At 45.6% G+C, this 72089-nt stretch overlaps 2 protein-coding genes and 1 non-coding gene across 3 annotated transcripts in view; 1 reads left to right on the top strand and 2 right to left on the bottom strand.

The window, feature by feature from the left end:
• Positions 1 to 27502, bottom strand: part of LOC142578353 (fatty-acid amide hydrolase 2-like) — a 37708-nt gene extending 10206 nt beyond the window's left edge. Inside the window, exons 1-6 of the mRNA XM_075687749.1 lie at positions 27241 to 27502; positions 11868 to 12087; positions 7651 to 7860; positions 4806 to 4925; positions 4158 to 4312; positions 3202 to 3297 (exon numbers count right to left, since the gene is read on the bottom strand). Of these exons, the coding sequence (XP_075543864.1) occupies positions 3202 to 3297; positions 4158 to 4312; positions 4806 to 4925; positions 7651 to 7860; positions 11868 to 12087; positions 27241 to 27429 (990 nt within the window). The 5' untranslated portion in view covers positions 27430 to 27502. The remainder of the gene's footprint in view (positions 1 to 3201; positions 3298 to 4157; positions 4313 to 4805; positions 4926 to 7650; positions 7861 to 11867; positions 12088 to 27240) is intronic.
• A 4686-nt stretch (positions 27503 to 32188) lies between these two features.
• On the bottom strand, positions 32189 to 32272 carry TRNAL-CAG (transfer RNA leucine (anticodon CAG)). The gene has a single exon. It is a non-coding gene; the product is annotated as a tRNA-Leu (tRNA).
• A 4163-nt stretch (positions 32273 to 36435) lies between these two features.
• Positions 36436 to 71682, top strand: LOC142578352 (fatty-acid amide hydrolase 2-like). The gene is made up of 7 exons (XM_075687748.1): positions 36436 to 36624; positions 48878 to 49097; positions 54820 to 55029; positions 59968 to 60087; positions 60585 to 60739; positions 62179 to 62274; positions 70736 to 71682. The coding sequence occupies exons 1-7, from the start codon at positions 36436 to 36438 to the stop codon at positions 71330 to 71332; spliced, it is 1587 nt and encodes a 528-aa protein (XP_075543863.1). The 3' UTR covers positions 71333 to 71682.
• Positions 71683 to 72089: the final 407 nt, after the last annotated feature.

Below are 72089 nucleotides of genomic sequence, written 5' to 3'. Positions count from 1 at the left end.
AAGGAGACCTTCCTTCCTCCGTCAATTTAGGAAATGTCCACCATCCAGCACGATCATTCGTACCGAAGCCTCTCCAGTGTGTCAAGTGGTTTTAGATTGGCCACGTAAAGGGTGTCTCCGTGAACAACGTCGTGTGCCCGCGATGCTCTCGGTCCCATTCAGAAGACGCCTGCAGCACAGACGTCCTTAGATGCCCTAACTGCACTTAACTGCCCTGGACGTCGGGTGTGACGCGACTGCAGCTTCGCGCGCGGCTTCAGAAGGTAGCTACTTTAACATCATCCTACCTTCGAGAACAAGGACTTCATATATCGTGCGAAATTGTGCAGCGGTGCCGTTTACCAGGAAATCAAGCTCTCCATACGTGATATCCGTCGACGAACAGCTGATCTCGTACAGCACAAGTCGCAGTTTTTTGGGGGTGGTCATTGACAGAAATCTCTCCTGGACCCTTCGGGTGAATTATGTGAGAATCTATGCTGCAACTGTACAGGGTCCTCTTTAATGGATTCCTGTGGAACAGCCTAGCGGTCATGACCAACACCTGAAGAACTAACCTGAATGTTCTCCAAAGCATCCAAGACCAAGCCCTAAAGATATGCCTTGGTCTACCACGGAGTGCGTCAACGATTAAAGTTATTGCAGTCGCTCATGATTCGACTCTTGGAACAGACGAAACTATGCGTGTGCACATGAGACACTTCGCCCGGACCCCTACACACCACCTCGCAAGTCTCCCAGTAGATAGGCCCTACACGACATTCAGTGCGACTGTCTTCGCACACGGTGGCTCTCTCAGGTCAGGTGTGTGCGCCGTACTCAAGTAAACCTTGCAATCCCAGGACTTCAGAAAAGGTCGGACTTGCCATCATCAGCACTCAAGCAACTAACTTTACTTCTCTTGTACGAGAAATAAGCGATGAACACACGTTTGTACTGATGGATCAACTACATCAACCAGTTCCAATGGCACATCAACCAGTCCCGCTACTGCAACTCAGACCTCCGGCCGGTCTGCACCGACGTGAAGCGTCTCTTCTGTGTCGGTAGTGGCTTGGAGCTGCCTTCAGGAATGCCTACTCAGTACTAATTGGAATGGCTGATAGTCCTGCATGTGATGTTTGCGGATGCGAGAAGAACATTAACCACTTATTGCGCCATTGTCCTTAATTTCAAGCACAAAGGCAATCTTTGTCCAACACATTGAGGAAATTGAACAGACAATAGTAGAGCACCGTCCCCATCGATCATCGGCACATAAGGCAGTGAAGGCACTTTTGTGCTTCCTGAGAACGTCTGATTTGCGCGAGTGGCTTTAACTCAAGTAATTTCCGTACACGTCTCTAGACCTTCTCTCTCCCTTCTCTCTCTTCCCCTTCTCCCTTCCCCCAGCGTAGGGTAGCCAACCAGACCCTTGAGTGGTTAACCTCCCTGCCTTCCCATATTCCTCTCTCTCTCTCAACGAGCCCATCTTGCACCAACGTATGCCACTCAGCATGTGGCACTGGATATGTGACTCATCAGTGAGTCACTGCCTCTAACAAGTCATTGGTTATGTGCCACTCTTCAACGTGACAGCGACGTATGTCCCTGGTCATGTGGCACTGGTTATAAAATGGAGGAAAATTGATGAGATCACTAGGAATGTGCCTTCAACGAACCTATCTGACACCAACGTATGTCACTGCGCATGTGGCGCTAGATATGTGACACTAGGTATGTGCCGCTCATCAACGAGTCATTGATTCCAACGTATGGGTCACTGGTTATATGCCGCTCTTCAACGAACCTATCTGACACCAACGTATGTCACTGGTCATGTGGCACTGGAGATGTCACACTAGGTATGTGCCGATCATCAATCAGTCATTGACCCCAACATGGGGCACTGGTTATGTGCCACTCTTCAACGAACCTATCTGACACCAACGTATGTCACTGAGCATGTGGCGCTAGATATGTGACAGTAGGTGTGTGGCGCTTATCAACGATTCATTGATGCCAACATATGGGTCACTGGTTATATACCACTCTTCAACTAACCGATCTGACACCAACGTATGCCACTGGTCATGTGGCACTGGAGATGTGACACTATGTATGTGCCGATCGTCAATCAGTCATTCACCCCAACATGGGGCGCTGGTTATGTGCCACTTTTCAACGAACCTATCTGACACCAACGTATGTCACTGCGCATGTGGCGCTGCATATGTGACACTAGGTATGTGCCGCTCGTCAACGAGTCATTGATGCCGACATGAGTGACTGGGTATGAGCCGCTCTTCAAGGCCAAAATAAAGCATTCTTTACAATTTATCCGGTGCTAGGCCGAATCGAATCCACACCATAAGCAAACAGACAATCGTGTCTGAATATAAATTTACATAGACGCCACCCACAGACATCACGGCGAAGCTGATAAATTTCGCCTTCAGCGTGTCCATAGGGAAGTGCGAGCGAAGATGAGCCTGGCTGCATACACCCCGCATAGATGACGCTTTTCGGTAGTGGCCATGCGGTGTGTCGCTACATTGCTTCAATGCTAATCACATTCACCTACATATTCAGCTTGAGATGAGCTCTACCGTAATTTTTTACTTCGTTCCACCGGCGTTCTCGTTGAGCTGCACATGTCAGCGAGGTTCGCGGATTCACTGAGCAAATTCAGAGTGCGATGCGCTAAGATTCCTCATACTCCTCGTAGAGTTCTCGCCAACCGGGCCTGTCCTGCATGCGTTGTTTGCCAATGAATGACGGTCCCTAAGGTAGTCGTTTTCTTCTAAATCCGTTCCTTAGATGCGGGGAACATTTTAAGTTGACCAGAATTTTTCACGATTTCATCCAGTACGACTTCAGTTTCTCAGTTGTCCGCATGAGCAGGTAAGAAGTTAACACGATCACTTGGTAGTCTCAATATCCGTCGAAGAATCAGGAAGAGGGGGGCGGGCTATTACCACGTAAAAGCAGTCTTTCGACAATATGCACACCGTACGCACACACCTAAACACGTACGTAGTGGCGGGCATACATCACAAGGCACCAGCCACACTATGCGTGGTTCAGTCGATCTCTGCTAGGAGTCTATTAACCATGATCTCGCGACAAATACTCATATGAACAGCACACTCCTGCCTTTTCTTTTGCAATGGCATGTTTAAAGTGACATAGTGGAGATTCTATGAAAATGAAAGCACTGACCCGTCTAACTGCTCGGCGAGCCTCAGTGGTCACACGGCTGATGTAAAGGCTTCCTTCTGTATCCATGTAATACAGCTTCAGGGTCTTTAGATTTACCTGAAGAGAAAGAAATATTGTTTGCTTTTATTTGGTGCAAAGATCTATCATTTACTATGCACGCTACCTCGGAGACACAATATTGCATTCGTGTGTAGAAGCTATGTACTTCAATTTCATCAGTAGTCATTAGGAAATCTATAGGATTGCACTGCGATTGATTTAACAAGTTCTCAGCCTACGTGTCCTCCTCTTATTTAATTCGTGGGGCTGAACTTTTTTTAGCATGACTTATGATCTGCATCTTGAAGGCTGTTTCTGCAAGTTGACTTAAACGAAAAATTTGGAGATATTAAGTGCCGGGAGGAATAAAGCTAACTACGCTAACATCTTAGTCGTTTCCCGACTTATAGAATAAAGCACTTCTGGCGGGTTATTCATGAAATAAGTTTTTTGCTCAATATGCAAACTCTTAATAAATGTTTGCACTCAGTCAGCACTTTTCATAAAGCTTTGAGTAGATGGCTATAGATTTACAGAACTTACCCTGCTTAAAGAAAGCAAATTAAGTTGTTTTCTTGCTCATCGTAGTTTTGAAGAGTTACTGATATTGTAAGCGTTCTTTTTATCCAAAACCTTAGCTCATTTGCGTTCGGCACTTATCCCACCAATGACAATGAATTCAAGCAAAAATATTGTTCTTCACTCAGCTGGATGTTCTATCAGAGCTCTTTCATTGCTTTGGAGTTGTAGGCTTATTGTATGGTAATCTTTACAATAAGTATTTTAATACCTTAGCACACTGACAACTGCGTGACGCTCTGTATTTTTCGCATTCCTCACCGTTGTGTCCATTATGCGCACAATAACTGTAACTAGTTGATTCGCTCTACAACAGCACCCCATGGAATCGTACACACCTGTTCATTTAGTCTAAGCTCGTTGGCCGCACTTCCCGCCAGTACGTTGAGTATCAGCGGCAAGTCCTCCACGAACCTGGCCAAGGGGCCTACGCAGTTGAACTGCCCCAGATCTTCTCCAACATCTGGCAGCAAGCCAGTGTTGGGCACCACTCCTGAGGTTAGCGTGAGAAGGGGCAGAGGTAAGCACAACAACGGTAACGCCATCATCACCTCCATTAAACCCTATTTTGGCAAATGCAAAGTCTTCCCTCTGACAGTGAAAGCATGATTGGAGGAAGCTCGGTGCTGAATTGCGAGCAGGAGAAAACATTGATTAATTTGCAATGAAGAGGGAAGTGGTGCCGAATGAAATGGTGGATTTACGGTGTCTTATGATGGTAATAATCAACTCTTCACTCACGAAAGACGTATTCGTATTCGGGGTCACTTTAACTGGAACTCTCTTGGGCCACAAACGTTTGCTGAAATCTCTACTCACTGGCTTTCTTGACGGACCCCGTCAAAATGTCGCAGGTGAGGTATGGAATTTAACATACTACTCTGCGCTCATGAGGACGGTGTCATAGTCAATTTACTATCATGGTGGGCCGAAGAGAAGAGATTATTGAGTTCATAAATTCGGAAAGCTTGATGTAGAGTTTTCACCGGCTGTTGGCTTGTGGCTGAAGATCCCGCAGTAGGCAGCTGGTATCCGCACGCTTCCAGCGATGTCTGTGCCTAGGCCAATCAGTGAGCCAGCTGCAGCCAGCAGGCTCCCCTCTCCACCTGTAGTGAGGGGGAAAAACTTCTTTGTAAATAGGGTAGGCCGTGTATCCGGGACACAGCAACAGTGGGGTGCGTGAAACCTCTTCTACCCGCTGCAGAGAGGGCATGGGGGCTATATAAGGTACAGAAATGACGTAACCATCTAAACAGCTTACATTTTTACGCATTAAAATGCTTACATGCTTGTGCTGCAGCTATTAAGGCCCTTACAATCTAATTTTGCAATCGTGCTCGCACCCTGTACATAGTGGGCCAGTTTGTTTTACAGGGTGTGTTTGGGCAATAGGGTCGAACGTAGCTGCGTCATAACGGAGCGAGCACAAAATATCTGCAATTTTGGGCCTTTTCTCTCGTGATTAGCAGCGGTGTGAGAATGATGGATTATGCTAATATGGCAGAGTGAGCTCTCTAAAACGCGACCACTCCCCGCTCGAATCGACAAACCGACTGCCGAGTTACGCCTCTATATATGAGAACCACCCGATAGGCTAAATTTAGCTTGCATTGCTTCAAATGCGGTTCTACAACCGCACTGCCGGTGCACGAGACACATGCATTGTACAGTAATAGCTTCTGACGTAATAGCTCTGCGCAAACCCTCAAGGTGGAGAGGAGTAATTAATTAAGGGAAAATGAGACATCGACCCAATCGTAGCAGTTGCTACAAAGGAAACCTGTACGGGTTCCTCGAAAGAAAAGCATCGCAGTTGAAGAAAAATTCATCCTGGTCCGGGACTCGAACCCGGGACCGCCATTTTTCCCGGGCAGCCGCTCAACCATCTGATCTAACCAGGCGGCTAGCAGATGGTAGAGCGAAGTTGAATTTGTCAACTGGAAGCAAAGGCAAAAATTTGACGTAATAGAACTGTGCAAACCCGCATGGTGGAGAAAAGTAACTAATTAGGGAAAATAAGCAATTGCTACGATTGGGTGGATGTTTCATCTTTGCTTCAGCTCTTACAGTACAGAATTTTTGATTTTGCGGAATAACGTTAAGGATCTTACTACACACAAAGAGTCAGTGAATATGATGGCTTTGGGTAGGTTGGTTTTCCTGATACATCTAACAGCCGACATTATTGCGTGTGCCTCAGCGGAAAAGATACTTGTTTCCGGGTGCAACACATCATAATATGAGAATGATGGACCAACGGCTGCAAAAGACACGCCAGCATGGGACTTTGATGCGAGAGTATAAAATTCCGGGCATCAGTACTATAAATGGAGTTCTAGAAAGTGCATTCGCACGTGTTCCTCTGGAGCGTGCTTTGTGACATGAATAAACGACGTGTCGCATTTAATAAGCTTCCACTGCCACGGCAGTAAAAGCATTGCCAGGGCCTTTAGACGGGGTTCTAAAAGTTGGACACCCATTCCATCATTGAGCTTCCTCAAACGCAGTGAGAAGGACTCCTTTGATGTGGGTCAATTGCGAAGCAATGTGGTGCATGTCATATAGTTTTTAGTAGCGTAACACGGATGGTTCAGGATTTGCGTGTACCTTTAGAAAGTATGTAAAGCTAGAGTATGACCTTTGCAAGTATAGTGGCCACTCGTTCTATTCCATGCACATGCGTTGCACAGGACCTGTCCTGAGCACACCTGTGGCCAGGCGGATACCCAAATGGTGAATAGGATCCAGAATCTTCAACGCGCATGGTGCCGACAGAGTGGTGCACCACGGCACCATAGTCCAAACGTGTACGCATAAGGCTGTTGTACAGGCCCAATAGGCACTTTCTGTCGGTAACCCATCTGGTGTGCGACAGAAGTTTAGGAGGTTCATGGTCTCCATACATTTCGTCCTGAAATGGGGTATAAACGTTAGTTTTGAATCCAAGATAATATCGCAGAATTTATGTCCACTGCTGACAGTGAGCTCATCTCTATTGATAAAAATACTAGGGATTGGTGTTGCGCCTCTTCTTGGAGAAGATCAACCAAAAGCTTTTCTGCGTTTTCACTTTAAACACGTTTTCATCCGTCCATCCAGATATTTTGTTCAAACCAAGCTGCAACTGGCGTTCGCAGAAAGCAATATTGCATGATTTAAAGCCTATTTGCACATAGTCGACATATACAGAATAAACATGATGCATAGAATGACTGTATGAAGTGAATCCATTTTCACGACAAATAGTGTGCAATTAAGCACGATTCCCTGCGGCACAACGGTCTCTTGGGTGACTGTTCTAGACAAACTGTTGCCCACTTGTACACGAAACATGCGATGAGAGAGATAGCTTTCGATTGTGTTAAGCATGTGGCCACAAACACCCATTACGGAAAGGTCCCGAAGAATACCGAAACGCCATGGCGTATCGTACGCCTTCTCAAGGTGTCGTTTACACTGGGCTGCAGCTATCTTCCCGAACGCTAATATCTGTCATGAAGATCAGGTTGGTCTGTCTACAACGACATCTAGAAATCGCTGACGGATGAATTAAAGATAACGTCCTTAACATGCATGGAATGATCTGGCCAACAGAAATGTACACGTGTCATTGCCGTAGTTAAATAAGATCACTGCTGGCGGCTAACACACAACGTCAACCTTGTTGTGCCCGGGCCCTGAGAAAACGCTTAATAATTAGATAATCACAGCATATCAGGAGAAGGCATGACGTTTTCTAAGTATTACTCAAAGCGGGAACTGCGCTTTGACGGCTAGAACGCCGTCCCCTTTGTTCCCGACGGATGAACGGAGGCTAAACGAAGCACGCACCGCTGCTTCCACCGGGGCTTCGGCGCGTGTCGTGCGGGTTCCGCGTGCAGCCGTCCACCAGGTTCTGCGAGTCGCCCCACATGCACAGTTCGGGCACGTTGGTCAGCGCCAGCGGGAAGGCTCCGGCTGCCCGGAGCAACGCCACGCTCGGGGCGTCCTCCTTGGCCCGCCGTCCGCGCCAGAAAAGGGAGCCCGCGTCCTGTCGCAAGCCTGCAAGGCGAAGACATTCCTACTTGTCAACTCCCGGTGCCACACAATTACCTAACAGGAAGCAGGTGTGCGCAAAAAAATATATCGGAGTTTCGCCCGGAGTGCGAAGCACTATCCGCGATAGCCAGGTTCAGTGTTGCGCGTTGCGCTTGCGCTGTATGCAGGTGCGCAAGAACTTCGGGCACCCTCACAACCTTTAACGCGCCGTGAAGGGCATGTAATGGCATCGCACAGGCGCCACTTCAATGGCCGTAAATTGTGGCTGCACAGAAATTAAAATCACTTTTAGATTGTGAGCACTAATAATGTTCTCCCACTTTTTAATAGAATTAGAAAATGTAAAGTAAAAAGCACGGACTGTCAATTCAATTTCTAACGATTTTTCGTGCGCAGCAATTTAAAAAAATCTTTAAAAATAATAAGTGTTGCCATTTTAGCGTTTTTCTTTATTTAGAGACCGGTGACTTTTTTTTAGCGATATGACACAACAATTGGCGACATGTTAGTTCAAAGTTGTTTCGAAAATAAACTTGTAGAATGGGCTTCATTGTTTAAAAGTTCCATGTGTGGGGCCGAAATCGGTGGCTTGAAGCGTAGGCTCCGTAACCATGGTGGAGAAATCGCATGGGTTTAGGACAATTCAGTAATGCGTAGAGGGTTCAGTTAGCCCAAGGGACGGAAGCATAGTATTTGACCTGCACAAAGTTCACATAATTGTCATCATCCTATTGACATGCGACGTCGTGCAGCTGAAGTGCCGAGAACAAGGAAGAAAAATCACGGGCCGTTCCACTCTGTGAAGGAGGATGACCACCAAAGCTGTGCAGAACAGCACAAAGAGCTGACACAGAATTTTGAACAAAAGTGCAAAAACTTCATCATGATTATCGGCGGTCATCGTGACGGAAAGTACCCACATACACCTATTTCTTTACATCCGCGTTCATTCGTGTTACACATTCGTTCTACATGTCGTTAAATACATACATTTAATTCGACATATATCGAGGCACAGAATTTGAGAGCAATATCACCGCACCGACTGGTGCAGTGGGCCAGTGCCGTCAGCGCCTTCGCAGAGGAAGGTGCAGTATGGGAACGCTAGCATGATGACCGGCATCGCAGTGAGCTGTGGAAGACGAGGACGCCGAATGCGCAAGCAGTGGCACGATCACGTTCGCACGGTTACGCCGAAGGGCGCCAACGACCCGTCTGTGGTAGAAGACGACGACGAACGCGCGAGCAGTGGTATGGTGGCAGCAGTGGCACCAGTCATTGCTGACATGGCGTTTCTCACTATAGCACCTAGAGGGAAATCTGGCGCTACTGTCTATAGGAGTTTCCTAAGGGACGCTGTGCCGCCATGGGATAGAGGTATATGCGTCTGCGAGGCTTGTGTTGGGCTGGTGTTGTAAGAGGCTTCGTCCCAAAGCGTGATATGGCTACAAAAATAACGCGTTATTAAAGTAAAATCTTCATAAAAGGTTTTTTTATTCACCCATATTGCATCTTCCAATGAAGTTTACTCGCCTGCAATACATAGCCAAGCGAAGAAACGCAAGAACGGACGACAAACTGTTCAAAAGCGAGCCCGCTGAAACTTCTTACGTTTCATATAATTGTTCATGCAAAAAAACTCATAATTAAACAAAACATGTTTTTGTGTTATAATAAAGGTAAAACAGCATTTTACGTGCTATTTTAAGAGAAAATGAATAATTGTGACAGACGGAACGGTGCTTGCCAGGTGCGTCTTCAAGGTGTTCCTAATCTCCGAGAACGATGCCAATACGAGGCTACAATATACCGGCATTCCCATGCTTGGATGGTTGGATGTGGATGGATGTTATGAGCGTCCCCTTTGGAACAGGTTACGCCACCAAACTCTTGATATTATACTGCCTAATGTCCTACCTAGGTATAAAAAAATGAAAAAAGAAAACAGTGAACTCCCTCAGCCAAATTTTCTGACGCCCTATTGTCAACTTTGTTTGTGTACGCCTCCGTTGTTTGTAATTTCCCTATTTTTCTTCCACCAATCTTCCAATCGCCTCTTACTGATCTCTATTGCGGACATGTATAATTTTCCCCTGTTCTCGCTGAACCCAAGGGCTTCAAGGAGGCCAGTGGTGCCTAAATCGACCGCTGAGAAGATGTCTTCTCATTCTAATAAAAGATGCTCCATCGCTTCCTTAGCTTTATCGCAGCAAGCACATGCTTCTTCTTCCTTCTTATATTTCGCTTTATAAGTGCGTGTTCTAAGGCGTCTTCAGGGATCTCGCTTCGAGAAGTAATGAGCTTCCCTTTGATTTATCATAAGTTGTTTCTTTCCTGATTTCGTTTTTTCCTTTTAAGTAGTTACTCATGGCAGGTTTCTTTTCCATTGCCGCCACCCATGATATTATTTAAGCCTATCTGACTTTCCGCTTGACGTTCTTTGTTGCTGTGTTGCTCACCCTACAGGCCGCATACTTGCTGGTAAGCTTCCTAGTTCTTTTCCTTCACTGTGAATCAATGTTTTTCCTGTACCGATACCTCAACACTCTCTTAGCCCATCTACTTTCTTCCATATTCCTCAGTCGTGCTTCATAACAAATTTTACTGTGAGCTTCCCTCACTTCATGCATATCACAATGCAGCAGCTCCAGATTTCCCTGTATATTGAGAAACTATGATTGCTGATGATGGCCTTTGCTCACACAGATTTGTCGACGGACACGAAAAATGCACGGAACCCTAGCCATAAACAGCTTCGCTTTGAAAATTGCGATGGATAATGTGAACCAAGTACCCAAGTGATCATGTGAACCAAGGCTGGACATGAAAATTCATAACGACGAGCAGAACGAAAAGGTAAAAGCGCGCTAACGTTTCCACAAGAGAGAGAGAGAGAGAACCCTTTAATGAAAGGCAGAGATTTTAGCCGAAGTAAAGACATTGCTGATATGCTACTCTGTGAGGAGAAGGGAATTGGGGAGAGAAAGAGAGGAGAGAGGCGCAAGAAAAAAGAAAGTAGAATTGATTCTTTGTGGCAACACATGCTTTCTTCGGCAAAGTATATGGGTAGGCTTCTTTCTAAAGGGGAGAGGAGGTTAAGCCAAGTGGGTGAGGAAACAATCAAAGGTGTGCTAGCGGCGAGTGTGTAGAATTGAAAAGAAAGGAGTGCTATTGAGACGGCCGGTGACATGGCTATTTTAGCCGGCCGTGTGTTTTTTCGTTGAAGGGGCCTGGACGACGACGGGGGGAGATTATTTTATTCCCTGGAGCTATCGTGTCTCTCTGAAAGAGATTATAAAAGCAGCAGAGACTGGAGCTCGTGGCAGAAAAAAAGATGATTAAAATGCAATAAATATACAAATAAAAATAATAAAGAAAGCAAGGGAAAAAAAGGAAAGGCAGAAAAATACACTGAGCAACCAAATGAAAGATAACCAAGTGCTGTTGTCTATAGTTTGAAATTTAGCATAGCGGATAGATTCTAAAGCTCCCTTGAAAAGTTTGTGTTTCGGAAACGTCTAACCTGAAGTAATAGTAATAGTTTCAAGTAACAGTAATAATAATAATAGTGATAATAATGGCAATAATAATAATAATAGTAATAGCTTGAATTAGTAGTAATAATACTGACCAGCGTCAGTATTGTTCTATTCGCCAATGAGCATTTTCTTGCTTACTTTATTTCCTTGCTGAGAAACGTTCGAATGTCCGCGTCCAAATATCCCAGGGATGTGCCTTGCAATGCTTGTGTGTATCGTTACGCGTGGTCCACTGGATGTCCTGGGAACATACACGAAGTGGAAAGGGGAGCCAGTGGTCATTCGAAGGTGTTAGCGCGGGTGATAGCATAGCCTTTCCACGTAGCGATGCCACCGAGCTCTCATTTCTTTTTCCTAGCATGTCTAGCCTCGAATGAATAATATATTGATGGTGTACCCCCCGATCTCTTTATAGGGTCTCTTAATGATTGAATGTTGCCGGTATAGCGTGCCAAGCAACCCACAAATAACCTTTGACGGCAATGCTGTTCTTGACAGTGAACGGCAGCCCCAGCAACGGCTTTTCTTTGCTCATTTGGCTGACGCTCATTTTTCCCGATGCCACCAGCCGGTCGACCTCCTTGGCCTCCTCGAGCGCTTCCTCAAACCGCTCCTCGACGACAGCGTTGATGATGGGCTGCACCTCCCGGATGCGCCTGATGTAGACCGAGACGAGGTCGACGCTTTTGACCTGCGAGAATAAGGAAACGGCGTGTGAGGCAATAGCTCCCACAGCTTGTTCGTTCGTTTGCTTTCATTTTTCAGTCAGACGACAATACCAAGAATAAATTTGTCTAGTCCACGAAGCTGTTTCAAAGGCACGAATGCGACAATGTATCAAATCCCTTTACCATCCCCAATTTTGTATATATAACTCAGACAACAGAAGTGGTTGGATTAAAATTCACAATGAATTCGGGAGTCGGGTGGAATACCAGTACAAAATAAATGACAGGGAAAGTACACAATGTAATCACTTCAAGATATATGCTTACATCTATCTATTTCAAACGCGTAAACATCTATGTGTGCATACAATCAGTACAGAAAACTGCGACTTAAGATTTATTTCACTAAAATTATGAAAAATAAAAGAACATTCGCAGGGTCTCTTACGCTATCCCTAAGACGACTTGAAGGGTAAAGCCCAGGTGCCGATGCATTAAAGACGGACTCATGACGTACACATCCCCTTAATTCGCTTAGTCTGCTTCGCGTAGTCATCCCTCTTAATTCGCTTACTCATCCTCTTAATTCGCCTTGTGTACTTCGCTTAGTTATCCCTCTTCGTTCCAAAGGTCGAGGGTTCGACTCTCACCCAAGGTCGTGGGTTCGAGTGCCTTAACTCTATATAGAGGGAGCTCTAGCACCAGAGTTCTTTCTAGTATTTATCGTAGGAAATTATGATTCACGCACGCACCCCACACGGACTTTGGGGTGGCACCGCTAGATGGCGCAACGCATCCGTTGGGATTAAAGTCCCTTGATAATTTGAAAGTAACGACACTCTTTGAACTCTGCCGCCGCCGCGCGACCTCCTCGCCTCCTCCTCGCCCCTTGTGCGTTCCCCCCGCGGTAACCAGTTTTGCCCCCGTTTTTTCTGCTTGCCGATTGGTCTCCCTGCCGTTGCCCTTGGAAACGCGCGTATCTTGGGTTTTGCTTGTGTTTTTCTTTTTCGTTCGCGCCATTTACTCCTGAGCACGGCTGGCTCGGCGCTTTAGCTCGGCATAGCGAACGTTGTACGCCGTGTTTCCTGCTCTCTGTGCTAGCGCTATGCCGGGCTGTTGCGCGTATAACTGCAGCAATAAGCCTCAAGATGGCTGTGCCATCTTTATGATACCACAAGGAAAGCGTGAGCGCTTGCGCAGGAAGCAGTGGCTGCGTGACATTGGCCGAAAGAACTTTATTCGGACAAGGAACAGCGTTGTTTGCGAGCTGAGGCGTCTTTCTTAAAGCTCGTAGCACAGCATCCCGTAATGCTGCATAGTTTTTTTCGTTCTTCCAGCCTGCTCACCAGCGCTTTTGTTGCGGTTGTCCTCAGTATGCTTAATACTCCCCTCGCACGTCGCTAACTGTTGTTATTCAGTCGGAAGTCCAGCATTATAGATTCTGCTTTGCGCCCTGAAAAAATTAGTGGCAAATATACCCGTATATTGCAGGTGATAAGCGTTAGCTAGTCAACATTAAGTTTTTTTTTTAGTTTTAAGCCGGAAGCCTTTAGATCTCTATATTTCAAGGTCGCATTGTAAAATGGAAGTATCACGTGGCCCAAGGAAGGCCAGAGGTGACCCAAATCATGTCCACCCCTGTATAAGAGAATGATTACCCAATTAATGAATCATTAGTGATTGACATAAGGTGGATTAGGCAGGATTAATGTGATTAGAGCGTATTAAAGAAGCTAAGGTGGATTAGAGTGCGTTAAGAAGGATTAAGATGCATGAATAAAGATTAAGGTGGGTGGAGGAGGATTAAGGCGGATTATGGTGGATTACGGTGAAGGGTTGATGAAAGGGTATTAGGACCGATTAGGGTGGAATAGGGTGCATGAACTAGGATTAGGGAGGATTAAGGTGGATAAAGTAAGATTAAGGTCAATTAATGTGGATTAAGGTGAATTAGGGTTGATAAAGGGGGATTAAGACCCATTAGGCTGGATTAGTGTAGATTAAGGTGGATTAGGGACCATGGAGCTGGATTAGGCTTGATAGAGGTGGATTAGGGTGTATTAAGGTAGATTGGGACTATTAGGCAGGATAACGTTGGATTAAGGTGTATGAATAAGGATTAAGGTGTATGAATAAGGATTAAGGTGGATGGAGGATTAAGGCGGATTATGATGGATGCGGATTGATAAAGAGAATTAAGACCGTATATGGTAGGCTAAGGTGCATTAGGGGCGATGTACGTTGATTAGGTTGTATTAAGGTGGATTGGGAGTACTAAGCTGGATTATGGTGGATGAAGGAGCATTAAGGTGGATTAGGGTGGACTAAGGTGAATTAGGTTTCATTGAGTATTAAGACCGATTAGACTACCACAATCCTCCTAATGCACATTAATCCACTGAATCCACATTCATCGACCTTAATCCTCCTTCATTCACTTTAATCCACCATAATCCACGAGAGTCCTCCTTAATGCACCCTAATCCACCTTCATCGACATTAATCTACTCTAACCCTCTTTAATGCACTTTAATCCTCCTTAATCAACCCTATTGCTTCCTCATTCACTTTAATCCACCCTAATACACTACAATCGTCCTTAATTCACCTTGATCCACATTCATTTACCTTAGTCCACCCTAATCCCCCTTAATCTACCCTTATCCTCCTTCATTCACTTTAATTCACTGTAGCCCACCATAATCCTTAATGCACCTTAATCCTTCTTAATCCACCCTCATCCTCCTTCATGCACTTTATTCCACCCTAATCCACTATAATCGTCCTTAATGCACCTCAACGCACCTTCATCCACCCTAATCAACCTTCATCGACCTTAATCCAACCTTGTCCTCCTTTATGCACCTTAATCCACTTCCATCAACTTTAATCCACCTTAACGCTCCTTAATACACCCGAATTCATCTTAATCCAATCACTAATCATCATTACTTTGCTAATCATTATTCATCTCCTATGCGCGGCTGCACATGCTTTGGTTCGCTTCCCGCCTTTCTTCGGTCACGTGATATTTTCTGTAGCTCACAACGGGACCTTGAAACAGAGGTCTAAGGCTTTCGCTTAATAAACCACGCACAAAGGGATGTGTCACAAGCAATACTAGATCAGACGCACGAAGTAAAGCATCTGATCATGTGGCAGAAAAATTGTCTGGAGCATATAACTCGCCCCAAAGCTCCCTTTACATCGGTATACCCCGTTCATACGGCTTTAAGAAAAAACCAACCTCCTCATAAACGTTGGCTTCAGCATTATCGATGCTGTTATTAGCATTTCTCAAAATTTTGAACCCCAGTGGGGCGCGCAACTGGCCCAAAAGAACACGCCTCCATAGAATCCTGCGGCCCGTCCGCGGGAGCCCAGGAGGAATAGCGTGCCGTGCGCAGCCGGCGGGTGAGGAGAATCGAGGAGGAAAGCGTCGTGAGGAGGAGAGTGTCGCTACTTTCAAGTTATCAAGGGGTTTTAGTTGGGATAGCATGCCTCGATGTCCTCCTTCCTCGCCGCTCCGCACAGGGTGGCGATATTCATTGTTGGGTGCAGTGCCGCGCATTTCAAAGACGTCCGCCTTTGAGATGCCCACACCTTAGTTCGCGCGCGTGCCAAAGCAAGCTCGCACAGTCGGTCGCTGTGCTTCAAAAAAAAAAAAAAAAAAGAGAAGCTTGGATGTTGCGTACCCCTGTGCACGAATCATTCTAGGAATGGTTGCGTAAGCTTTCCGTTTCCGAAAGAGCCAAAACGAAGACATCTCTGGATTCTCTGGGCCCGTTTAGGGCTTGTAGTATACGTAACAAATCAAAATAGTAAATAGAGTGCGCCTTAAAGGTCACTATAGTTTATATAAATCCTACTACGCGGACGTCCTCGTTCGTTTTAGTTACACTTTCAACTAAATTATGTCCGTATGTGAAACGTTAGAAGCATGCGCGCGCGGCTCACTAGTTTAGGCGCACCTTTTATAGCACTCCGGGACTAATTACTTCTGATAGAAATAGCACCTCGTTTTCGTCTGTACAGCAAGTAAGCTGACATATCCGAGTTAAGCGATCATCTACCCTCCCCTCCGCTATTCTTGTTTGTTTTGCTTCACCCGACATTATTTAGTCGCTAAAGTTTATCTGTGATTGGTTTAGCCACGGGCCCTTTGGTGGCCGTAATCATCAATTATTTGCTATAAAGCCGGATGACCCGTTGAGTTTCTGGAAGTATTTATCTGCCATGAATAGAATAAAATATATTTTTCATTCGACTTGCAGGATCACTTTGAAAAAAAAAAGCAGCTTTGAGCAGGCCAGAGCAGATTGGTGTAAAATGTTGAGGCCAGACGCTGTGACACAAGTGTTCCCATTCAGAGGTAAGACAGCGGATTCTAGCTTGCTCATTAAATGAGAGAGTGCACATACAATAAGGGACCATTTGAAAGCTCTTAGGCTGACTGCCCTGCATGACTATTTCGCAAGCAGAAAGGTGTCGGTTTAAGGGATCTCCTCACAGGGAAAAAGGACGAGCACAAATACTTAAGGAGATACTTTGCGTCGAATTGAGACACACACAAGAAACAGACGACGCATGGGCGGCTTGTAGTTTGTCAAGTCACGGTTTCCACTTGAGCGCGACAGCATTCAAAAAGCACAAATGCTTTCTAATGAGTGTCCTGGAAATTCCAGAAATGTCATGTCGCGGTTATCCATACATGTCCCCCTTACCAATTTGGGAGTGCCTCCATTGTTGCTTTTCAGTAGAATTTACCGCCGTCAAATAACCGCAGCATCGTCAGGTCAGAGTACAGCTAGGCTGTTTAATCGGAGCAATACATTTTTCTGTGAGTCAGTGGTGGATATTGGTTGGAAAAGTGCAGTGACGAAGTCAGAAACTTGTTTCGGGGCTTTGTGCACGCACTTTACCGGGGGCGAAGAGTACGCGGAGATGGAAGAGGAGGCAGGCCGTATGCTAAATAAAAGTTTTCGAGGTGAGGGATTGGGGGGCACGTGTCCGAAGTGCAACCCCCTCCCCCTCCATCAGACTACGCCACTGGACAAGCATCAGCTAGAATAGCGTAACATTTGTCCACATATACCGAAGACGCTTTTCTCGACACGGGTATGATGCACAAAATTTGGAGCAAATGGGTAGCCTTTGTATTCTTGTAGGCTTTACTTTTCGGACATAAAGGTGATTAGCGAATATTTAGTATAATCCATTCGTTAGCCGTAACCACATAGATCCAGATATTCGCACCTGCAAATGAGGCCGCTGCCAAAAAGACCGAACTATTTAGTCTCTAAAAATCTGAGCATAACAAATTCAACCTGAAAATATTAATACCTTTGTTGTATAATAATAATACACACGAAGGTATTTTGTCATTACGCCTCCTCATGCTTTTCCCACGTTTCATTTTGTACTTCTGCAGCTTTGCTGAAGCATTGAGAACCGCCGAAAGAAAGAAGTCCGCCTGATTGCCTCCCATTGCTGGCATCTTGCAGAAAAGTCTCTCGTATTGCCCTCTTAATTCCACAAGTTGTACCATCCTCATACTCTACAAGATCACCTCATCCCCCATCCAATTTATGTATCCCGTCGCATCGATCATCAGTACAAAGTCGGCATTTTGTCATGCAAGACTAAGTTTCTCACAATCATCCCTGCCGTGAACCTCACGTGACTAGAACCATCTTCCCGCTGAAGTTGTAGGCCTTACTAATTATGAACAGTTTAGTGAAGCCTTAGCTAATATTGTATATACAAGTGCAATTTAAAAATTCATGTAACCAAATGTATTTGTCTTCTTGGTTTTTTTCTATTTACCACTCCCCCTCTGTAATGCTCTTGGCCCTGAGGGGTATAATAAATGAAATGAAATGTTTTGAAGAACACAAGGTGCCAATTTCTAAACTCAATCACGTTTACGCTAAGCGAAGCAGCTGTTTTTCAGCACAATTTGCCATCAGATCAGGTTAAAATAGAACATTTACGCGCTGTTGTAGAGTTCGACGCAGGAAGAGAGCTGAAAGTTGCACTGAAACTCTCCGAAGTACACTTCCGTGGAGACCACTTTACGAGAATGAAAGTAAGCATTGCAACGCATTTTCTTTTTCGAGAAGCCCCACACGCAATTCCATACTTGGTATAGGAGGGAGTACTAGAGCCGGAGGCAGAGACCACCGCGTGGTTCCTAGAACTTGTGTACAAGTGGTATTCACAAATGTCTTCTTGGCAACCATCACTCGCACTGAGCCTAGAAGACATGGGAAAATATCATGCTGCTGTAGACACACTAAGCCTGGCTGTTGAGTCGATTCGGGGAATGAACATGGGAAATACATGCCAATGGAAACCTCAGGCTGGCTTACTGATTGCCACGAATGTCGTTCTACACATACAAGATACAGAAGAGATACAAGAAGATACAAGAAGAGTGAAAGTTGCAGGTTTTTTCCGCACAGGCCGACTACTGCAAGATTCTGTGGAAAATTTCTGTTGTGCGTCTTAGGAAGCCGGTGCCCAATGCATATGATATGAAGCGTGCACTGAAGCTGGTGTGTGTCAGCCACATTTTGTGCACACCAATGACCTCGAGCTACGATGTAGCCGACTCCCAATATCTCATTGATGTACTGTCGCAAACCAAGCAAGAGTGTGCAGCGACCGATTTGAGACAGATAGATCACTCGGAAATCATATTCATTGAAGAATCGTCTTCAGTCGACTCAAATATCGAGTTTCACATACGAGGATTCATCTTGAAGGGCATCTTGAAGAGGATCTGTTAAGTTCAGCTACCAGTGAACGCGCACACCCAACGGTATTAAAAGAGCATGTCCGAGAAGGCGAAAACTTGCACTGCTCAAGTCGGGAATTTGCGCGCGTGTTGAAACACTATGAGAAACATTTCCAAGGAATAAGTGCTCGGACGGAGACGCTCCTTTCAATTGAGACGCCGGTACATGCTGTGACGGCCTATCCCCACAAGATGGTGCGTTGAGCTGTAGAACTGTGCCAGCACCACAGAGAGACTGTTCGAAAGTACCTCATCTCTAATTATTCCAGAATAAGGTTCCGCATACTTCTGAGGCAAATGATGGCGAGAACTGTTGACGGGCACGACAGTAAGACTTGCGCCGGGGCTAGTTTTGAATAATAATAATAATAATAATAATAATAATAATAATAATAATAATAATAATAATAATAATAATAATAATAATAATAATAATAATAATAATAATAATGTTTATTGCTACACAATATACAAAACAACACAAGCAGGCCGGTCTAAGCCTTAGTTGGTTTGTAGGACCGTGCCAATGAATATGATAGACAAGGCAAAAAGATGTACAAGAATTGATGAGATGAATGAAAAAAAATGAAAGGCAAAAAATTAAGAAGAACAAGATAACATTTAGTTATCTACATATAACAAAATTGAAGAGGTAAATATTGCGATGCAAAAAAAAACAATGTACAAGAGGGTAATTTTACTCTAGCTTCTTTAAGATGTGTTTGAGCGTTCTTTTTGATGTCGCGTTAAATATCTCTTCTGGTAATTTGTTAAATATGTCAGGCACATAAGCACAGCGTCTGGCCGCGCCATACCTTGTGGCTGAATGCGGAACTACGTAACGGACATGTTTTCTAAGCTCCCTTGCGGCGGCACGTTTTTGTTTGAAAGCGGAATTCCAGAAATGTTTAACTACAACTGTTTCTATAAGTAATGAATGGAAGTTTGGTAGCCCAAGTTCACGGAAGATGTTTGCAGATGTTACTATTGGGGAATTGTACGCAACGTTTTTAAGAATGTTTTTTATAATCCGGTCAACCCTGCACCTCCAACGATCCGAACAAAAGCCAAAGACTGTAATGCCATACCTTAACACACTGTAACCTAGTGCCTGTGCTATAATCTTTTTTACAGACAAGGGTGCAATACTTTTTGATATTAAATAACAGCCAGGCTACTGACCTCAGTTTGGAACAAATAAGTGATAAGTGATGTTGCCACGATAAATTACTATCGAAATAGATTCCGAGATATTTCACACAATCCACGTATGGAATAGGTGCGCATTTACAATGAACACTGAACAAGTAGAGAGGCAAGTTAATAACAGTAGTCTTAAGTGGGGAGCGAAAACAAACAAGTTTTGTTTTTTGGGCATTTACAACAATTCCATTATTAGAGAACCAAAGCATTGCCTTGTGCACGTCATTTTACAACATTTCAGTGGATGTTTTATAAGAAAGGTGTTTCGCTAATAATACAGTGTCGTCAGCATACTGGAATACTGAACATTTCGAAATTGCCAAAGGGAAGTCGTTAACAAAGATATTAAACAACAATGGCGACAAAATGGACCCCTGAGGAACACCAGCTTTTACCGACAGCTTAGAACTAAAAATGCCCTTATCATCGGTAGAGACTACCTGAAATCTGTTGCTCAAATAATTTTCGAGAACTTTGTAAAAAGGCCCACGAAATCCCCAAAAATGCAGTTTACTTAACAAGATTTGATGATTCAGGGTGTCAAACGCTTTCGCTACATCTAAAAATAGCGCACATGTGAAAAGATTCTGATCAAATGCCGAGAACAGTTCATCTGAAAATTCCTCAAGCAGTGCCACAGTACCACGCCCTAAAACAAAGCCAAACTGTCGATTGGTCAGGATAGAAAATTTGTTAAGAAAAGAAGACATAGCGTGGAAAAGAAATTTTTCTAAGACCTGAGCAATAATCGGCAATATTGAAATTGGCCGATAGTTTTCAATACTATCTTTCTTCCCTGACTTATGTAGTGGTACAATAACTGTAGTTTTTAAGCATTCTGGAATTTCGTCGCCTTCCAAAAAACCATTCAGTATATGCAGGATAATATCTGACAGTGCATTGAAATTCCTTCTGATGGTGTGTAAAGAAATTCCATCATATCCAGTGGGCTTATTAGGACGGAAACTGAAAATAATTGCCTCCAGATCACCCTTCAAAATTTTCGGAAGAAAACCCGACGCAGATACGGAATGCCCTAACGGTGAAGTGCTTGTATATGGAGAGACGGCCCTTTGGGACGCTTTAACAAAGTGCCTGTTGAAAGCATCAGCCACTTCTGTGGGAGGTTGTTGAAAAACACCGAAAATAGAACGGCTATTGGAACTCACTCCTGTGAGATGATTTACCAAAGACCAAGTTTTGCTTACATTATTTGAAGATTGTTGGAATTTATAAAAAAAGTAACGGCGTTTGGCGCCACGCAAAAGAGCAACAACTCTATTTCTTGCCGACTTGTACTCTAATCGCAGTCTTTGGTTTCTGGGATTTCTTTTGCAGCGTTTGCACAAGTTGTCTCGATACGAAATGGAAGCAAGAATTTCCGTGTTCATCCAGCAGTGACCCTTCCTTATCGGCTTAGCTATCAGCCGTGTGCAACGCAATTCAGTTTTTCATTTGCATGCAGAACCTTTCATATAATTTGGCCGAAGAATCTTCTTTGGCTAAGGATGACCAGTCAAACGAAACGATAAGGTTATCAAGCTTGGATTGATTAACAGTAGGGACAAGGCATTTACGCTGCCCAGATCCAGTTTCCACCGATAACGTTCTAGACGCGTCTGGTAGAACTAGACGACATGCTACGAAATAGTGGTCCGCCATGCGTTGTAGAATAGTACATGACCTAAACGAACAGCCGGGAGCTCTGACCGCTATGTGATCTAAACAAGATTGCACTAGGCTATTATTCCGCTCTAATTCCGCTCTAGTAGGAGCTGCAATTGTACATTCTAGACCATAAGCGGACAACGTAGATAAATAATCACAAACAGTCACTTTTTCAGGGCATAAAATATTGATATTCAAGTCTCCGATCAAGCAAAATTGTTCCACTGAGTTCCACTGCCGCAGAGCTTCTTCAAGCTCAACAAGAAAACGTGAAAGGCTGCATGAGGGTGGTCGATAAATCGATAAGATATGGACAGAAAATGACCTTTTACAAACTTTGACCATCATAGATTCGGCATGTACAAAAGATGCATCAATAGAAGAAACTTCACAGTTGTCGTTTACATAGAGAGCAATGCCCCCGCCACGACGCCCGCTTCGTGTGACAAAATGTGCGGAAAAGCCCTGTAATGTAAACGTATCAAGGCAAGCCTGGGAAACATTGATTTCTGTAATCACAAATGCGTCTACAAAGTTAGCTGCCGATTCAGCCTGAAATTTAAATTCGTCCCAGTATTTACGCAGACTGCGAATATTAACGCTCATAATTGTAAAATCTTCATCAGATCTGCACAGAAATTCTGTTTTAAATGAACTGAAGTCTGGTAGTTCACTGAAAGAAAAAGGCATGTTGGCTAAGCAATGTTTTCCAGGTCTGCTTGTTTACCAATTCGAACAAGAGACGCTGTTTCATCCTTTTTCATGAAGATCTTGCCTCCTTTCGTCCAACAAAACTGATAACCCTCCTCTTTTGCCTTCGTTCTCGCTTTCCAGAAGAGATCACGGTTAACTTTGGTCAAGTTATCATTGAAGTAGATCTTTGGAAAAGATGCACTTTCACGTAGTTTCTTCAACTTTCCCCGCGCTTCAAGCCATTTTTCCTTCCAAATTACAGATTTAAAGCGCACCAAGACCACAGGGGTACCACTGATTTTGACTTTTAAGCGGTGTACGGCTGCAATATCGTCAGATGAAAACCCCGAGAGGTACAGATTTGCTGCCATTTGCGTGATTGATTGTGTTAGGCTTTCATTACTTTTCACTGGCAAACCGTTGATCTCAAGATTCTTTAGTCTGCTGTACTGCTCACTTTCATTTTGCTTTTCTTCTAGCTTTTGTATTACTGCTGCCTGAGTTACCACCTGAGTTATTATTATTATAATAATAATAATAATAATAATAATAATAATAATAATAATAATAATAATAATAATAATAATAATAATAATAATAATAATAATAATAATTTTATTTCTGCCTCAAGAAATACAGACATGGGAGCTGCAGAAAAAGCTCTCCTAAACAGCTTGACTCGGCCGCAGCCCCGAAATACAAAGCAGCAGCGACAGGCAGTACCATCGCAGACATGACGGCTTCATGTTAAAAATGTAACAATATAGCAAGAACATAAGAAGACCAAACAAAATCTTATCTGCACTTACATGTGCACAAACCAAATTACAAGCGTGATTACACTTATTTAAGACAATCGTCACATAACATGCATCAAATAACAGCCCGAATGACAATGACTAGCGAACAGAATAAAGATAGAACCAAGAAAACATCCTGTATTAAGCTTAATTAAACCTAAAGATCACTCAGTGGTACATTCTTTTAGATATGAATTGCATATGGAACGTATATCCCGTTGGGTACAGGTAAACAAGTTTATGTTAGCAGATTCGTACGCGTTGAGAAGGGAAGCAAGTGTGTGTTGGAGGCGCTCTTTCCCGTATTGATGCGTGCTGTTGGCACCAATCAGTTTTTGGGGTGTCTAAAAGGGTAACTCTTTTTATTTTCTTGTAAATTTGGTAGATGCGGAATGTGACTTATATTATTTCTTATTTCTATTTTAAAAGGAACGCTGAGTCGATACTGATACAAATAGAAGATTTTGATTACACCATTTTTCTTGTTTCTTATAGCATGCTTCAGCAATCTTCGTCTTAACCAAAAAAAAAAGAAGCGGCCAATTTTTTCAGAAATTTCGGTAGTCTTCCAAGACAACTTCCACGTTTTCTTGTTTGCCTTCATTTTTCTAGTTGTGCCGCGAAAGAAATAGGAGCGGAAGTGTCACGCTGAACCCTAGTCATGTACATTATGCCTTTTTAGATGATCGTGTACTGACCATTTACTTTAAAATAAATGGTGCAATGTGGCAGGTCTACCACCAAATAGCTCCAAAATATTTGACAACCGTTATCGTCTTGCTGGTACGAACCCTCCAATTTCTCCAGATAGATAGATAGAATAAACTTTATTTTCTAACGGATATGGTGATCTACCCACCCCCCGACACGCAGGTCAGGGGGCGAGTGCCGCCGCCTCAGATGCAGGCTGGGAGGTCTTGGGTCCCCGCAGCCTCTTCAGCCAGTTGGACGAGCCGGAGCTGGAGCTCAGAGTCCGAGCTGCGCAGCAGGGTCTCCCATGTGTCTCTACTACCTATTTTGTGCGTTCCCCCGGGAGAGTACGGACATTCCCATATTATGTGGTCGAGGGTCCCTCTCGCCCCACCTATTGCTCCTGGCCTCGGGGAACATGTGGTTCTCAATAACCGGATGCGGATACGTATAAGTTTGCAGTCGTCTCCATGCGACTGCTTGTCTCTTGTTTAATTTTGGGTCTGGCGGGGATACCAATCTACGAGCCAATCTATAATGCTGCGGGATCTCCCCATATTTTTCCCCATTTATCTCCATGCCAAAAGATTACGCTTTTCAGCTGGTAACACGCGCCCCACTCTCACAACAAACTATGCACGCTGCGCTCTCTGGCCGTTCCGATTAGGCGGTGATACGAAAAAAATGATAACGCCAATAACGGCGCAAAAAGAAAATCGAGGCGTTAATTTTTTTGATGCCGTCGTCTGCCTGCCTTGGCGCTTATAAACAATGCGTTATTTTGTATTTTGGCTCAACATTATTATTACAGGACGTGGCGTGTTCAGCCATCGCCGAAGAAGAGAAGCTTCAGCCTACGGACAGCGTTTCCACAAGGGGCCTTGTGGTTAAAACTTCGCCTCCTTCCCGAGGTTCCCCTTGTTAGGCCGCTGCGGACTACATCGAATCTCTGTTTTTCTATGGCTCCCTTGTCGTTCTTTGGAGAAAACTGCATTATACTCAGTACCATAGCCATTAGAGCAGCAATGACCGCTTCGTTGGATCAGTAGAGTTACAGGACGACCTGTACTTCTTAAAAATAAACATGGAAACACTGAGAAAAAGAACAACATTTATTTATGCTACAATATGCAACTAGAAATAGCGCCTGTTTTCTAATAGATTTTGGGTCCTCCACGATTCTGTTTCACAGTTTCGATCGTCTTGGGAAGCGAGTCGTACAGCTGATTCACAAGGCTGGCAGCTGTCGGAAACGGTCCCTCTCCTCTTTATTAGCTAACCAAACCTCGTCAGTGGTGACTGCGGCTAGACCTGCTTTTTCTGGCTAGATTTCACTGATCATTCCCCATACATTTTCTGTGATATTTAAATCGGGGCTTCTTGCAGGCCATTTTAGCCTTGTCACACCCAAATTGTTCAGCGTGTGCTGCACTGCCTTTGATGTGTGGATTGGTGCGTTGTCCTGTTGTAGCCAGTAAAGTCCATCCGGGAAGGGGCCATCGAGAACATGCGTAATGAGCGCTGTCTCCAAAACGTCCATATACGTTTCACAGTTCATCTTCCCTAAAAATCGATGCAATGGTCCCAAACCTATGTGGCTGACCGCGCCCCACACCTGAACAGTGGTGCGCCCGCATGAAGGAGTGCCGAAGACTAAGGAATAGTCGTACCTGCGGGAGATGCGTCATCGACATATGCATTAAACTAATAGCTATTGTGCTGACATTTTTTTGGTAAATCAGCATGGACCATGTTAAAAATAAAGAAAGGGAAGTGCCTGATGTCAATTAATACTTCGCTGAGTACGGCGAACTCCGAGACCATGCAGGAAGAAAGAAAAGCATTAGTTGCAATGCTGAAGTTAAATGTTATCCTATTACATGTCGTAACTCCTTAGAAGCTTGAGATTACGCAAAAGGCGCTTTCATTTTCAAGCAATGCTGTTCCTGAATGAAGTAGGGAACTGTCCAGCGCTCGCAGCCAGTAACAACGGTGGGAATACGGGACATACCGGCAGTTGCGCGGACGCCACACCCTCCTCTGCTGGTCCCAACGGGTGCAGAACGCGGCCTCATCCGTGAACACAACCGCGCGCCAGTTGTTCGGGTACCGAGACTCCACCGCAGACGCAAATTCAAGTCGCTCATTGCGGTGTCTTTCATGCAGCATCACTTTTTGCGCTGATACTCTGCTCCTTGTACCGGCTTCGTGAAGCCGTCTCTTGATTGTCGCAAGACTGATATTTCCGAGTCCAACTTCGTCCCTTATTTCTCTGGCGCTGAGGTAAGGATCGGTCACAGCTGCTGCCACGATTAAGCGCTCCTCATCTTCTGATGTCACCCGCTATCGACTTGCACGGGGAGCATCACTAATTCGTCCTTCATACTAAGCAGCTTGAAGGACCCTGTTAGCTGTGAGCATAGGGCGCCGGGTACAGCTGCGCATATCGCTCTTCGGGACATTGTGCGCCCCGTTATGGCAATTGCGTGTCGCTCATCCGCTGCGAGTCGGGGAGCCATTGCGAATAGATTCTGCGAAAAGGTTTGACTTCTATGTCTAACACAAGCAGCTCGCATGCGATGTTGTCATCTCACTGGCCGATAACATTATCTGGGATTGGTGAACACTGTTTTTCATATCAAGTGCCGTGACAGAATCACGCGCGTTATCACTTACGTGCGCGATTCCCTTGTCATCGCGCGCAGTAAGAAGGCGCCCTCGGGTAATGCGCACAGCCAGTAAAACACATGCGCTTACTAAAATAATTTCGGTTTAAAGCGATGTGCGCCGATCTGCATATCTATTAGGCCGCGCATGCTCCTTGGCGCACCTCGTCAGACCCCGCAACTGCCGCAAGGCGTCGCCCCACAGAGCAAGGCCGGCTGCTCGTGCGCTCTACACAGACGTAGTCGCAGCTGTACTTCCCTCGCCGGCAGTGCCATTGTCGAATGCAGCGGTAAGTTTTGGATACTCCCGAGTGTGCACACTGTGAATCAGAGTGGAATGACACGCACATTTCAGAACGCAGACTGCGGGGTAAAACTAGCAACCACCGGCGGCGATCGGCGATGTAAGTGCGTCGGTGGAGTAGGTAGTCGCGAACGGCGAAATGAGCTTGACGACGCAACGATTTTTATGTTTACGTAGTTGTTCGATTTTACTCCGTTTATGAGCGCCTACTATAAAGGCACAAGCAGCTGTCCGAGCTGGTTGTGTGTGCCGCTGAGGCAACAACTGTCGAATCCGGAAAGTGTCGCCCTCCTTCAGTGATCGCGTTAGGTTTGCATAGACGCGTTCCGCGAGACGTTGAAAGGTTACTTTACCTTGCCATTTCTGATGTCGGCCGCAAGAGATGTAGCGGAACGCAGCAGAAGCTTGTCGGTGGCAGCTGGCAATGGCAGAGGCTTTTTCCAGAAGAACCATAGTGCAAACACCAGCCTGGCCACAGTGCACCACAGGTATACGCCCAACTCCAATAGCAGCTCACGACAGGTTTCTAGGATGGAATCCATTGCACGAGGAACGCCGTGTCAGAGTTTGGCAGCGTACACAAGTATACCGATTATCGCAGAACGTACGCGTTGAAGAGACTGCGCGCTATCTCGCTTCAGACGGGTACGGGCAGTGTATACCTTCGTATCAGCTGCTCTGGATAGCGCAGTCAAAAATAGCGGACAACAGACTGCACAGCGATCGCCGAGCCATAGGACGGTGGCCGAAGGGAGTACAGAGTGTTTATTGCTTATCCGAGCGGGTGGAGTGTTTCGGTTTCAGGGAGCGTTTCAGCGTTGCGAATGTGCCCGTGGCTAACCATGGACGCTTTATTAACACGTACACCCGTGAGCAAAAGTATATGGATCAGCGATATCGCGATAAAGCCGCTTTTTTCCTCTGCCTGAGAATACAACTTGGATTTGAAGACTGCAGTCCAAACTTGGCACTGCGAACTTTCCACTGTACTCGTCAATTTCAGTTTATGCACGTTAATTACAAAGAAATTCGGTCTTCGGTTTTTTCGGAGACCCTGTGGTCCGTACACTTTTGCTCACGGGTGTACCTGTCCGTGTTAACAGAGCGAATGCGGCATAGCGTTCTGTGACACCTGCAGCATGTATCGAAAGAGGGTTAACCGAGGGGCCCGATTTTTATTAAGCATATCAAGAGACACCAACAAACAAAGACACCGAAGGAAACATAGGAAAAATTACTTGTACTTACTGATTCAATTAAAGAAATGATAAATTAATGCAAATGGAAAGTGGATGAAAAAACAATTTGCCGCAGGTGGGGAACGATCCAACGTCTTCGCATTACGCGTTAGATGCTCTAACCAATTGAGCTACCGCGGCACGGTTTCCCATCCACTTTCTTCGCTATTTACGAGTTACTACTAGAACTAACTTTGGGAGTGTTAGCTAGCGCCACCACTCACAAACCTTGGCGGCGGATGTGGAACATAACGAGGGTCTCGAATGCGGCAACATTGATGCTTTCAGGTAGCATGTGCTGGCTTATTGACCAGTTGCCTTCACCCATAAAGATCACGTACCCGTGACGCCTGCGGCAGGAAGGACGTTTATTATTATTATTATTATTATTATTATTATTATTATTATTATTATTATTATTATTATTATTATTATTATTATTGAGCTGCCTTCACTTTTCATTTTTATCGTTTTCAGAAAATTGCGTTAGAGGGCACAGACGTCAGTCTGGGATCGCGATCAAAGAGCCTGATCACGATTCTCGGATCGCGATCGTGCGGATCCGGATCTCACAAGATTGCGATCTCTCGTGACCTTGTAGCAACACTCTATCCGGATCAAGCTCAATCCTGGATTGGCTCCGGTAGCGATTAGAAGTGTAAGTGTGACAGCTGTATTAGTCATTCGTCTAGGATGTCTTTCAACGTCTCCCGACAGCATCAGTTTTGTAGCAGACATTGTATAGCAAATTTCAGGCGCAATGGCCAAAAACTGGTAATGTACCATAACAGTACGTGCTGCCCAAGCCAGTAAGCAGCAGCAGCAGCAGCAGCAGCCTGCGTTGCCAACGCCGCATGCCACCGACGTGCTGTGTGACCAGAGGCCAAGGAAGCAGCAGCGGCCACCAAGGCCGGCCAGCGATAGCGGTACGTGCTTCCTTCGTGCTCGCTCGGGCACCGTGCGCCGGCTTCCGAGAGCGAGAGCGACGGTGACGTGGTGTCGCAGCGATGCCCTTTCCCCTCACGCAATACCTGGCGCGCTGTCGTGTCAGGACGCGTACCCTTTCGCCCGATCTGCTCCGTCGCAGCCAATGGTACTTTAGGTGCCGTTTCGATCCTACAGACTATACAGACGCCGGCTTTTTCGCTCAATGGGTCCTTTGACGATCTCGCATCAACACGTATGAAGATACAAAGGAGAAAAGAAAAAACGAGGGCCACATTGCCACATACTTTAGCGGTGTTTATAACACCGTCAAATAACATCACTTCAGCGTCATGACGGGATGATTAGATTGCGTAAATTAGCTGCACAAAACAAAGAGGAAGAAACGATAAAGGGGAGCAACGCATCGCAAAATGCAGTGATCGGGATAATATACGTAACATCTTTCTAAGAATGACCGTATTAGTATACACAGGGTGTGTTTCCTACAATAGATATATTTATAACAAGCTATGGGCGCAGTGAACATGGCGATATTGCAGACGAGTTGGTAGGCAAGTCGGACATGCTTTGCCGCTATTAACGTGAGCTTCAGAAGTTTAATAAATTAAAGCTTACTAAATAACTTTTTTTATTACGTCCTCAGGGGAAACTGTTTCAAATGACGAATTTGAAGGCAGTCACATTTTATATGCACCCCCATTTTCTGAAAAAAGTTTATTGAAAATGGCACCTAATTCAAGAAATTTATCGTGCAATTACAGTGGTAAATCCAGGCAATATCGAAACCTGCCGCTGCGGGAACGTAGTAAAGGCGGTCCCGCTATTGTGCGAACGGTTTGGCGATTATGATTGACCGAGACAGAGTCATCACATTCCCTATAGTCTAGTCACCTAGGGAAGACCAGTGTTTTAAAAGCGGACCTTTGGTGCAGTGAGTGCTTACTGACGTGTACTGTTGTATGCCCAGGCATGTAGTGAGCTTAGACATTTAGAGTACTCCTGCATATATAGCGGGCTTCCATATCTGGAGTCAGCGTAAGTATGTAAAATAAAATCGCTTTTATTTCGCTCCTATTCCCGGACGTACTCATCCCTGCGCCTATAGGATTCCTGGCCTAAACGCAACCCCGAGCCGCAACACGGGTCAGGACTTGTCGCCGGCATGCTGTCATTCAAACCTGGCCCCGCACTTCTTTACAGGGCGTTGCCGCATGATGCCCGGCGGGACGCGGTCACTCTCGATATTGCCTCGATTGAGCTTCGGAACTTGACGATGAATATCTCGAATTAGGCACGATTTTCAAATTTTTTTTTTTAAATGTAGATGTGCGTGAAAACGTCACGACCTGCAAATTTGCCGTCTTGACGACTGCCACGAAGGTACATTAATAAAAATTTTAATGAATAAGACTTTGTTACTAAGTCTTCTGAAGCTCACTTTATTAGCGGCAAAGTATTTCCGCTTCGCCTAGCAATTCGTCTGCAAAAACGCCACGTTCGCTGTGTTCATTACTTTTTCATAAAACATGTGCATGGTTCAAGAAACCACTCTGCATAGTCACAACCTTTAGGAGCCCAAGATGTACTGGCGCGCACTTATGCATTTCAATGAATAAAGAAAGTTGCGAAAATATATTTGTAGCACGCACAGTCTGCACATGGATACACCACAGCGCAGCCCTTGATTACTAATCGAACGCGATGGTGGAAACTATTATATCTCAATATCGTATTAAGACCGCCCTTACGCCGCATAAAAGACCTCAGGTGACGTTGATCTGTGACATCTTTACTAATTGGTCCCTGAAAGAAACTAACTGCTTAGCAAATGAAGCACTTACTATAAGCCTGATTTATCAAAGGTAGTAATCAGCTAGTAAAGCTAGGAAATTACAACGGTAATACCTTTTTACTGCCTTTTTTCTAAGAGTGTGTGGAGTATAGCGAACAAACTTCTATGCTAAATGCGGCCCACACTCCGCGATCATTACCGCTTAATAGGACACACATTTTGTCATTTAAGAGCATGTTGTTTAAAACTTTGACCATAGATATTAAAGCGCCAGGTCTACGTGGTTTCTGCAAAGTTTATTCTTACAATAAGGAACAGCGTATACGCGGACATATTGAAAAAAGAATTTCTTAGTTCTTGTATCACACAAAATTAGTGCCTCTTTCTTAACACGATCCGATAACTTTTTTGTTCTTGTAGGACGCTTTTACGCTTGAAATCAGCAATTTTCCTAATAAAGTGGTTGCTTGACACGCCCACTTTCCTTTCCTTTTTTTTTTTTGAGTGACTAGTGATATATATGCTCCTGTTGCACCGGAAACGGGCAAAAAAAGAAGTTTTTTTTTCACCATCTTTAATGGGATCCTAAATTGTTCTCTGACAACACTGAAAGCCAATTAGGAAGTAAGTTCAGGCATTAGCCAAGCTCGAGAAGCAGCCGGAAGCGCATGGAGCGCGTAGCTATAGACTTGCTTGTGAAGTCTACGACCTGCGCTGTTCGTTCTGGCGTCATTCAATGTTATCGCTCGTTTCGCTGCGTGCACCATGGACGCTGTCCTAACTATTCACGATGGAAGCATTGCCCGAGTCATTTGATCTTTAACCAGCCCTGCTACGCAGTGCGATGGTTGAGAGAAATTGACCGGCGTCGACTCTACTTTGCTGCCCGGGTGGCACGGATGATGACATATGAGGCCCGGATGCCAAGCGGGAAGCACAGAAAAGGAAAATTTGTTATGGATATGTCTATGTGCCTGGTGGCTGCTAAATATGTGCCTCAGTAGATATCTACTAAAGTACAACTGAGCAGTAAAGCTTTGCTTCTGCTTTCGACTCAATTCTCTCAAAATGTCAGTTGTCCCTATTATTTCAAGAACTACTTAAGCTAGAAAAATGATTTTTCACCATTGCTTAACAAGTCGTTACAAATGTCTACGGTAGCAGAATTATAAACATGCAATGAAAGTAATTAATTTGAAAAAAATATTATTAGATCATTATATTTACACAGAAAGCCCCCTAGTAAATTATTAAATACGAGCTATACGGTACAAGCCCACAGAACTATAATAAACTAAACCACACAACGCAAAAAACGCAATGTGTCAGAAGTGGGATTCGAACCCACGCCCGGAAGACCGGACTGCGACCTGAACGCAGCGCCTTGGACCGCTCGGCCATCCTGACAGGACGTGCACCCGCTCACAAAAATTCCCACTTGTGCAAGAGAAACGCACCTACCGTGTAGAAAGCAAGTTTTTTTTACTGAAAACACTTTTAAATCATTTCTGTACTGTTGACGAGCTCGACTCGTTCATGTCCAGAAAGCAATTGCTCTTTATTTGTAAAAGAAAAAACTACGGTTTCGTTTACAGATGTTTATATTTGGTTGCCAGCATCCATTCACAGATGGGTGCTGGCAAAATATTTATGAAAACGCCATACCAAGTCGCAAATAGGTTGACAAAAAATTTTGATGACCCGGACCGCAAAGGCTGGGCACTTGCCCACTACTAGAAAATGGGATCTCAAATTCACGTTATCGTCTTCGTCTTCGGGTAAAAACCCTGTAGTTGCGCCTCGAAAAATGGATACCGCACACAAGATTACTCTAAACTCTTGTGTTTAAGAAGTAAACTTTTAAGCAAAGGATGACAAACAAACGATATATTCGTATATTTCTCCCCGAATATTCAGATTCTTAAGGACCCGCCGTGCTTCCTCAATGGCTATGGTGCTGGGCTGCTGAGCACGAGGTCGCGTGATCGAATCCCGACCACGGCGGCCGAATTTCGAAGGGGGCGAGATGCGAAAGCACCCGTGTACCTAGATTTAGGAGCACGTTAAAGAACTCCACGCGGTCAAAATTTCAGGAGTTCTCCACTACGGCGTACCTCATAATCAGGCAGTTGTTTTGGCACGTAAAACCCCATAATATAATTTCTAAGATTCTGAAAGTAAGCGTCATCTCAGAGAGCCCACACCATGCAGTAAATCGAATTGTGTACAACACCCAATCCGCCGGCAGCGCTAAGAGCAACTCGAAGGAACCATGAAAATCTGTTCGCCTAATAAGAAGTTCGTCTTGACAGAAGCGACATCAAGAAAGAACTCCAAACATGTTATTCCCATCTAACGCAATATCTACGACGGAAATTTATACACAAAGTATACTTAAAAGAAAATAGCAGCTCCAAAAATATACATATATTGGTGTTCCATGACGCAAAACACTGTTCTATGGACTAATTGATTGTTGACTGCGTGCACTGTAGAAACCTGTTCGCTGTCACAACAGCCGATATCTTACACCGAGCATGCTAAAAAAATTCTGTGTTTTCATATTGTCGAAAAGGAATGCACGAAATAATTCAATGCATTATCAGTTTCATCAATTGTGGAAACTGCTGGGCTCGTGCCCCGCAGTAATTATGAGCCTGCAAGGGACACCTGGATGGCCTCCTCAGTCGCTGTTTTCGGTGTCAACCCTTCAGGTTTTGACGTCATCACCGACGCTGACGTAGCTGTTTGTGTCCACAGATGCCCCACTTCCCTCTTCCTAGCTATAGTAGGACACAACTTAAAGAAACAGCAGCTGGCAAAGAAGGCACACTGACCACGCGGGATTGTTACTCCGCCTGCCAATCACAGATGCAAAAAAAAAAAATCGTCGTCATGCGGCCTTTTCAAAACGGTGTCGTAAATGATAGCTCCCGAGCGTCTGCTGTATTTGAAGAGTCTTTTAATCGGCGGAAGCGATGAGGTGTGCGAGAGACATGGACAAAGTGTATGGAGTCCGAGCACCTCACTCTTCAAAACTCCGCGGTACAGTTCATTCAACTGCTGACCCCGTTTTGCCCATGAAACTTCGCTGCCAACTGAAGTGAAACTTGACAATAAATAGTTACTGCGAAGCAAGCGTTTTATTTCTGTTCAATAAACAAATAGGCTTTCACCGTTCCACTATAGTCGACGAATGAAAACGTACAAAACTACGCGCTTATAATTTTATTTTTGTCGTTACTGCCTTATTTAGCTCACAGGGAAAGTTTGAAGTACGACCTATTTGCAGTCTCGCGGAGTAACAGTGGCTGGCGGTTATGAGGGCATATGGTCGGGGCTACACAGCAAACTTGAGTTGTATCAGGCTTTAGCAAAGTTGCCTCCTCCAAGGTTACCCATCTGGACTTCTCTCTGGACTCAGTACAGGAGCGTTGAGAAGTTTGGCCTAATAGAATTAGCGGGTTGTGTTATGTGTGCCTCTTTTGCACTGATCATGCATATGGATAACTGGCCAAATATTCGCCAGCTATTCTTAATTACCGAAAAATTCCTAAAGCAAGCGCGAAATTTTTGCAGCATATTGCACATTTGTAGGCCTTACAGCTCCTGATGAGCACTGGTTCGAGGTTCAAATATTATGCCTACTACGGCATAGTGAGCTCATGGACAAACGTACTGCCGAGCTACGCCTATCCGAACGCCGCGCGCAAGGCTAAATTTAGCTCCAATTGCGTAATGCGTAGCGCGAAAAAGACGCCCTCTGTAGACACGATACATGTACAGTCGAGTAATGACTTCTTTCCTCTGCGCAATGGTACCGATGTGAGGTGCTTGTGTAGTATGCTATAGCGAAAATGTAAGCAGCAATGCTATAACATGCTGTCGTTACATAGGTTTCAGTAAGCAATCCCATTTCGGACTTTTACAGCGAACCTGTTAAGCGCTACTTTCCCGACTATCGTGTCCGCGTGTAGTAAAAAATTCCGTAGATAGTGAAATGACTTTGTTGAATTTGTGATAGTAAAACACTTCATATGATAGTAAAACACGACTGTGCGAAAGTTCCTGAAGATCTCCGATGGGTTCGATGTAGTGGGCTCGACGTGCGAGTGCTTTTGTGCGACCGTCGCGAGCAGTCAGCGTTGCAGATATATTTCCCAGAAAGGAAACAGTGTAGTGCAAAAGATTTCCACCGCTCAGTAGAAAAGAGCATTTAAGATAAAAAGCATAGAAAGCAACGGGCAAGAAATAACGCTAGGGAACGTTCCTTCTGTCCTTTAGTGTTCCTCCTGTGGAGCTGCTTTCTATACTTTTGTCTTCCGCTTTCCCACTTAATGAGCGCCGAAATCGTCTTAATATCGTTATGATTCCAACTAGCCTAACTTTCTGTAGAAGCAACGCACTTCTGCCAGCGGACCCATGCAGCCCCCTATTCCAAGATCTTCGGTGAAGGCGTGCACTCGTCGTCAAAAGTTCATGGGGCACGGTTTATATAAAAGCTATGAACTTCTGCTGCGTTAAAGCTCACGCTGATTCTAATAGATCGGTGTGTACAAGCCACGCAAACTACTGCCAGATTGCAGCTCTCAATTCGGGGCTTCTGGTGTTCGCCCAAATTCAGCTTTTCGGCAAATCCTGTGTCCCACGAACTTCTTAGCCCATGCCCGACAGGAGTGCATAGATATAATGCGTTGCAGATACGAAACCACTAAAAAATGATACTTAATAAGCCCTGTTTGTCGCACATTATTCGTCATCGATCTCGTGGCTTTATTTTCCTTATTTATTTAAGGTCGCGGACTTAGGTGCACACGGTGCGCCTGACTTGAACTTGGTGAGGGCGCAGCTTTAGGCAAACAAAATGCGCACAAAGCTGATAAAGGTTACTGAGACGTAGACCAAACTAAACCCCTGAGGATGCCGCAGTGTTTAAGAGCGTCGTTTGTGTTGCTACACTCTAAGAAAAGTTTACATCCTTTGAGTCGTATCTTGCCGCACAACAATAAACGTCATCTGTCTTGTGCGCATTTCCTTTCTTTAACACTGCGAGCCCGGTATTTCCCAGTAACGAACGGAATGTGCGTTATGAACATCACATAGCATTGCAGACAGGAAAGTAGCAGTCGCGGCGTTTTCAAGAAAGGAAACGCAAGCAAGGCAGATGACCATTATTGTTGTGTGGCAGGTATACACCCCAAAGGGTGTAAATGTTTTTTAGAGTGTACACTCTTAAGCGAATGTGCACCCTTTGGAGAGTGTACATTTGCCATACAACAATAATCGTCATCTGAGAGGAAACGCAAGAAAGAGGGATGACGATTATTGTTGTTTGGCAAGAAACGACCCGAAATGGTGTACGTTTCTTGGAGAGTGTAGTCCGGCAACTGCTGTATACTTGTTTTTGACCTCTATTTCTGACTGTGCTATCGCGAGCACAGGCTTAAACAGGTATACACTGCCCACACCTGTCTGAAGCAAGATAGCGCGAAGCCTCTTCAAGGAGTATGTGCAGCGATATGCGGTTACTTGTGTACTCTGCTGTCGTCTGATACAGCGTTTCTCGCGCGATGGCTTCCATCCTTGAAACCTGTCGCGAGCTGCTGTTGGAGTTGGGCGTGTACTTGTGGTGTACTGTGGCCAGGCTGGTGTTTGCACTATGGTTCTTCTGGAAAAAGCCTCTGCCATTGCCAGCTGCCACCGACAAGCTTCTGCTGCGTTCTGCTACATCTCTTGCGGTCGACATCAGAAATGGCAAGGTGAAGTAACCTTTCAACGTCTCGCGAAACGCGTCTATGCAAATCTAACGCGATCACTGCAAAAGGGCGACACTTTCCGGATTCAACAATTGGTGCCTTAGCGGCACACACAAGTAGCTCAGACAGCTACTTGTGTCTTTATAGTAGGCGCTCATAAACGCACTAAAAGCTAACAACGACGCATACGTAAAGGTCGTTGCGTCGTCAAGCACACCATTTCGCCATTCGCGAAACCTTATTTATCGACGCAATTTTAACACCGACGGGCGCCGCTGGTTTTTAGTAGAACCTCGCAGTCAGCGTTCCGAGATATGCGCAGCTTTCCACGCCGATCCACAGTGTACACACTCGGGAGTTTTCAAAACGTACCAGCGTCTTCTACAGTGGTACAACTGGCGAGGGATGTACAGCTATGTTCAGAAGTTAATTCGCTCTTGACCCGATTGTCAGCGCCATAAATCTTCACCCCGCCTCTTGCCAGCCATTTTGCAACCTTATCTTGCCCTACCCTACCCGGCCATTTACCCGCCGTGGTTGCTCAGTGGCTATGGTGTTGGGCTGCTGAGCACGAGGTCGCGGGATCGAATCCCGGCCACGGCGGCCGCATTTCGATGGGGGCGAAATGCGAAAACACCCGTGTGCTTAGATTTAGGTGCACGTTAAAGAACCCCAGGTGGTCAAAATTTCCGGAGTCCTCCACTACGGCGTGCCTCATAATCAAAAAGTGGTTTTGGCACGTAAAACCCCAAATATTATTATTATTATTACCCGGCCATTTGGGTAAGTCTGCATAGAGAATGAGATTCAACAAGAGTGGACACTCCCATAGAGCCCAGCGGCCGAATCGACTGTAGCGCAACAAGCGGATGGGATTAACACCTTCCGGTTTCGGTTTTGGGCGTGCGCGTTTTGAACGACAGCTGGTACACGCCATGCGGGCTCCGCTTATCGGCGCGGCATTCTTTTTTTGCTTCTAATGCTAAACCACGCGCAACCTTCACGCGGAATCGTTTTATTATTTAGTAAAAATGATTGCGAACGACCTTTACAAGCCTCCACCGAATCTGTGTCACGTGAAATTTCATAAAGTAACCGCAAGACGTCTTCTGAAATGGTGAAATGTTTATATTGATTTATATAAATGCTCCTTCCGGGCTTTTTGTGCATTCATCCAAAGTTGTGGCACCAGGTAAGCAGCAGTCGTTGCTGTACGAAGCTCCATCGGATGCCATCAGCTGAAAAAAAGGTAAATTGCAAGCATGTATCATTTTGGTTATGGACCTAACAGGAATATTGCGTGTAGGGGCGAAACGTGCGTAAGTGGTGAATTCACGGCATTACAGATAAATGCCCTTTTACATACACTTCGTAGCAAATAGACTTCTCCCATACAATGCCATAAAATATGAAGAAAACATCTGATTTTCAAGCATCCCTCCCTTCCCGGACATTACTTCCTGCACTTCAAGAGCCCAAATACGCGGGTGACTGCGCGTTTCCAAAACAAGTTGGCCTCAGTCGACGCGATGGCACGCCAAGTACGCAGAAGTGGCCACAACACAGGCTCTCAGCAGGACCATGTCACACGCTCGCAGAATGCCTTCTCTCACACTCAAAAGAGAAATTCGTGGGTGCAAAGCGTGTTTTCAGTCGCTCAGAAGACAGATTTGTCAAGTTCTTGGTTTTTGAGTGCCTCTGCGTTATCTTTTCACGCGTCCTGCCGGCGCAAGCAACACACTCCCGTGTTTTCACTCTTGGCAATCGTTCGTCGCATTTTTGACAAGCGCGAGTACCGAAAGTAGGTGTATGTTGTTGCAGGGCCATAAAAAGTGTCAGTCCATCTAAAATTGAGTACACGCCAAACTCTCACCACGACCGGCTTGCTTTTTTGCTAACTGCTTCACAGCCCCAGGCGCGGCGAGCATGGCTCAAAAGTATGCAAAAAAAGTTGCGAAATTATTTACAGCAATTTTGGCGATCAGAGAACGCGCCACGAACATGTCCCAGTAAGATTCAGCACACGCGAAACTGCGGCATACAGCCGAGCTGCTTTTCGATAACTGCGGCACAACGCCTGGCGCAGCGCGCGTACCTCAGAAGTATCCCAGAAAGTTGTGAAATACAGTAATGTTGGGGGTCAGGGAAAGCGTCACGAACTTGTCCCAGTAAGATTCAGTACACGCGAAGCCGTCACCACGGTCGAGCTGCATTTCGCTAACTGCGTCAGATAGCCGAGCGCTGCAAGCGTGCCCAAAAACTACCGAAATAAGTTACAATAATGTTGGGGCTCATAGAAAGCGTCGAAAACATTTCCCAATACGAGTCATTAACTCAAATTGACTGAGCCAGAACGGCCGAGCTGTGTATCGCTAACTGCGTCACTAGTCTCGGTTTTGTGACGCAAGCCTAAATTTGCCTGAAATACGTCGCAGACTGTGAAGCAAAATTTCTCACCTTCCCGTAGCCCAATAATGGGGTTGTGCCATGTCGAAATGCAGAAGAAACACAAGAAAACGTCGGGAGCCCAACAAACAGGCCACATCCAAAAGAGACTGGTCGCCGAACAGGCGAACTTGAATGCGCAGCCGGCCTCGCTCGCTTCGGTGGCCGCGTCTGACGCATCATATGGCGCCTCTGGTGTGCCGCCAGCTTGTTGCTACGTAACCGAAGAAAGATAAGTGGCGAAGTACCAGCTCATTTATACGCAAAACTTTTTAGCTGTAGCGGGAAAGAATAAAAAAGATAAAACGTTGTCTGTAAGTTCATTTCACATTCCTTTTTTTCCTGATCCTCGCGTCAGCTATTACGGATGGCATTACCACTAGGCGCGACGTGTTTCCGGTTGCCAGTTTTCGCCCAGTGTCCCCTCTTCTTTCTCTATGATAGAACTACGGCATACTATCCTAAAACCAACAGCCTTACGGAACGCTTCAAACGTACACTCGGCGACATGCTTGCGATGTACGTCCCCTCCGACCACACACATTGGGACGTCATTCTACCCTTCGTGACCTACGCGTACAACACCGCTACGCAGAGCACCACCAACTTTTCAAGCTCTTTTTTTTTACTGTACGGACTGCGCCCATCACACACCATCGACACAATTCTACCATACCGGCCGGATACGTCTGAATGTGCGCTCATTTCGGCCACGGCAAGAAATGCTGAAGAGTGCCGCGATTTCGCTCGGGCATTTACCTCCAATGACCAAAGGTGCCAGAAGAGCACTAGCGGTGACACAACCTCTGCGCCCACTTTCCTACCTGGAGCGCTTGTGTGGCTCTCCGTTCCTTCCGCTGCACGTGGTCTATCTTCAAAACTACTACCCAAGTATGAAGGGCCCTACCGTGTCGACGAACGCTCATCTCCCGTCAACTACGTGATCGAACCCGTTGAACCTTCTTCGGACATGCGCCGTCGTGGACGAGACATTGTCAACGGCGAGCGCCTCAAGCCGTGCTATTATCCACTCATTGTAAGTAGCTGTTAGGTCTCCGGACGGCTCCCTATTCGTTCCCGGCGGTAACTGTAGCAACGGAGAGGAACGACATAGTGGGCCATCCTCAGGCCCCTTCTAGTAGGTCAATTTCAGCGCTTTTGCTCGAGGAACGCCGCTCGTGCTGGGAGTCCGTGCCGTGTTCTAATGGCCGCTCCCGAACTCCGGTGACTAATAAACGCCTTTACAGTTGATAAAAAGTTTCTATTGAGAATACAACACTCGGCAGGTACACATACAATCCCAGAGCAGAGAGAACAATTGATCACGCTGAAAATTTTCAAAAGAAGCTGCTAGCTTTGTATTTTGTTGCTCTGCTATTTCGTTGGTTACTATGCATGTGTAAATTTAAAGGTAATAACAACCTTTCATATACAGATGACCATACGCAGAGTTGATTTGTCATATACTATATTTTGGCCATTATTTTTCATCGCGAATTGATTATCACGCGCCAATAGCCTCGTGTGTTGGTGCAATGATATTAGCTGTACGCATGCAGGCGTTTTCACTCCGTAGTTTCAGATCTGATGTAGTTTGGCTTCGGTTTGGCGATGGCTGCGCAGTAGGCGATCGCCGTGGCAATAAAAAGTGTGCACGTTCCATTGGTGCCTAAATCATCGCTGTGCTTGTGTTTTTTTTTAATTTTATTCATTATACCCTGGAAGACCGCAAAAGTATAACAGATGGGAGTGGGGTAAAAACGAAAAAAAAAGTTACAAAACAATAAAGAACAAAGGGAGGCAGCAAGTGACGCAGCTTTTGTCATGTGAAGCCCGAAGTGATGGTTTCGATTGTGCCCGTGCGGAAATGTGCGTAGTCTTCAATAGCAACCATTGCCCCAGGACGATGGTTCCATTCTTGACAGGTCCAGAGAACAAAATGCTCATGACAAGCTCTAGTGCGACACTTCGAAATTTCAACCCTGTGATGATGATCAATGCCAGGTGAGGTGTAGGTTAGGGTGAAGTAAGATCATCGCGAAGATATTATATGTTAAAGCATGTCTTTATGAAACAGAGCTAGGCGAAAGCATTTGCGACGAGCAGAAGGTGGTGGAAGCTGCCGGATGGTTTTTCATGGGAGTTACGTTTTCCGTACAGTTATTAATGTGAAGCCCGAGGCATTATTTTGAACACGTTTGAGAGACAGGGTTAGTGTTTCAGCATACGGGTCCCAAATTGATGAAGCGTGCTCCATTTTACTCCTAATTAACATGTTGTATAACATTAACTTTAATGATGACGGAGCGTAAGAGAAGTTTCGATGGGTGTAACCTAGCATGCGATCACCTTTATCTATAATGTTAACGCTGTCGATGTGTAAAGACAAGGAAAGTATAGAGGTCAAATGAACGCAAGTAATATGTAATGTCTTGAAGGTAGCATTGTAAAGTCAATAGGTTGGAAGAGGAAATTCACAGTGAATTACATGCGTGGTTTTGCACTTAGATGGGTTTAGTTGCGTTAACCACAAGTCGCACCAGTTATAGCAGCGTTAATGTCATTTGTGAGGATGTTACTACATTGTAAACGAAAATAAACCCACCTGGGTGTTTTTAACAGGTGATGTGCCCTAAAACCTCTCCATCATTGAATATTTACTCAGATTTGCAGGAGAAATACAGAGGCATTCCCTCGTTTGACTCCGATAGCTATAGCTACGGGACGATTAAGGCGACATGACGCGATTTTACTCCGCTACCATATCTTGTTCTCCTGTGAAAACTCCGCTAAAGGAGTTGTAAAAATCTCTACCCCCCCCCCCCCCCCCCGCCGAAACAGGTTGGTCATGTGGCGCTTCACATGAGGCTCTGCGCCGCGCCAGCGACCAGCGGCGTTCGGCGGAGTCGGCAGCGCTCATGGCTGTTGGTCTGTTTACACCTGTGAAGTGGAGTCCCGTGACAGCTTTTCTTCAATTTGTTTCCCGTGTTTCCTCGCAGAAAGTGTTATAGGCGTACCTGAAGTTCAGTGTATCTGCGATTCAAGTACGTTAGCTGTGATCATTTTGCTGACGACGATGAATGCAAGAGCAACGTTTCCAAGTGCGGAAAAAGGCTTAGGTATACCTCCAAGCTGCTGATTGACTCGTGATGTCGGCTCAGGTTTCTGACTGTGTTTTTGGGTTGCGTGACCGTGGCTTGTGTTCTTCAATACGTAAAATGCGACTTTATGTCCGTGAGAACATGCCGACAACGTCCGGTGTAATGATTTAAAGGACCCCATAGCAATGACAACAGCAGCCACTGTTCGAGCGACGGTATCCGTGCGAGTCGCACATGAATGGGATATTCCAAATTCGTTGCGGTGCTGTGTTATCAGTGAGAAAGACTGGAGTGCAAACAGATATCCTGGCCCAAGAAAAAGGGTGTAGGGCATAGGTATGCGTAATGTGAATAAGGCTTCTTACTGAGCGATGTGAATAGAAATGTTATCGCGCACATCTGTTTTGATCACGTCGTTGCTTCCGATATTGCATTAACATTATGATCTATGCCAGACACTGACCAAGAAGCATGCCTGCCGGCTCCGAGAGCGAGGAATCGTTCGACAGATCAGCGATGTAGCTCCGTTTCACAAGGAAGGGACATTGCTTGGAGGCTAAGCAAGCAGTGCGGTCTAAATAATGTATGACTACGCCCTTTTCGATGTCACGTCGGCTGCTGCGGGTCATGCTCACATTAATAAATTCTTGATACGCTACCTCTATTTTGCACAAATTTAATTTTGCCATGAACCACACGCACTTACATATTTCTTGCTTAATGCAACTAACGCACTATTTCTGGCCACAAAGGCTGGCTGTGTACGAAGTTGCTTCAGTACTCACAAAATGGCACGCTAATTTTGAAAAATTACGCCATTAACATTTTTTCTCACTATTCTGCATTAACAGTTTTGTGTTAACTAAGGTCTTATGTTAATTTGAGAAAGGCAGGTCTCGTATGGGCAAGCATGTGAGTCGTACTTCTGAAAACAGCACAGTTGTTCCCTAGGTGGTTTCGAGGCACACAGTATTGTGGCTATATATACTGACAGCGTTGCTTCTTGTGGGTCGTGTGTGCGTTGGAATGTCCTTCAAAATTCCGCATTGGCGTTTCTCAAATGTTTATGTAGGTCATGATTTATGTGCTTTCGTTGACTTGTATCGTTGATTTTCACGCGGTTTGCATGAATAGTTCAAAATTGGACCAGTAGCCTCTGCCTTTAAAAGACCTTCACGCAAACTGATGCTGTACTTCTTTTGTACTCCCGTTTCACCTCGAAAAAACTCCGTCCAGTACGCAGTAAAAAAAAAGACAGAAAAATATACTCCTATGGTACCACGCGACAATTCCGCTCGCACGGAGTAAAAGTTCTACTCCGATCATACGGAGAATAATAAACTCCCAACCGGGAGACCGCTAGAGGACAAGCATCATACTCCCACCTTCGAGTTATTTCCGTTTACAGTGTACCAGGAGTGTCTGGAATTTCACTAAAAATAACTAAATTGTCGGTAACAAGTTACATGTTAGAATGGATCTCATTATGTAAACCGTTAATATATTGAAAAGAGAAGAGGGTCCAGGACTGATCCTTGAGTAATGCCAGATTCAACGGGGCTAAATGGAAGAAGTGGTTATTAAATGCAACGAAGTGTGATCGATTAAGAAAGTGCCCGTAGCCATGCAAACAGATTAGGATCAGGATTTCGTTTACTAAGCTTAAAAATGAGTAGTTTGTGGCATACCTTATCGAAACCCTTTGCAATATTGAAGAAAGTGCAGTCTGCAATTGAACCTTTGTCGATAATCAGATTATGAACACAACTATCTTTATGCAGGAAGGTGTGCGATCAGCGAACGTCGTTGCAACCTAGCTTTAATCACCTGCAGGCGTCTTAACCTAAGTTTCTTCAGTTATCCTCTTCCTTTCATTACATCATATTTAAAAGATGTTGGCGCCTTTAGGTAGCGCCGGCTACTTCTTTTTTCACATAGAACAAATATATACTGAAAATGAACTAACCAGTGGGCACCGAACAAAATTAAAGTACCTATAACAAAAACAACTGACACACAGGTGACATGTTCACGCTATACAGCAGTTCACAACAGAAATCACATAAGACACATCGAAACCTAAAGTCCTCGCATTACGAGGATGAATCAGAAACTCTTAACGCTTTCTTCGTTTTTAGCCAAAATAGGGTACATACAGCTAATTACAAATGTAACGTGCCTTACACTATTTTTCCACATAGTCTCCACACCGGTTCAGACATTTGTCCCGTCGCAGCACTAAATTTGAGATGCCCTGGTGATAGAATACGTCCGGCTGACTGTGGAACCAACGTCAGACTGCTGTCATGGACTTCATCGTTGCACGTGAACCGCTTTCCTGCCAGGAACTTCTCCAGCGGACCGAAAACGCGGAAATCATTAGAAGCGAGGTGCAGATTGTATAGTGGGTGGTCGAGATTCTCCCAATGAAATGACCTGATCTTGTCGGCGGTTCTGTGGCCACATGTCGTTTCGCATTGTCGTGGATGTTAGCCGCCATCTTCGACAACTGACAGAAGCGCCGTTCCGCCGAGCTGCCGGCTGATAAGGCCGAGCCGGTCCAAGAAAGTTCCACCGCTGGGGAGGGATATTTTGACTTCGCATTTACGGCCGTAATTTGGCTTTCTGATTCTCCCTCGTAGCATTATGGTTTTGTGCGAGTTCACACGGCGCATGAGTATGTTCACGGCTAATTAGTATGAACATTTTGATCTTGCTCATTACTTACGTAGTCCTGAAGGTACCACTAGGTGAAATAGGTGCAGGACTGCTTCTATGCCAATGCAGACTAAAATCTTAAATATGCAGTATTTTAGGATCGTTAATTTGCATTCGTATTTCGAAGGAAGTGAAAGCGACACAAAGATTCTGACAGAATCTATCTCGCAATGAATGTCGACGTTAATGCAATTCGCATTGAACCAATGTAGTGACGCATCGTGTTGACAACGCCGACACGCATCATGTATAAGGTGTGTATGCAACAGCACTCCTCACTTTCGCTTCCCAATTAGGGTGCCTCGATGCCAAGCTGATCCGTACAGGGCGGTGACACGTGCGGTTGCGCCACCATATTGTGTCGGAACACGCGAAGACGCGCAATGACGAACAGCGTGAGTATGAATAATTATATCTGTATGTTAGTTTGCGAGCATCGCAATGTTTAAATCTCACCTTATATAGGGATGTGGAACGCCTACAGTAACACACTGCTAGAGTGCATATCGAGCCCAACACGTAGCTACTCATTCTTACCGCGCTTTCGCTTACGCAAAAAAAAAAGTTTAAAAATCAAAGTTGATGCATATGGGCGTAATAAAAGTTTTAAAAGTTGTCCTTGACTGACGCAACTTTGACATATAACTTTAGCTGCGTGATGCCGTGGAAACATGGGTCAGAAGAAGGGGGCTAAATAGAGCAGCGTTCCCAATAACTGAACGTACTGTATTCATCGAGATAACAATAGTGTGTGTGAATGGTAAGAATGGTAAAGAGCACGTGTCCAGAAACAGTTTTACATTAGCATAGACATACTATGCGAGTTTCAAAAGTAAGCTCAAAGTCGCAGTTTCGCTCGCGGCCGTGGCTGCAGAACTTCGATTGGGGCCAAACGCAAGGACGCTAGTGTACTTTCATTAAGTGGACGTTTATAACCCAGGTGGTCGAAATTATGTCGAAGTCCTTCACTACTGAGGTTTTTTAGCGCACGAGAAGGGACGAAAGACAGTGGCGAGACGAGGACGAGATGTGTCCTCGTCTCGCCACTGTCTTTCGTCCCTTCTCGTGCTCTAAGAAACCTCAGTTATGGAATGCCAACACGCCCTAACCTACGCTCCTTCACTACGCCTAGTAGATCGTGGTTTTTATTCATTTTAATAAGTGAAAAACAAATGGTGGGCAAAATGTGCGATCTTTCAACACTGATACATGAACAGCGTTATTGCAGCCGTCTAGCTTAAAGTATGTATAAGCGCATGCATTCAACTTGTGAAAATTTCCTGCCTGTTGTGTAACATGGCAATTATTGGCTTTTAAGTATAGTGCCTACGTATTTTGCTGAAAAACACATTTGCCTTACGTTCTGTTATGCAACGACCCATGATGAGCGCAGCAGTTCGGAAAGAGAGGCGTAGTGACAGATCTCACTAAAAGAAAGCGAATGTTTTTTTGCCAGAATATACGGTGTGATCATTTCAGGGTTTTGTGGACTTTTTAAAGATCGCCTGTTGCAGATAACATAAATTTTGTAAATCAAATGGATTACTTTGATAGGCGGACATTACTTGCATGAGAAATAGAAACACATGTTGAACGAATTAACTCAATTCAGTAATTAACTTTATGATTAATTACATTATGGCACATATTGCAATTTACGAATTTAAGCCGGTGAGCTTGCAAGGCCTATCCACATTTAATGAATTTCCTGACTGACACCAATTCGGAGACGTACGCCATCAAACTCGACGTAAAAATGCACTGTTGTTCCACTTACTTTTTTTGACAACACTGTTTTTTGCATTGAAGTACAATAGTGACTTAAACGCCTATGTATTTTGTCTCCCACTTCGTGGAACATGGCGAAAGTGGTCTCATCCTTGATATTCATTTCAAGTGGATACGGCTTACATTCTCAACGGCTGCGATTCGTAAATTGCAATATGTGCCCTAAAGTAATTTATTAAAAAGTACATTAGTGAAACTTCGTTAATTATTTCAAAGCATGTTTTGATTTTTTGTGCGAGTATCTTCCGCCTTTTCGAATAATCCAGTTCAAGGACAAGAAGTATACGATCGGCCTGATGTGATGTTTAAAAATTCCGGAAAAACTTTGAAATGGTCATTGATACAGCTGACACTTGAGTAATACCAAAGCAAGACAGCCCGCAAACCGACATGTAGTTAAAGGCAGCTCACCAGCACGTTCTCACTGCCTGCAAGCACAGGAGGCCTTACATTCAAACTTGAGAGCATTGACAAAGCAAAGCTCAAGTTAAAGGCTTCTGATAAACATCAAAACAAATCAGTTCAAACTTACACCTGCGGCAGCTTTATTTACATATTCCATACCCTTCGTTGCCTCTGGCTGATACAATGACTGCAAGTATAAAGGCTGAACCCCAACAAGACAAAATCCCACAAGAACATTTTCCCAACACATTGAGTTTGAGCAGGCATCTGATCACCTAGATTGAATGATTTAGACGGCAAAGGCCTAGCGCATCAGAAAATTTCCTGGAGACCGTTTCAGACGAAGGCACAAATTTAAGCATCATGGCTTGGATGAACGAAGTTCGTGTCGACCTTTTGCTGCATTCCGGGTCACGGGATAGCATAAGACATGAGTGACTTTTCTGTTGTTGTTGTTGTTGTTGTTGCTGTTGTGCTGGTGCACAAATGTACCCAGCAAAGGGCATAGCAGGGTGTTTTTGGCGATAAATTGTCAAGTACCTTTCCTCTCACGTCCCGAGCCCGAAAAGTCAACGTAGTGGATAGGCGCGCAACTTCGTTGAAATGACAAACGCCAGGCAACGCCGCACTGAATAACGCACACACGTGTATGACCGCTACAACAGCTCCAACACAATACGGCGGAGGTGTGGCAAGGGCCTGGTTACCCGGGTGTCGCCGCCTTGAAAGGTGGCGCTGACATCGAGGCACCCTATTCCCAAAAAAGCTCCTTAAACTTCGTAAAGTAGCGCCACGCTCTGAAGAATGCCGCCTCCTCCTTGCGCGCTCTGGCCGAGACCGACGCCGAGTCGCTATTGGCCTAATAGCATCATGTGGGCCCTCGCGCCGTGCATTAGCGCCATTTTTGCTTGAGAAGCGTCCACGGAGTGGCGAGGAGCGTATGTTGGCGCCGTTGCTACGCTCGAGCAGTGTAGATAGCGCCACGGTCGAGGATGGAGCGTGAAAGAGAGGAGAAACGAGGAGGAGTGAAGGCGGAGGAGGAGAGTGTCGCTACTTTACGAAGTTTGAGGGGCTTTATTCCCAATGTACGTGTTGCGACATCTGGCGGTGCCCCCGCAAAGTCCGTGCGGGACGCGTGTGTGAGTCAGTTTCATGCAATAATTACTAGCGGGAACGTTGGCGCTAGATTTCCCTCTAAATAGAGCTGATTAAGGCACTCGAACCCATGACCTTGGGTGGCAGTTGAGCCCTCGATCATTGGAATTAAGAGGGATGGCTAAGCGAAGTGCACTAAGCGAATTAAGGGAGATGTGTGCGTCGTGTGTACGCCTTTAATTCATCGGCACTTGGGCTTTCCCCTTCAAGTCGTCTTAGGGATAACATAAGAGACCTTGTGAATTTTCATTTATTTTTCATCCTTTTAGTGAAATAAATCTTTAGTCTTGGTTTTCTGTAATTATTGTACGAACATATAGGTATGTACACCTATGAAATATCTAGATATAAGCATATATCTTGATTACACTGTATACTTTGCCTGTCATTGCTTCTGCACTTCTACTCTCCTCCACTCCCGAATTCACTGTGAATTTTAATCCAACCACTTCTGTTGTCTGAGTGATATGTATAGAGAATTAGGGATGTCATTTGATGCACTATCCCGCATTCGTGCCTTCGATGCAGCTTCGTGGACTAGACAAATTTATTTTTGGTATTGTCGTCCGACTGAAAAATGAAAGCAAACCAACGAACAAGCTGTGGGAGCTATTACCTCACACGCCGTTTCCTAATTCTCGCAGGTCAAAAGCGCCAACGTCGTCTCGTCATACATCAAGCGCATCCGCGACGTGCAGCCCGTCATCAACGCTGTGGTCGAGGAGCGGTTTGAGGAAGCGCTCGAAGACGCCAAGGAGGTCGACCGACTGGTGACATCGGGAAAAATGAGCGTCAGCCAAATGAGCAAAGAAAAGCCGTTGTTGGGGCTGCCGTTCACTGTCAAGAACAGCATTGCCGTCAAAGGTTATTTGTGGTTTGCCTGGTACGCTATGCCGGCAACATTCAATCATATAGAGACCTTGTCAAAAGATGGGGGGGGGGGGGTGAGTTATCACCAATCTTTTCTTCATTCGAGGCCAGACGTGCTCGAAAAAACAAATGAAACCTCGGTGGCATCGCTACGTTGAAAGGCTATGCTATCGCCCATGCTAACACCTTCGAAAGCCCACTGGTTCCCCTTTCCACTTCGTGTATGTTCCCAGGCCATCCAGTGGACAAAGGACACAGCGAAAAAAAAAAACAGGGACACGAGAGGGCGACCCACATACAGCCCACTCTCGTGTCCCTGTCTTTCTTGCGCTGTGTCTTTTTTCCAATGTATCACCAACAACCCCAAGCTTCCATGCTAAATCGCATCCAGTGGACAACTCCTAACGATACACACGATCATTGCAAGGCACATCCATCGGGCATTTGGAGACGGGCGTTCAAACGTTTCACTGCAAGAAAATAAATAAGCAAGAAAATGCTCATTGTCGAATAGAACAATACTGATGCTGGTCAGTATTGTTCATCTTCTCAGCTGTATTTCACTTCGAAAGAGGGCGTGCAATGTAGCATTGTACCTGTCTAGCGCCAATTAGTTCACTTGAAATCACTTATTTCAGCGTGTCATCACTGTAGTCTTACCTTAGCTGAAAATTTTGTCTAGCCGGTTCTTTATCACGACCAGAAACTGCGTGTAAAGAGCGGGATTTCGCATGTGAAACACACTAAGGACGTGTTTACGCATTTTGTTTCATACACTGTTCTTGCCTACCTAGTTTGCCAAGACATGCGAGAACGACACATAAACCTGTACTCTTTGCACAGAAACAGAGATGTCAGTTGTCAGTGTTTTATCTGGAAAGTTTAGACATTTATTGCAAAGTGCATAAATATAGAATATTTTTGAGACACATTCATGCCGAACACCAAAGTAAGGCTACAAGTCGTGGCATGTGCACAAAATTGATGACATGTTTGGCACAGCTCATGGTGACTGGAGAAGACCAGTGGAGCTTCGAAACGAGCACTTGTGCGGTTATTTGAAGAACACTCGCAGAAATTAAGCAAAGTATGTGAGTTGAAATCAAGCTGTAGAGTCTGAATCCAACACATACGTATACGCTGTAGCAAGCGCCTGAAACGTGCCTGCCGTATGCAAGATTGGAGACATAAGCAGCCAATGTCGCCGAAACCAGACGTTATGTTCTTGGCTGATTTATTGGCAGTGTTGCAATATTCTTTAGAAGTGTGTCGCTTAATTGATACGGAAAAGTAGCTAAATATTTGCAATATTTTGCTGAGAAGTAGCTGAGATTGTCGCTAAAGCTTCTGAAAGACTATTACTTCAAGTTAGTCATTTCCGAAACATACCGTTTTCAAAGGGAGCTTTAGAATCTATTCGTTATGCTAAATTTCAAACTATAGACAACAGCACTAAGTTATCTTTCATTCGGTTGCTCAGTGTTTCTTTTTGCTGCATTTCCTTTTTCTTTCCTTCCTTTCTTTATTATTTTATTTGTATATTTATTGCATTTTAGTAACCTTTCTTTTTCCACGAGTGCCACTTCCCGCCGTTTTTATAATCTCTTTCATTGAGACGATAGCTCACTGATCTCCAGTGAAGAAGATAATCTCTCCCCCCCCCCCTCCCCGCCTCGTCGTCCAGGCCCCTTCAATGAAAAAGCACACGGCCGGCTAAAATGGCCATGTCACCGGCCGTCTCCATAGCACTCCTTTCTTTTCAATTCTACCCCCTCGCCGCTAGCCCACCTTTGATCGTTGCCTCACCCACTCGGCTTAACCCCTCTCTCCCCTATAGAAGAAGCCAACCCTTAAACTGTGCGGAAGGAAGCATATCTTGCCTTGAAAAAAACTAAGTCAACTTGTCGAAACGTTGGCGGTCCGCTTTTACCTTCTCGTTTTGCTCGTCGTCATGGATTTCAATGTCTCGCCTTACCCGCGTTCTCCCTCAAAACACGCTAGTATGGCGTAAATCATTTATACACACGTCTCACGTTTGTCTAGGCTCCGTGTGAGTGAGGAATAAACAGTGGATTTACCAGCAGTTTGTTGCGGCATCTTACTTTACTATTCTGCTTTTACATAACGGACAATGATGGCTGAAATTCAGCGTTTACCCGGATATTGTTGTGTTCCAAATGCTGCACTATTCGAAAGAACACAAGCCCCATGATTTTGCTAGCAGCTAGCACACAAAGGCACTTACTTGGTTCATATTATCCATCATAATTTTTCCAGCGAAGCTGTCCATGGTTAGAGTTCTGTGTATTTTTCGTGTCCGTCGACAACTCTGTGTGAGCAAAACACATCAGCAGCAGTGATGACTCGTGCCACTTCTTCCCCGCTCGTCGTCGTGGTTGTCTTCCAGAGCTCACTGCAATGCCGGTCATCACGCCAGCGTTCCCATACTGCCCCTCCCTCTGCGAAGGCTCTGACGGCACTGGTCCAGTGCACTAGTCGGTGCGGTGATACTGCACCGACTGGGGCTACGAATGTACCTAACGAATGTGCAGCACGAATGAACGCCGACACTTAAATATAAATGTGGGTGTGTACCTTTGGTCCCGATGACCCCCGATAAAAATAATGAAGTTGTACCTGTGTTCAAAATTCTGTGTCAGCTCTTTGTCGTGTGCTGCACAGCTTCGCTGGCCAAGCACCTCCTTCTTGAATTTTCGGCACTTCTGATGCACAAGGTCGCATGTTCATATGATGATACTTGCGTGACTTTTGTCTGCAGGTCAAATAATACGCTTCCGTCCCTTGGGCTAAGTGAAGGCTCTTCGCATTACTGATTTGTCCAAAACTCATACGTTTGAAAAGCAGCTTGTTCCGGCTCGCCTCAACCAGGCCAGCCACTCCCGTGTTATACGCCTTTGTAGAAATGATCTATCGCATTATGCACATGCTGCGATGTAAATCTTCTAAAATTTTAGAACGTCCACCAATCAAACGTATTAACAATGATTTGATCAAATTCACACGTAGCCTGGACAAACGCGAGATGTATGTTTATGTAAATGATTCACGCCACACTAGCGTATATTATATTGTTTCAAGAAAATCTAACCTTAAGTAAGATTTATGGAAGCATTTTTTTTTTCACATCGCCCCCATCGAAATGCTGCCGCCGCGGCCAGGGTTTCATCCTGCCCCATCGGGAAAAGCGGCGCCATTACCCACCACGGCGGGTAATAGTGCAAACTTAGTGAAAGTGCAGAACACAAAGCGTTAAAGGGAAACTCAAGAGTCTGTCGAATTCAATAAGGCGCTCATATACGGATGCGGGAACCTTACATACCACGGAAGTAAAATTTTGGGCGGGATTTTTCAGTAGGAGCGACGTAATCGTCGGTTGAAATTTCGCTGTTGCTCCGCCTCCCCCCCCCCCCCCCCCCCCCCATCGACCGTCGCGCGCTGCTGCTGACGCTGACGATGCTAGCGGAGACCGGAAACCGTGGCGCAGCGACGTCAGCACTGGTGTTCCGTTCCCTCGCAGTCTCCGCGCCCGCGCCTGAGCGTGCTTGTTTCTGCGTGCGTGCTGTCATAATCTGCTTCACCCGACCCTGCATTCCTTCGTTTGTGTGTATGTAGAGTGGTAGTTGACGTGCGCAGCATCAGTTGAAATGGTGGGCCGATCATGCCGGCGTTCTGTGCAGCCTACGGTTGCACGAACATCAGCGGCCGCGACGATGTTCCGATGTTCCATTACTTCCCGCAAGACAAGAAGCTTTCAGCAAAGTGGGAGGCTGCTGTGAATCGAAATAATTTCAAGCGCTCAAGAACAACAGTGCTGTGCTCTAACCACTTTCGTGACGACGATTACTACCAGAGTTTATCAATAATGCGTGAATGAGTGAGAGTACGACTTGCTCCTAGCAGGCTTTCTAAACGCAGTGCGAAAAGGTCGGGACAACGAACACATAAAGACAGGACGGGAGTGGGCGGACGGATGGTAACTAGTCTTGGAAGACCTTATGAATACACGAACTCATCCAAACCTGGATTTTGATTGACTGCTAGCTCCTTCGTGTTAGCACGCTGAACGGAAGGTGCATGTTTATCTCCCACCCTTGACGCAGGTTTGGTCGCAAACCGCCGTTAATTTTCTATTCGTACGTGTGTTGTGAAGCAGCCTACATCCAGATACCATAACACAGTGCAAGTGTAAAATTTGCATGTGTTTGAAAGCCAGCGCACGCCAGGATGCTGCGCTCTCTCTTCTCTCGCGCACGGAGAGAAACCGGTGCTACAGGTGCTGAAGCTGCAAACTACAGGTGCTGCAAGAGCCAGAAAACTTTTCCCGCATGTAAATCGTCTGTGTAGATTGCCGACCGCTTTGGGGCAGCACACGAATGCCGACGATCGCATCCCTGCTCACGTTCCACGAGGAGGCATGTAGGAACATAACAGTACAGTTGTTTGCCCGGATACGAACTCACCCAATCGCTGAATGCAGCTTTGCAAAAAACATACTCACGAAAGAACATTTCTAACACGAGGAGATACTAACACTTCGCTTTCGTTCCCGTCGAAGCCACTGCTTGCTAACAGCATCTTTTGCTGCTTCGAGAAGCCGGCTCCTCGCAACCGGCTCGTACATGTAGGGAGCAACGTCGAACTCCTCGGAGAAACACAAGCTCTCGAAATTTACCATTAGCGTCTCAGCAAAACCGGGCCAAACCACCTTGCACCGTGCTTCACGTGTAGCGGCAGCGGTCGGTCCGGACGAACACCATTTTTGGCGTCACGAGGCGCCCGACCAATCACAGGCGCAAACGGCACGGCCGAGCTGCCCTGAATCTGCTGCTGCACTTTTCGTCGAAATAAAATCTGTTTGTGCTTTCTTTCGCTCAATTTCCATGCAATATTCGAATTCGGAGGGTTGAAAACCATTAGGTACAACACTTCACTCATTTTTATGGGAAACCCTTCAGCTTCCCTTTAAGAAAGATTCAAATCGGTTTCGTACAGAATTGAAAACAAAAACAACGACAACAACACGCATTCTGTGAGCGCATATCTGTGGCTCTTACAAAGTCAACCATTGCGTCATCGCGGTCACAGAGCCTGCGCGTCATACCGCCGATTTCAGCCGCTCACATAAAGCTTTTAAATAACAGAGCGCGTTCTTGAAGGCTGTTTTCGAAGCAACCTTGAAGTAATTAAAATGAAACCAATTGCTATGCCATATCACTAAAGAACGTCACCGGTCAGTAAATAAAAATAAATTGCTAAAATGGACATGCTGATTATTTCTCAGCATTGTTTACAGTTGTTACGCGGAAAGAAAATGGCATTAAAAATTTCGTTGACAGCGCTAGCTTTTTACTTTACATTTCCTGATCCTATCAAAAAGTGGAAAAACTTTCTTAGTGCTCACATTCTCAAAGTGATGTTAATTCCAATGACGCCACTCTTTACGGACAATGCAACGCAGCGCCCGTGCGATGTCTTTACATGCCCCACGCAGCGTGTTAAAGCTTGTGCAGGCTACCAGAAGTTCTTGCGCATCTGCGTACAGTGCAAGCGCAACATTAATTCTGGCTATCGCTGATAGTGCTTCGCAGTCCGGATGAAACTCCAACCTTTTTATATTTTTTTGCGCACAACTGCTTCCTGTTAGGTAATTGTGTGACAGCGTTATTTGACACGTAGAAATGTCTTCGCCTTGCAGGTTTGCGACAGGACGCGGGCTCCCTTTTCTGGCGCGGACGCCGGGCCGAGGAGGACGCCCCGAGCGTGGCGTTGCTCCGGGCAGCCGGAGCCTTCCCGCTGGCGCTGACCAACGTGCCCGAACTGTGCATGTGGGGTGACTCGCAGAACCTGGTGGACGGCTGCACGCGGAACCCACACGACACGCGCCGAAGCCCCGGTGGAAGCAGCGGTGCGTGCTTCGTTTAGCCTCCGTTCATCCGTCGCAGGAAAACAAAGAGGACTCGATGACGAGTTTTTGGCCGCCACGACGCAGTTCATGAGTGCAGGAATACTTAGAAACGGTCATGCCTTCTCCTTATATGAAATGATAATACGAATATTAAGGGTTGCGTCACGCCCTCAGCGCGAGAACATTGATGTGTCAAGTTAACCGCCAGCGGTGACGTTATCCGGCAATGGTGATGGCACGTGTTTCCGTTCACCAGATCATTCGATGCATGTTAATGACGTTCCCGTTAATTCATCCGTCAGCGATTGTCTGCCATAACCTGATCGTTATGGCAGACATGAAGGTTCGTAAAGATTGCTGCAGCGCAGCGTGAACAGCACATGCTGAAAAAGGAAATGGTTTCTACACAAAATGAGTCAAAATTCATCCTTGTTTGTTCGGCATAATGGAAGTGAAGTGCAAAAAATAAAAAAGAAAACACAAGGACAGGCTAAGGGTACAATACGTGCGCTAACTTCAACAAATTATTTCTTTGAAACATACGAGAGTATACACGAGAGTATATATTCATACACGTGACACTCAAGTGCCATCCAAGCGTGGACTAATTAGCATTTAAAACAAGTAAATCGTGTTTTTTTTGCGGGGGGGGGGGGGTCACAGATATGGAAGGGATGTTGACACACTGAGAAGCAAGAGAATTAAGTTTCGCAGATTCAAATATGAGCCTATTTAGAGCCTTTATTTCTTGTCAGAACGGTGCAACCTTGAAATGCCAGACGACAGCGAAGCGCGCTGCATGCAGTACAATGCTAGCCAACCATCTCGACCGTTTCTTGTTGCTATATTCTCTGAGGCCCTCGTTTAGGCAGCGACCGGTCTGCCCTGCGTAGTAATTGCCGCAAGAGAGATGGATGTGGTACACTACTCTCTCTTTACAGGTAACATATCTAGTTTTGTGCCACTTCTTGCACCCTTGCATATTACTACCACGTGGGTGGCTGATATTGGACAGTCTATAGGTAATTTACAAGGGGCGGTAAGACTACATTCATGCTTGCGCGTTTTTGTACCTTCATCAAGAGGTGTGAAATTTTTCTCTAGGTATGGCACAATGGCAATTTGTTGTCGGACACTAGAAGTGCTCACAGCATTAGCATGCTAATGCGAAAACATTTGCTTTAGCATGCGTTCGCCTTCAGGCACATGGATGTGCATGGGGTAACCTGCAAAGAAGAGGCGGTCAGGTTAACTGTCATTAATGCACTGGCATCAGCATTTCCTTACGGCATTACCAAAGCACAACCTAACAACGGTTCGTTTTGCGAGTTTCGAGTGCGCCGACTTGTAGAGTAGCAATTGGGTGACTAATCAATCAATCAATCAATCAATCAATCAATCAATCAATCAATCAATCAATCGAGGTACATAGCAGTAACAGGTGCGATCGACCAAGAATTAAGACGATATCTAAAAACCTCAGAATCTCAATGTGTGAGTGTCCTTTCCATATCTCTCAAAAATAAAGTATCTTTTAAATGTTGATTAGTCCACGCATGACATTTAAGCTGCTTCAGTGTCACTTGTGTGTTTATGTATACTCGCGCCCTGTTCGAAGTAAATCATTTGTTGACGTTAGTACATGTCCTCACCCATTCGTCTGTGTTTTTTTGTGCTTGACTTGCAGTACACAGAAGCATTTAATGTAATTTTATCCACGACACCCTTTTCCATGAACGGACCTTGTCGTCACCAACGCGCTCAGATTCTCTTCCCATTGTTACGTTTATGGCAACAGAGTGAAATATTAAATGCGCTTCTGATACTCTGTCCTATAACGGGTATACCGTAAAAATGGAGATGGATTTGTAGATCGCGTAAAACAGCAGTTGAATGGTGTCTTCTCGTCTTATATAGTTGTCTTCGGCACACGTACAATTTTCGTCTGGTCACTATGAGAAAAGAAAAAAAAGGCTCAGAAGGTGTTACCATTTCTGTCCTCTTTTTAATTGTACGCACTTGATGTGATCAGAGGACTCCCGCCATAATTCATATACTGTTAATATTTGTTAACAGTCATACCACTCATCGGTTCGAATCAGGTTTTCCATTCATAAAGAATTCTGGGAACATTTACGGACGGCCATGCTACAGCCTATGGGACTTTCCCATATGCTCTATTTATATGTCTTAGGAACCTACGCGCTTCGTAGCACGCTACTGGAATTTCACCAGAAGGCCCCAGTAGGTCTCTAGCAATTTTTTATAATTAATTTGCTTCATGAGGTATAATTTTTTCGTCCTTTTCTCATTCAGTTACGGCAGGGTGCACTGAGAAATGGTGCGACGTGTACATGTCCTGTAGAGTTACTGTACAGGCTCCGTATACAGTAACTCCAATGTACCGAAATCCTGGGTGCTGTTACGATCGGCCTGCGCGGGCTGGCGATCTTCTGAGAAGCGACCCCTGAACCCTCCCCAGCACGCTGCGACGACTCGCTTTGTAAAAGCACACCGTGAACAGCCCGACGGCGCCGGCATGTCTAGCCACGTTCAGCGGGCCGAGTGTTGTTAGTTGATTCGCTGCCGTCTTCACGGTTTGCTTGGAGCGGGGGAAGTCCTGGAAGCTGATGTTTTCGCGCTGCTTTCCCACGGGCCCCGGAGGTCGTCACAATCAATGGACAGACGCGGCGGCTACTGACTGCGGGGTCAGCTCTGGGATCAAGGAGCGCCTGCTCGGGTCGAGACCCCTGTCTTCAAGAACCCTCTCACCTTGGTGTGTTCAGTGAAACGAAAGTGCGGGAGTGAGTGCGTGAGCCCTCCCTCAAAGGCGGGTTGACAGCAATGACTTTGGACGCTCCCATTGGTCGAAGGTTGAACGGTAGTTTTCCCTCACCTAGGGATCTATGGAGGACACAGTGTTTTTGAGCAGCCGTTGTCGGCTCTTCAGTGTGCATTCTTTTAGTCATGCTAAACTGATGAAATGTAACGTTCTCCACCTTTCGCGTAGATATTGCAAATAAATCCCATATTCCTCGTTCTCGACGAGAACAAGTCCCTCCCTTCAACAACGTCCTCAGCGTGGATGAGTCGGACGACGGCATCGGTCAGCTACGACTTATTTCATGCCCAACCCCAACTCTTACAGCGCATACCCTGTCACACATTGTGTTGGGATGTTCTGGGTCCGAGCGATCTAAAAGGTTCCGCGCTGGTTACGTGCCTGGTGCCGGTCGAAAGACAGGTCTTGCACGACGTCCGAGCGATGAGAAAATAAAGTTTTGTGTACAAATTTACATGATGATGGTTTGCAAGAATGGCTCCATGATTCTCGGAGTGCATTACATGCGAAAGTCTTTACATGTCCGAGCACTCCCCACACAACACTCAAGCTCCGCTATTTAAGCACTTGATTTCCATCTTTCGCTCGACTTGGGAATTGAATGTCCTTCTATCGGCCAATAGATTGTCGCAGAGTCGACAAAATCCCCGCCTATGGCGTCGCACCGCACCGCCGGACTCCACCTCTGGTGTCCAATCTTCGACTGGCCCTCGATTCAATAAAGAGGCAATTTCAGATGAAACTGGGTTCGGCACTCTTCCACGGAAGTTGTCAGCGTTGAGTCATTGCAGCAATTAGTAGGCTCTCTGTAAGGGCCAGCTTGTACTGATTTTCGTCTTGACTGCCGCCACCGCATCCAAAGAATGTGACGGTTGTTTCCACCTTAAAGACAGGTTCTCTGTCTTCCTGTCATAGTCTGCGCACGGCCCCATCGTTGCACAGGGGGGCGATGGTGCTTTAATTATAATGAAATTACTGGGTTTTACTTGCCAAAACCACGATCTGATTATGAGGAACGCCGTAGTGGGGGACTCCGGAAATTTGGACCACCTGGGGTTCTTTAACGTACACTTAAATCTAAGTACACCGGTGTTTCGCATTTCACCCCCATCGAAATGTGGCCACCGTGGCCGGGATTGCGCTGCTGCTTCGAGTGAAGCACACAGACTGGCGTTGCCGTTTTGATACGCACATGGCTGAGTACCCACTGCAGTTTGGGGTTTCAGAACTCTTCTCGTTCGTCAGCTCTGGGTTGTCACACCAGCTGTGACGATCCAGGTGTCAGCTCTGGGTCGCGGCACACAGTCGCTGTCAATCATCATGAGTTGGCAGTGGTTTCGTCGCCAGCACTTTGGCGTCGAAAAAACTACGATGCGAGGATGGCATTCCGTAGCTGCAAGCTCGCTGGTGGAGCACCTTTTGTCCAGAAGAACCGCCAGTCACAATAACACCCAGGGACATCAGTATACGTTAAGGAGGTTCCTTCAAAAGCGGCATATAAGCAATGGCACATGCCGAGTAGCATAACTGGCATGAGACAGAACTGGGTTCACAGGAACGAGCCCTGACATTTGGCCGCTTAACCAAGGAAGGTCAACCTGAGGCATGCGTGCCACCGATAGCCTGTCCCCCTGTGGAAGCTAGTAAACTGGCGTGAAACGAGGAAGCTGTCGGGATTTATATATCTCGTTCTTCCATTTTTGCATAATCCATCTAACTCAAAGTGCTGCTAATCAGGAGTTAAAAGGCTTCCAATTGCTGATATTCCAGGCTTGCTCGTTTATGACGCCGCTGTGTTCCCCCCTATTGCCCAAACACCCTCTGCAAAGCAAACGGGCCCACTGCGCGTAGGGTGTGAGCACGATTGCAGTTATTTTGTAAGGGCCTTACTAGCTGTAGCCTACGTTAAGCATGTAAGCATTTTAATGCTTAAAAGCGTAAGTTGTCTGCTTGGTTACGTCATTTCTCTACCACATATAGCCCCCATGCACCCTCTGAAGCATGCACACAGATGACGTTTCATTCACCCAACTGCGGCTGCGTCCCTGATACACGGCCTACCAGATTTACAAAAACATTTTTTCCTTCCTCCGCAGGTGGAGAGGGAAGCCTCCTGGCTGCAGCTGGCTCACTGATTGGCCTAGGCACAGACATCGCTGGAAGCGTGCGAGTACCAGCCGCCTACTGCGGGGTTTTCGGCCACAAGCCAACAGCCGGTGAAAACTATACATCGAGCTTTCCGAATTTATGAACTCAGTAATCTCTTTTCTTCGGCCCACCATGATAGTAAATTGACTATGACACCGTCTTCATGAGCGCAAAGTGGTATTATATTAAATTCCAAACCTCACCTACGACATTTTGACGGCGCCCGTGGGCAAGAACGCCGGTGTGTAGAGGTTTCGGCAAACGTTTGTGGCACAAGAAGGTTTGAATTAAAATGACTCTGAAAACGAATACATATTTCGTTAGTGAAGGGGTTGATTATTAGCATCATAACATACCATAAATCTACAACTTCTTCACCCTTTCCCTCCCCCTTGCAAATTACTTAATGCTTTCTTGTGCTCGCAATTCAGCCCTGAGCTTCCTCCAATCACGCTTTCGCTGTTAGAGGCAATACTTTGTACTTGCCAAAATTGGGGTTAGATGGAGGCGATGATGGCGCTACCGTTGTTATGCTGACCTCGGGTCTTTCTCACGTTAACCTCAGGAGCGGTGCCCAACACTGGCCTGCTGCCAGATGTTGGAGAAAATCTGGAGGAGTTCAACTGCGTGGGTCCCATGGCCAGGTTCGCGGAGGATTTGCCGCTGATGCTCAACGTTCTGGCAGGAAGTGCGACCAGCGGGCTTAGACTAAATGAACAGGTGTGTACGATTCTATGGGGTGCTGTTGTAGAGCGAGTGAACGAGTCACAGTTATTGAGCACATAATGGACACAACGGTGAGCAATGCGAACAATACACAGCCTCATTTCGTGGAAGAAATACACGCAGTTGTCAGTGTGTTAGGGTATACAAATATTTTTTCTAGAGTTTACTATGAAACAAGCCAGCTACTTCAAAGCAATGAAAGAGCGCTGATCGAACATGCAGACAAGTGGAGAAAAATTTTTGTGCTTTAATTCGTTGTTATTCTTTACGGGATGAACGCCGAACGCAAATGAGCCAAGGTTTTGTATAGAAAAAGAAACATACTTACCCGATCAGTAACTCTTCAAAACTACTATGAGCAAGAAGATAATGTAATTTGCTGTTTTTTTTTTCAGCAAGGTAATTTCTGTATAACTCCGGCTGTCTACTAGAAGCTTTAGAAAAGTGCTGATCGAACGCAAATATTTATGTAGAGGGGACAAAAAAAAAGAAAGAAGATAAAATTCCATATCGAAAAAAAAAATTGGCAGAGGGTTAGCTTGGCTAAGCCTAGTGGATTGCGAAAGCAATCTTCTGTTCAGGTCGTAGAGTTCCATACTGCTCATCGAACGTGTAGATGCAGTCTCGTCGCCATTTAAAGCATCCATAAGGCTTGCTGTCGAACGATCAGGTGTCGCCAAAGTCGCGTCAGCATTGAGAGTATGCATGATACTTGTAGATGCACCCAGATCAAGAGATGTTGAGCGCATTCGCCTGGCTACATAATGTGCACGCCGTTTAGCTAAACGTTGTCCCCGCTCTTCATCCGCTTCTTCCGCACGCCGCCGCTTCTTAGCTGCAGCACATCGTTGCGGCTTTACCTTATACACATCATCCGACATACCGAGGAGGATTCGCTGGGACGATCGCGACGAGCCGAGTTGGGGCCCCGCTTTTCCCACAGCTGGTATGACGTCACACATACGTCACGCTAAAGGTCAATGGTGGATTCTCCGGGACGACGGCCTTGAGCGGAAACCTCAAGCAGTATTGCTTTCGCAATAAATGTTTATGAATGATCCCCGAAAAATGCTTTATTTCATAAGTAGAGGAACGAGTACGATATTAGCGTAGCTAGCTTTCTTTTCCTCCCGGCAACTAATTTATCCCAATATATCGATTAAGTCAACCTAAAGAAGCAGCCTTCAAGATGCAAATCTTGAGGCACGGTGAAAAAGTTCAGCCCCATGATTTCAAGACAATGAGAACATGAATGCGGAGAACTTGCTAAATCAATCGCAGTTCATTTCTATCCATTTCCTCGTGAATACTGATAAGATTGACGCGAGTTGCTTTTATATAGGAATGCACTATTGCTTCACCGGGGCGCCGTCCTTAATAAAAGATAGATCGCTGCACTGCAGAAATGCAAACAATATTTTTTTTCTCTTCAGGTAAATCTGAAGACGCTGAAGCTGTATTACATGGATACAGAAGAAAGCTTTTACATCAGCCGTGTGACCTCTGAGGCTCGCCAAGCAGTTAGACGGGTCAGTGCTTTCATAAACTCTGCACCCTGTCACTTTGAACATGTCATTAGAAAGAAAATGACAAAGGTGTTCTGTTTCTATGGGCATATGCCACGAGATCGAGCGGAATCGCCCCCTGGCGGACATTCATTGAAGCACACATAGTGTGGCTGGTGTTTTGCGATGTCCGCGAGGAACTACGTGTTTACGTCTGTGCGTAACGCGTGGATATCGCCTAAAAACTGCTTTTACGTGCTAATAGCCCCCGCCCCCCTTCCTGATTCTTCGACACACCTTGAGACTACCAATTGAGCGTGAGAAGCTCTTACCTGCTCATTCGGAAAACTGAGAAACTGAAGTGGTTCTGAACGGAATCTCGAAAAATTCTAGGCAACTTAAAAAAGTTCCCCGCATCTAAAAAACGAATTTATCAGGAAACGACTACCTTAATCAAGCACCGTAATTCATTGCCAAACAACCCATGCAGGCCACGCCCAGTTGTCGAGAACTCTACGAGGAGTGTGAGGAATGTTTGCGCATCGCGTTGTATATATTTGCTCAGTGAATCCGCAAACTTCATTGACATGTGCAGTTTAATGAGAACGCCGCCTCAACCAAGTAAAAAATTACGGTAGAGCTCATCTCGAGCTGAATATCGAGGTGAATGCGATTAGCATGGAAGCAACGCAGCGACAGGGACAACCTATTGCCACTACCGAAGCACGTCATCTATGCGGGGTGTATGCGGGGTGTATCTATATCACTCGCACTTCCCTATGGACACGCTGCATGGGAAATTTAGCGGCCACGCCACGACGTTCGTGGGTAGCTTCTATGTAAATATATATTCAGACAAAATTGTCTGGTTGCTCATGGTGTGGGATTGATTCGTCTTAGCACCAGATAAACTTTAGGGAATGTTTCTGTGTCCTTGAAGAGTGGCACATACCCAGTGACTCATGTAGGTGCCAATGACTCATTGATAAGCGGCACATACCTACTGTTACATATCCAGTGACCCACGTCGGCGTCAATGACTCATAGATAAGTAGTACATACCTAGTGTTACATATCCAGTGACCCACGTTGGCGTCAATGACTCATTGATAAGCTGCACATACCAAGAGTCACATATCCAGTCACCCACGTCGGCGTCAATGACTCATAGATAAGTAGTACATACCTAGTGTTATATATCTAGTGACCCACGTTGGCGTCAATGGCTCATTGATAAGCGGCACATGCCTACTGTTACATATCCAGTGACCCACGTCGGCGTCAATGACTCACAGATAAGTAGTACATTCCTAGTGTCACATATCCAGTGACCCACGTTGGCGTCAATGACTCATTGATACTTCAAAGTGTTGTTTTCACTGGCTTTACTCAACGAAGAATAACAAAAAACATAGACGTTTCGCCACCTATGCGGGTGGCCTCGTCAGTACATAAATGGCAACAAATGAGAAATACATCCTATTTATCTGTACTGTACTGACGATGCCACCCGCATAGGTGGCGAAACGTCTATGTTTTTTGTTATGATAAATAGGATGTATTTCTCATTTGTTGCCATTTATGTACTGACGATGCCACCCGCATAGGTGGCGAAACGTCTATGTTTTTTGTTATCCTTTGTTGAGTAAACCCAGTGAAAACAACACTTTGAAGCATGAGTTCCCCTGGCTTTTGGAACATTTTCTCACGACTCATTGATAAGCTGCACATACCAAGAGTCACATATCCAGTCACCCACGTCGGCGTCAATGACTCATTGATAAGCGGCACATACCTAGTGGCACACATCCGAACCATGCCCAGGGACATACGTTCGTGTCAGATGGGCTCATGGAAGAGTGGCACATAACCAGTGACTACAGTTCTTTTCGAACCCGGTGCTGGCAAACGTTTGCTCAATCTTTTGAATACACGCGTACCTATCTGCTTTGTTCGCTGGTACTGCTAGCAGAACCATGAGGATTAGCGGAGAAGCTTTCATATGTTCCCCACGGCAGCTTCAGATCGAGGCGCGTGGCGATTTAGGCGGCCGTGACTTTGTCTTGCCGATGGTATCAAGGCGCTAACCCGCGAGAGAGTATTTCAGTTACCCCAGCCGCTTCCGCAGCAACGAAAACAACTAGCGCCATTTTTAATGTAGGTGCGACAATACCTCCCCTCTCTCACAACGCTCTTGAGGGTCTCCCCTCTCTCGCTACTTTCGTTTAGGCACTTTCTGTCTAGGCTTTCGAATTTTTTCGGGTACTGCGGAGAGCAACGGCACAAGTGGCGGCAATCTCTCAGCGACTTGCATGACTTCATTCGATTACCTCGGAAACTCGCACGTTTTGGCGATTATTTTGTGCTGACACGCTCACCGCAGGTAGGACAGTGACTCTCGTATTCTTCAAATATCTTTTTACGTTGGCGCCGTTGATGAGGTGTCAGCTGCCTCGGTGATGTGAGCGATTTTCTGCCGCCGCTCCCAACCAGAACCACCTTGACTAGGAGTAGACCTCCGCGCTCACCCGCAACTATCCTCTGACGTCACCCCCCTCTGCCCTAGCTGTTCCACTGGGCGTGGTGTCACCCTTGAGCATCAGATGGCGCTAGGTTCTAGGTGCTCTAGGTGCATTTTGGGAGAGCTTCAGAATGGCTTCAGAATAGGTAGGCGCTTGGATGATAACTTGTTTGTTCTTACTCAGTGTATTGAAATATCAAAAGCAGAAAGCAGACCCCTGTATGTGGCCTTTTTAGACATTACAGGAGCCTACGACAACGTAGGCCGCAACATTTTGTGGGATATTCTGGAAGGGGAAGGCTTAGGTAGCGATTGTCTACAGCTTTTGAGAGAGGTTTACCTAGAAAATACCGTTCGCGTTGAATGGGAAGGGTTGAGGAGCGAGGAGAAAGTTCATATCAACAAGGGACTGAGGCAGGGGTGCTGCCCTTTATCCCCGCTGTTGTTTATAATGTACATGGTGAGGATGGAGAGGGCGCTAGAAGGAAGTAATATCGGGTTTAGTCTCTTGTACAAACAGGCGAGTACAGTAGTAGAACAGCAACTCCCAGGTTTATTTTATGCAGACGACATTGTGTTGCTAGCTAACAAGCAAACTGATTTGCAACGTCTGGCTAATATCTGTGGACAGGAAGGCAACAATTTAAGTTTGAAATTTAGTGTTAGAAAATCAGGTGTTATGGCATTCAGTAAAACAGTGAACAGACGGTGGAGATAGAGGGCCAAGAAATACCTCGGGTAACAGAATGTAAATACCTTGGTATATGGATAAGCGAAGGCAATAGATATATGTACACAGGAAAAAACCATAACAGTAAAGGGGAAGAGAAATTCAGCCATAATGAAGCACAGAGTGCTATGGGGATACAATAGGTACGAGGTCCTCCGAGGTATGTGGAAAGGTGCAACGGTTCCAGGACTTACTTTCAGAAATGCGGTTGTTTGCTTTAAATCAGAGGCACAATCAGGACTCGACGGGAACCAAAGGTCAGTGGATCGTCTCGCATTGGGCGCTCACGGGGAGACTACAAATGAAGCTGTGCAGGGTGATATGGGCTGGACTAGTTTTGAAGTAAGGGAAGCTCACAGTGGAGGAAAAGAACTAGGAAGCTTACCAGCAAGTATGCGACCTGTAGGGTGGGCAACACAACAACAAAGACGGTCAAGCTGAAAGTCAGAAAGGCTGAAATAATCTCATGGGTGGCGGCAATGGAAAGGAAACCTGCCATGAGTAATTACTGAAGAGGAAAAGACGAAATCAGGAAAGAAACAATTTATGATAACTCAAAGGGAACCTCATTACTTTTCGAAGCGAGATCGCGATGCCTTAGAATACGCACCTATAAAGCGAGATATAAGAATGAAGAAGCATGTGCTTGCTGCGGTAAAGCTAGGGAAACTGTGGAGCATGTTCTATTAGAATGTGAAGGCGTCTACCCAGCGCTTGATTTAGGCACCACTGGTCTCCTTGAAGCCCTTGGGTTCAGCGGGAGCAGTGGTAACGCAGACATGTCCGCAATAGACATTAGTAAGAGGCGATTGGAGGATTGGTAGAAGAAATGTAGGGAAACGACAAAAGACGGAGACGTACAAAAGCACAGTTCGCGATTGGGGATCAGAAAATTTGGGCGTGATAGTTCATAGTGTTTTTTTTCTTTTTTCATTGTGTAACCTAGGTAGGACATTAGGAAGTATAATAGCAAGAGCTTGGTGGCGCAACCCAGCGTCCCGGTCCAAAGGGGACGCTCATAACATCCATCCATTCATCCATACGCGACACACGTGACGTGCATATCCTGCGCCGTCGAGACACCGCAGGATGACGTCGCTGCATGTGGTTCGCTTTTTTGCATTTCCTCTGTGTACACGTACGGTCTGTTCAATGTCATGGGCCGATGTTGTGTGCGGAACTGTAGAGGAAACTACCATAACGTGCCAAAGGGCAGGCTGTTTGGGTTCCCAAGTGATCCCGAACGAAGGAAAAAATGGCAGCGGGCAGTGCGACGGGACGATGTCGAGTTTGGAAAACTGAAAGATCCACTGGTAAGTGTTGTCTCGCTTTTCAATTCGTGCAGTGATGATTTGTATAAACAATGTACAATGAAAGTGTATTAGTGCTAACTACGATATTCCATCGTTATATAGATACGTTTTCACGTGATCATTTATTTGCACGTCTAAACCGCGTGGACTCGCGTGCGTTTGCGATGGTGTGTGTATATTCATTCGTTGAATCGCTCATGGGTCAGTAAAATGCGCTTTTCACAGATCTCGCGCTTAGATCTGTAGGCGTATGTCACAGTTTTGCAGGCGTCAAGGCGTGTTCATAATACGACGGCGCTGGCTGTTTCGCAGGTTTGTGAACGGCATTTCAAGCCCGAGCAGCTACGTACAACATCAAAATACACGCAATGCGACGGACGGACCATCGAGGTTCAAATGAAGCTCACGCAGCTTACGCCTGATGCTATTCCAACGATCTTTCCCGACTGCCTGCAATATATTTCGGATTCTCGCCAGTCGAGTGAACACCCTGATGCAAAGCGAACACGTGTGGAGAACGAACAGCTTCAAAGGGCCTTAAATCAGTCAGCTTTAGCGCATGAAAATGAGGAACGAGAAAACAAAGTTAACAGCCTCCAAGACATCAGTTCACGCCTGCACAAGCTAGGAGAGAAAGGTTTTGGACAGCGGTACCTTGCGACAGCTGCATGATCTTTGCTCACATCAAAGGGACAACAGATGCCCCCGATATTTTGGTGTCAGTGACTGTGTCGTCGGATATGTCTGTGCGTGTGTTTTGGAGAGGTGCTCACCTTACATCTGACAAGTGTATTGAGATTCCGGATCATATCCACGATGTCCACGTGCTTGTTCAGCTCTTCGCTAATGTCGAGGACCACTGCACTAAAGGATATCCACAGCAAGTGGACAAAGGAAAGGCTGCACTGAAATTGGTGATCTCACTTCTTGATGACATTTCAAGTGGAGACCTTCTTGAGGACGAAAAGGTGGGCGCTGTGATGTCCCTCAAAGAACAGTGTCATCTCATCATGAGGAATAATGCTGCTTGGTACTCTGCGGAACTTTTGGTGTTGTGCAGCCTTTTGTACACTATTTCACCGCATGGCTGCAAGTTTTTGAAGAGAAGTGGAAAGTTAGTGTTGCCTACAATCAAGCGTGTCTGTGGCGCACACAATGTTAGTCTTTTAAAGCAGCAAAATGAAGAGGGCTTCCTAAGATATATGAAAAGGAGATCAAGTCTGCTGAAAGCTCATGAAAGAAATGCAACATTAATGGCAGATGAAATACACTTACAGCAGTTCTTTGAATACAAGGGTGGCAGAATCACAGGGGCTGCAGAAAACTGTTCTGAACCTGCTAAAAGAGCGCATGTATTTATGGTGCAGTCTCTCCTGTCACCGTTCAAAGATGTTGCACACATAATTCCAGTATCAAGAATTACTGCAGAGGAACTACATGAAACTGTAAAAAAGTAGTCTTGAGACTTGAAGAAGCGAACCTTCATATCGTTGCAGTCATCACAGGCAATAATTCCATGAACCGGAAAGTAATGGCTATGTTCAGTGAGGCCCAGAAGCTCGAAATTGTTTACCCCCATCCAGCTAATCCGCAGCAGCCACTCTTTCATATTGTTGACTCTGTTAATTTGCTGAAATGTATCAGAAACAATGGCTAAACCAAAATATCCTTACAAATGTCTATATTACCCACCTTTCCCTTGTGGAACCACAGAAAGTAAGAACATGGAGGGTGCTTCATTCACATCACTCAGAAAGCTTCATAAGGCTGAACAAACTAATAATGTGAAAGTGGCTTTTGGGCTAACGTATAAAGCATTAAATCCTACAAATATTGAATGGCAGAACGTAAAACTTGCTCTGCAAATTTTTAACTCTGTTGTTTCATCGTCTTTGAGGATAAGAGACGAAACCCTGCATCTGGCGCTTGCAGATGGTACTGCAGATAGCATTGACCTAAATGTGCGATAGTGGAGCATCGTCCACGTCAAGACTCCCCCTAAGGGACACAAAATGAGAGATGTGTGGCAAGAGCCGGTACGTGAAATCAATGGTGAGCAGCTGCAGTTTTTCGACACGTTTGTTACCTGGCTCGATGACTGGAAAGGTAGGTGTGCATACAGATGCGTTGACAAACGAGACCCACTCAGCTCTCTGGCTTTCCGCATACGCCTTGATCGAGGTGTCAAGATATTGTTTAGAGGAGCTCGGTTTTACGTACGTTCTCCTTGGAAAATTTCAAACTGATCCCCTCGAAGCTCGGTTTGGAAAGTACCGGAAACTGTATGGGTCCCATTACAATGTGTCGATCACACAGGTATTTGAAGCTGAGGCAAAAAACCGCCTCCAGAACACACTGATCTAGCCAGATATGCCAGCATCCACTGACTTGCAAAGAGACGTGTGCTGAAATGCTGATTGACAAATGTAACATAGAGCTAAGAAGCTGTGACCTAAAGAAGCCCCGGGAAGACATGGAGGCATTGGTGTATATCGCTGGCTACTGTGCCTATGCTGCTTTGAAGCACCAGCCTTGCAATGACTGCTGTGATTTATTCACAATTACTGAGAGAGAGCTTGAACGCAGTGAGCATGTGCTGATTGGTAATATGAGGAGAGGCGGCTTGAAATTTCCACGGTCATGTGTCGTTCATGTGGTGCTGTGCACCAAGATTGTGCTAGAACATATTACAGGCAAAGAATATGAGAATACGTTTCATGCAGAGAGTAATCAGAGAGCTGCACTTCTAAGTGCGATGAAGTATTTGCTCTGTGACAGTGAAGACTGACACTTGTGCAAGTTGTCATAGTCAAGAGTCAATGTTAAAGAACATCCTTAATCCAGCAGTAAACACTCTGCTGAAGAATTACGCAGCCTTCAAGAACGACAAGATGAACAAAGAAAAGAATACTGGGAAAAAGAGAAAGTTGATTACCCTCAAGTGAAAACGATGTCTGCTGTTTTCGCGAATGTGTATGCTACAATACATACAATATATGAACTGTGTGTTATGTTGTCTTGACTTCTCTGGAAATTTATAAAATTATTCAGCATTGTGAAGTTAACAGATTTTTCGTATTAAGTTAGTGAGGTTGATGTATGTCCTATTTTATTGATGTGAGTGTTGTGTGTTCGAATGTCCTTCTGTGATAGTGGAAACCAATGGCAAATAAAATGTGCGATATGAGTTGTACGGCTGCCTGTGACAAACTGAAAAAAGAAAGATGTTTTTCCGGTGCATTGACTTTCTAGAACGAAATTCTGTAGTTCATTTTGTTTTATGGGGGCCATTGTCAACTTTGCTCCAAATGCCGCAGTTGACGTGGAAAGAACTTGTCTTAGTTCCTCAAATCATGTCAGTGCTAAATTTATACTGGTTGCAAATAAATTCCGGAGGTATACCATCGAACATGCTGCAGTATTGAGATTTTTATTTCTTTCGATGGCACCTCAAGCGGAGGCGCACGGGCTGAGTGTGGTGACGTCACGGGAGGAGTGCCGAGGCCTTCTCCTAGTCTAGGTGGTTATGTCCCAACGCACGTGAAAAGAAGGCAAGGCGATATCCTCTCGCACCGGACGGCGTCGTTCCAAGATAGACGTCTTCGTCTCAGCGTTTGGCGACGCAGCTGCTTGATTACGTGAGTTGAGGTGGCGGCAGTACATCGTGTGAGACACTGAAATGACCCCAAGCCACACGGCTGTGCTACAATTAAACATGTCGCCTCAACTTTCGCCGCGCGCTTCAGCTTGGGACCACTGTGTTGTAGCAAGTGTGATGGTATACCCTTGTTTTGAAAACGTTATACAAAGTGTACCCGAACTATGTGCCTCTCTTACAGTCTAACTTCTCTTTTATTTCTGTATTAATCAAAATACATGACATTATTTTTATATCCTTTCTTGTCTCTGTACTCTACGCAGGTGACCCAATACCTTAGGGGGGCGCATGGGCTCGAAGCGCATCGGCTGCATCTGCCCGAGATGCGATTTGGCATGTTTATGTGGTTCAACGTGGTTGGCATCAAGGAGCCTCGACCTATGGCCGAGATGTTCCGTCCCGGTGGCTTCAATATCTTAGTCGAACTGTTCCGCCACCTGGTGGGAGCTGGCCGGCACACACTTGCAGCGTTGGCTATCTCCAGCATGGCGCAGCTTTGTCGCTTCCTTTCGAGGCAGAAGGCTGCAGACTGCATCGCCTCCTTCGAAATCGCCCGCGACCGGTTCGAGGAGGCGCTGGGAGACAACGGAGTGCTTGTCCTCCCCGCGGCCACCAGCGCCGCCCCGTTCCAGAATAAGGACTTGCTATTCTTTGATTCGGCGGGCATGACGGCACTGTTTAGCTTGTTCAAGGTGCCCGTCTCAGTGTGCCCCGTAATGCTGTCAGCGGAGAAGTTGCCATTGTGTGTCCAGGTGGTGGCGAAGAAGGGAAACGACAGGCTATGCTTAGCTGTCGCCAGAGAGATCGAGAACCGCTTTGGTAGATTTGATCTTTCATTGAAACCGCAAGGGCGAGTCTGACGGCCCGGCAACTGACACTTTATTATAGTTGGCCCTTCTTTTGAGGGCTTTATGTGTTGGCGAGAATTGCCAGGAAACTGTTTCTTGGCGTGCGCAATCAGAAAGTAGGTGGGTGCCTCAGGTGCAATAGCTTGTACGTGTGAAAATTATTTTGTACATAGTTTACCTGGGGAGTGAAAACATGCACCGTAAAAAGCACGTGACAGTTTCAAAAATTAGGCGTCACGTCCGCGTATAAATATATTTTCTCTTGTATGCTATTTTAAACCGTTAAACAGAAATACTAACATTTCTAGCGGTTTGTTTTGCAGGAAATAATAATAAAAGAAATCGAAGCTGTTCAGGCTTAATTTCTTGCAGGTGTCCCTTGCTTCAAATATCATCTTTACCAATGCATGTCTGGGTTTATGGAGTGCCATAGTGCTAGGCGTACACTCAAGCACAGGCAGTGGGAAGGCCAACAAAATGCCAATTTGCATACGTTATTTGCCCACATAAAGTGCGTGTACATCTACAAGAATGCCAAAAAATAGTCAGAATGCCCAGAATCGGTGATACCTCTGGTTGTGGGGCACCTCTCTTCCTCTTAGAACGCGCCGCGGCACTAACGTAGCAGTAGACCGCGTCCTTTTTCTTTTTTTGACCTCGTCCGTGTACACAAACAGCATCGGTATATAAGTCCAGATGTCTGGGTGGCAGCGAAAGCACCCCAGAAGTGTGTCAGTTACACAACAAGACGCGCCACTCGACTCCAGAA

This window comes from Dermacentor variabilis, chromosome 4 (genome assembly GCF_050947875.1).
Source record: "Dermacentor variabilis isolate Ectoservices chromosome 4, ASM5094787v1, whole genome shotgun sequence".
NCBI classification, from domain to species: Eukaryota; Metazoa; Arthropoda; class Arachnida; order Ixodida; family Ixodidae; genus Dermacentor; species Dermacentor variabilis.
Note: the sequence above shows the minus strand (reverse complement) of the source record. Positions and strands in the feature narration are given on the sequence as shown.

Excerpts from the sequence above, each read along its gene's own strand:
- LOC142578352 (XM_075687748.1), top strand. The coding sequence starts at position 36,436 with ATGGCTTCCATCCTTGAAACCTGTCGCGAGCTGCTGTTGGAGTTGGGC. Across the intron at positions 36,625-48,877 it reads TCGACATCAGAAATGGCAAG|GTCAAAAGCGCCAACGTCGT; the intron begins GTGAAGTAACCT and ends TAATTCTCGCAG. Across the intron at positions 60,088-60,584 it reads CGGCCACAAGCCAACAGCCG|GAGCGGTGCCCAACACTGGC; the intron begins GTGAAAACTATA and ends CGTTAACCTCAG.